Source organism: Passer domesticus, chromosome 36, assembly GCF_036417665.1.
Source record: "Passer domesticus isolate bPasDom1 chromosome 36, bPasDom1.hap1, whole genome shotgun sequence".
Lineage (NCBI taxonomy): Eukaryota > Metazoa > Chordata > Aves > Passeriformes > Passeridae > Passer > Passer domesticus.
The window spans coordinates 582,326-634,752 of record NC_087509.1 but is presented as its reverse complement, the minus strand read 5'-3'; the positions used below and the strand labels follow the sequence as shown (position 1 = coordinate 634,752).

The 52,427-nt window shown below is 58.7% G+C and overlaps 8 gene segments (V, D, J or C); 4 read left to right on the top strand and 4 right to left on the bottom strand.

The window, feature by feature from the left end:
* The first annotated feature begins 4,297 nt into the window (after positions 1–4,297).
* LOC135288873 (immunoglobulin heavy variable 3-23-like) lies at positions 4,298–4,860 on the top strand. The segment is given in 2 exon segments: positions 4,298–4,316; positions 4,460–4,860. Coding segments are annotated over 2 exon segments (420 nt in total).
* A 276-nt stretch (positions 4,861–5,136) lies between these two features.
* Positions 5,137–6,050, bottom strand: LOC135288872 (Ig heavy chain V region 914-like). The segment is given in 3 exon segments: positions 5,137–5,150; positions 5,276–5,611; positions 5,987–6,050. Coding segments are annotated over 3 exon segments (414 nt in total).
* Positions 6,051–9,333: 3,283 nt separating this feature from the next.
* On the bottom strand, positions 9,334–9,853 carry LOC135288871 (Ig heavy chain V region C3-like). The segment is given in 2 exon segments: positions 9,334–9,671; positions 9,832–9,853. Coding segments are annotated over 2 exon segments (360 nt in total).
* A 14,819-nt stretch (positions 9,854–24,672) lies between these two features.
* Positions 24,673–26,613, top strand: LOC135288869 (Ig heavy chain V region 914-like; the record flags this gene model as incomplete). The annotated part of the segment is given in 3 exon segments: positions 24,673–24,697; positions 25,819–26,148; positions 26,525–26,613. Coding segments are annotated over 3 exon segments (444 nt in total), but the record flags the coding sequence as incomplete, so codon positions are not given.
* Positions 26,614–32,321: 5,708 nt separating this feature from the next.
* LOC135288868 (immunoglobulin heavy variable 3-48-like) lies at positions 32,322–33,380 on the top strand. The segment is given in 3 exon segments: positions 32,322–32,385; positions 32,759–33,070; positions 33,313–33,380. Coding segments are annotated over 3 exon segments (444 nt in total).
* Positions 33,381–35,871: 2,491 nt separating this feature from the next.
* LOC135288867 (immunoglobulin heavy variable 3-23-like) lies at positions 35,872–36,603 on the top strand. The segment is given in 3 exon segments: positions 35,872–35,980; positions 36,071–36,405; positions 36,589–36,603. Coding segments are annotated over 3 exon segments (459 nt in total).
* Positions 36,604–36,688: 85 nt separating this feature from the next.
* On the bottom strand, positions 36,689–37,149 carry LOC135288866 (Ig heavy chain V region 914-like). The segment is given in 2 exon segments: positions 36,689–36,765; positions 36,849–37,149. Coding segments are annotated over 2 exon segments (378 nt in total).
* A 5,360-nt stretch (positions 37,150–42,509) lies between these two features.
* On the bottom strand, positions 42,510–43,334 carry LOC135288865 (Ig heavy chain V region 914-like). The segment is given in 2 exon segments: positions 42,510–42,955; positions 43,328–43,334. Coding segments are annotated over 2 exon segments (453 nt in total).
* Positions 43,335–52,427: the final 9,093 nt, after the last annotated feature.

Below are 52,427 nucleotides of genomic sequence, written 5' to 3'. Positions count from 1 at the left end.
GAATCCTCGTCCTTGAGGTTGTTCATGGTCAGCGTCACCGAGCTCTGCCCGTTGTCACTCGTCATCGTGAACCGGCCCTTGACCGAAGACGCGTAGAAAGTGTTGCCACTTTTTCTGCTGATCCCTGCGACGAACTCCAGCCCCTGCCCGGGTCTCTGGCGCATCCAGCCCATCCCAAAAATGCCGAAACTGAAGCCGGACGTTCGGCAGAGGAGGCGCAGGGACCCCCCGGGGGGCTGGAGTTCCCCCCCGGACTCCAGCAGGGTCACGGCCGCCCGGAGCCCTGCGGCACAAAGGGGAGATGAGACGATGAACCATATCAGGGTGTGGCTGGTGCTGGGTGTGGTCAGATCCAGGGAGAGTCGGGACCCACCTGGCAGAACCAGCAGGAGCAGGAGGAAGAGGATGGAGAAATACAAGGGTCACAGTTTGGGGCCAGGAGTCAGGATTTGGGTCAATGTTTGAGCTGTTCCCATCCCCATCTCCCCTTTTCCCCGCAGGGCTCCGGGCGGCCGTGACGCTGCTGGAGTCCGGGGGGGACCTCCAGCCCCCCGGGGGGTCCCTGACCTTGCTGTGCCACGCCTCCGGCTTCGATTTCGGGAGTTACGGAATGATCTGGATCCGTCAGAGACCCGGGAAGGAGCTGGAATACGTAGCAAGTATCAGCAACACTGGTGGCAGCACCGGCTACACGCCCTCAGTGCAGGGCCGGGTCACGATCTCCAGGGACAACGGGCAGAGCTCGGTGACGCTGACCATGAACAACCTCAAGGACGAGGATTCCGCCGTCTATTTCTGCGCCAAACGTTCTACTGGTAGTTACGGTGGTGATGGTGCTGCTCGTATTGGGCACAGTGCCGTCAGTGTTCCCACCCCCATGATTTTCACCGAATATCTGCAATCCCCAGAGATCCTTCCCCCAAATCCCAGCTTTTGTCCTCAAATCTTCACTGTTTTTTTCCAATCCAAAATGGAACGTTCCAGCTGAATCCACCCTTAGATCCATCCCAACGCATTCCTGGGGCTCTGGCACACCCAACTAGTGTCAAAATTCCCAAAATCCAATACAGAGGTTCAGAACCCCCTGGGGGTCTCCCCATCCCATTCCTGCCCCTGCTGGGGACGCAGCGTTTGGGGTTTGGGACCAGCCCCGGCATCGCCACCACAACCGGCGCCGCCAGGAGCAGCGTTGATGTACCAGCCGCTGGTGAAACGCCTGGCACAGAAATAGGATCCGGAATCCTCGTCCCTGAGGTTGTTCATGGTCAGCGTCACCGAGCTCTGCCCGTTGTCCCTGGAGATCCTGACCCGACCCTGCACCGAGGGCGCGTGTCTGGTGTCGCCACCGCTGCTCTCGATGGCGGCCACGAATTCCAGCGCCTGCCTGGGTCTCTGGCGGATCCAGAACATGGTGTGGCTGCCGAAATCGAAGCCGGAGGCGCGGCACAGCAAGGTCAGGGACCCCCCGGGGGGCTGGAGGTCCCCCCCGGACTCCAGCAGGGTCACGGCCGCCCGGAGCCCTGCGGGGAAAAGGGGAGATGGGGATGAGGGGATGGATCAGGGCGTGGGCTGGAGTGGGCGTGGTGCTGTGGAGGTGGGTGGATACCAGGTATTGAGTGCCAGCAGCGCCAGAAGAATTGGGAGGTCCAAAGGTCACAGTCTGGGGCTAAGAGTCAGGATTTTTGTCACTGTTTGGGCTTTTGCCTTTCTCACGTCTTCTTATTTTTCCCGCAGGGCTCCGGGCGGCCGTGACCCTGCTGGAGTCCGGGGGGGACCTCCAGCCCCCCGGGGGGTCCCTGCGCCTCCTCTGCCGAGGCTCCGGGTTCAGTTTCGGCAGTTTTGATGTCCAATGGGTGCGACAGAGACCCGGGCAGGGGCTGGAGTGGATCGCTCTTGTCACCAGCAGTGGTGGCACCACCCAGTACGCGCCATCGTTCAAGGGCCGGGTCACGATCTCCAGGGACAACGGGCAGAGCTCGGTGACGCTGACCATGAACAACCTCAAGGACGAGGATTCCGGATCCTATTTCTGCGCCAAATGTGGTGCTGCTGGTTGGGGTGCTGCTGCTTGACCCCATCCCTGTCACCGTGTCCCCCCTGTCCCCGTGCCCCAGACCCTTCCCTGCAGCCCCTGACCCCACTCCTGACCCTCTGTCCCACCCTGGCTCTGCTCTGGCCCCAAATCTCAGCTCCTGGCCCCAAATCAGGGCCGCTTTCACCCTCAGCTCAGCCTTGGCCCTCAAATCCCAACCACTGCCCCCAGACTTGGCCACTTCTGCCCCAAATCTGCCCGGTTGGCACCGAGTCACAGCCACCGACCCAAACCTGGCCCAGTGGCCTCACATTGGGACTTTTGGCACAAAATTTGAATTCTTGACTCCTCACCCCAAACCTTGACCTGAATCTTGGCCAATTCAATGTAATTTGGGGAAGGAGGCCAGTGGGAGTGGCCCAGAGGTGACATTTGGGGCAGAGCCAGTGGAGGGCTGGGACAAAGGGTCAGGAGTGGGGTCAGGGGCTGGGGTTTGGGGGAAGGGTCTGGGGAAAATGGAGAGAGGTGGGAACCTGGGGAGAGGGACGGGGCCAAAACCATGAGCAGCATTAACATTTCCAGTAGCAGTGGTTTTGGCGCAAAAATAGACGGCGGAATCCTCGTCCTTGAGGTTGTTCATGGTCAGCGTCACCGAGCTCTGCCCGTTGTCCCTGGAGATCGTGAACCGGCCCTGCACCGATGGCGCGTACCAGGTGCTGCCACCAGTGTTGATGCTCCCGACCCACTCCAGCGCCTGCCCGGGTCTCTGGCGAACCCAATCCATTTCAAAATTCCCAAAATCGAAGCCGGACCCTCGGCAGAGGAGGCGCAGGGACCCCCCGGGGGGCTGGAGGTCCCCCCCGGACTCCAGCAGGGTCACGGCCGCCCGGAGCCCTGCGGGGAGAAGGGGAGATGGGGATGGGGAACGGGGTTGGTCGAGGCCTCGCAGTGAGTGTGGCCAGATCCACAGAAATGCGGTGGACCCACGTGGGAGGTCAGCAGGGCAAGCAGGATAACAAGAAAACGTCACAATTTGCGGTCAAGAGCCAAGATTTTTGGTCAGTGGTGGAGTTTTGCCGACTCCGGGCGGCCGTGACCCTGCTGGAGTCCGGGGGGGACCTCCAGCCCCCCGGGGGGTCCCTGCGCCTCCTCTGCCGAGGGTCCGGGTTTGATTTTGGCAGGTATGACATGCACTGGGTGTGCCAGAGACCCGGGCAGGGGCTGGAATTCGTCGCAGCGATCGACAGCAGTGGTGGCACCCACTACACTCCGTCACTGCGGGGCCGGGTCAGGATCTGCAGGGACAACGGGCAGAGCTCGGTGACGCTGACCATGAACAACCTCAAGGACGAGGATTCCGGATCCTATTTCTGTGCCAAAGAGGCTGGTGCTTACATCGCTGACGGAGCTCTGGAATCTGTTGGCCTCAATCCTGTCCCCATGTCCCCGCCTGTCCCCATTCCCCAGAACTTTCCCTGCAACTCTTGACCCCACTGCTGGCCCTGACACACCCAAACCTGGCCAATTGTCCCCAAATCTCGACCATTTGCACAAAGGTTTGGGGACCTTGGTTGAGACTTGGAGCCAGCAGCTGAGGTTTGGAGCCAGCAGCTGAGATTTGGGGCAGAACCAGCTGAGTTTGGGCCCAATGGTCACAAGTGAACCCCGCTGAGATCTGGGGCACCAAAGGCAGAGTTTGGGGGATGAACCTTTGAGATTTGGGTCAAATGATCAAAACTGCAGAGAAATGTGAGAGTGGAGAAAATGAAGGCGGATTTTGCAGGAAAACGGTCAAGATTTGGTGCCGAAGGTAAAGATTTGAAGGCAGATTGTGAGAATTTAGGGAGGTTTTTGGGCACAGGGTCTGCAGTGGGGCTTCCACCGGAATCGTCACCATTATTAGCAGCAGCAACACCAGTGCGGGCACTTTTGGCACAGAAATAGGATCCGGAATCCTCGTCCTTGAGGTTGTTCATGGTCAGCGTCACCGAGCTCTGCCCGTTGTCCCTGGAGATCGTGAACCGGCCCTTGACTGATGGCGCGTACCCGGTCCAACCAGCATTGTTGGTGATACTTGCGACGTATTCCAGCACCTGCCCGGGTCTCTGGCGATACCAGCCCATCCCGAAACTGCCAAAATCGAAGCCAGAGCCTCGGCAGAGGAGGCGCAGGGACCCCCCGGGGGGCTGGAGGTCCCCCCCGGACTCCAGCAGGGTCACGGCTGCCCGGAGCCCTGCGGGGAAAAGGGGAGATGGTGATGAGGGGATGGATCTGGGCGTGGCAGGTGTGTGGGATCCACCCGGGAGGGTCAGCAGGAGCAGGTGGAGGAGGATGATGAACTCCAAGTGTCACCATTTCAGGCCAGGATTGAGGATTTGTGGTCAGTGTTTGAGCTTTTGCCGTTCCCATCTCCCCTTTGTGCCGCAGGGCTCCGGGCGGCCGTGACCCTGCTGGAGTCCGGGGGGGACCTCCAGCCCCCCGGGGGGTCCCTGCGCCTCCTCTGCCGAGGCTCTGGGTTCGATTTTGGGGGTTTTGCCATGGAATGGGTGCGCCAGAGACCCGGGCAGGGGCTGGAGTGGATCGCGTACATCAGTAACACTGGTGGCAGCACCTGGTACGCGCCCTCGGTGCAGGGCCGGTTCAGGATCTCCAGGGACAACGGGCAGAGCTCGGTGACGCTGACCATGAACAACCTCAAGGACGAGGATTCCGGATCCTATTTCTGTGCCAAGGGTGCTTATGCTGGTACTTGGGGTGCTGCTGCTTATGTTGAAGGTGCCAGTGGTGCATCCCTGGCCCCATCTCAGTTTCCCCACCTCTCCCCATAGCCTGGATCATTCCCCCAAACCTCAGCCCTTGACCCTTTGTGTCAAGTCTCCCCCATTTCCACCAATGCTGAGCGCTGACCCCAAACCCAACTGGTTTGGCACCAAAACTCGCCCAATTCTGCCCCAAATCTCCACTTTGGGCTCCCAGCCAGTGCTGCTGACACAGATCCTCAACGTTTTTTCCGAAATCTAGACCCATGGCCTCAAATCCCAACCTTCAGAGCAAGGTTTTGGGGAAGAAAGTGGAGATTTGGGGTCAGGAGTTGTGGTTTGGGGTCAGCGGGTGAGAACTGGGGCCAAGGCAGTGCCAGGCTGGGATCAATGGTCAAGAGCTGGGTCTGGGGCTGGGGTCTGGGGGAAGGGTCTGGGCTCTGGGGACAGGGGGTGGATGTGGAGAAACCACCAGGGTCATCACCATAACCAGCACCAGCACCACCAGTATAAGGAGATTTAGCGCAGAAATAGGATCCGGAATCCTCGTCCTTGAGGTTGTTCATGGTCAGCGTCACCGAGCTCTGCCCGTTGTCCCTGGAGATCGTGAACCGGCCCTTGAACGATGGCGCATAGGCGGTGCTGCCACTGCTACTGATGTCTGCGATATACTCCAGCGCCTGCCCGGGTCTCTGCCGGTACCAGCCCATCGCAAATTGTCCGAAATTGAAGCCAGACGCTCGGCAGAGGAGGCGCAGGGACCCCCCGGGGGGCTGGAGGTCCCCCCCGGACTCCAGCAGGGTCACGGCCGCCCGGAGCCCTGCGGGGAAAAGGGGAGATGGGGATGAGGGGATGGAAAGCTCAGGTGGAGGCGTCCCATTCATTAATGTCTGGATTGAGGGTAATTTAACGGTTTGGGGCACCTTTAGGGTGCAGGAAAACTCTGGTGGAGATGTGGGACAAAATCAGGGGACTTTGGGAAAAACCAGAGAAGGTTTGGGGATGGGAGAGCGGCCGTGACCCTGCTGGAGTCCGGGGGGGACCTCCAGCCCCCCGGGGGGGTCCCTGCGCCTCCTCTGCCGAGGGTCTGGCTTCGATTTCGGGAATGTTGTCTTGCATTGGATCCGCCAGAGACCCGGGCAGGGGCCGGAATATGTCGCAAGTATCAACAACAATGGTGTCACCATCTACGCGCCATCGGTGCAGGGCCGGTTCACGATCTCCAGGGACAACGGGCAGAGCTCGGTGACGCTGACCATGAACAACCTCAAGGACGAGGATTCCGGATCCTATTTCTGCGCCAGAAACGCTTATGATGTTTGGAATGTTGCTGCTGGTTATGGTGACGATGCCAGGGATGGTCCTTCCCCAATCTCCGAGTCCCCCCTGTCCCCAGAGCCCAGACCCTTCCCCCAGACCCCAGCCCCAGACCCAGCTCTTGACCATTGATCCCAGCCTGGCACTGCCTTGGCCCCAGTTCTCACCCGCTGACCCCAAACCACAACTCCTGACCCCAAATCTCCACTTTCTTCCCCAAAACTTAGGACTGAAAGTGGAGATTTTGGGTCAACTTTGTGGCCAGGAGCTGAGAATTTGGGGCAGGACCTGTCCAAGGCTGGGACACAGGGTCAGTAATGGAGTCAAGGATTGGGGTTGGGGGGAAGGGTCTGGGCATTGGAGACAATAGGGACTCAGAGATGGGGCTGGAGACACCAGAGGAGTTGTCAATATAAGCAGCACTATAAGCACCACCGGTATTAGGAGATTTCACGCAGAAATAGGATCCGGAATCCTCGTCCTTGAGGTTGTTCATGGTCAGCGTCACCGAGCTCTGCCCGTTGTCCCTGGAGATCCTGACCCGGCCCTGCACCGATGGCGCGTACCCGGTCCAACCACCATTGTTGGTGATACTTGCGACGTATTCCAGCACCTGCCCGGTTCTCTGGCGATACCAGCCCATCCCAAAACTGCCGAAATCAAAGCCAGACCCTCGGCAGAGGAGGCGCAGGGACCCCCCGGGGGGCTGGAGGTCCCCCCCGGACTCCAGCAGGGTCACGGCCGCTCCCCTATTCCAAAACCTTCTCTGTTTTGTCACAAACTCCCCGGATTTCGTCCCAAATCTGCACCAGAGCTTTCCTGTATCCTAAGGTGCCCCAAACCATTCAATTCCCCTCACTCCACTCATTGATGAATTGGACGCCTGCACTTGAGCTTTCCAACCCCTCCTCCCCATCTCCCCTTTTCCCGCAGGGCTCCGGGCGGCCGTGACCCTGCTGGAGTCCGGGGGGGACCTCCAGCCCCCCGGGGGGTCCCTGCGCCTCCTCTGCCGAGGGTCCGGGTTCAATTTTGGGGGTTTTGCCATGGACTGGGTTCGCCAGAGACCCGGGCAGGCGCTGGAATACGTCGCATGGATCAGGAACGACGGTGGAAACATCGGCTACGTGGATTCAGTCAAGGGCTGGTTCAGGATCTCCAGGGACAACGGGCAGAGCTCGGTGACGCTGACCATGAACAACCTCAAAGACGAGGATTCCGGATCCTATTTCTGCGCCAAAACTGCTGGTGCTGGTTGGGGCAATGCTGTTTGACCCCATCCCCGTTACTGCGTCCCCACCTGTCCCCATGCCCAGGCCCCTTCCCTCCACCTCTTGACTCCATTTTTTACCCCACGGACCCAAATCTGTCTCATTGTCCCCAAATCTCGACCATTTGCACCAAGGTTTGGGGACCTTGGTTGTGACGTGGAGCCAACAGCTGAGGTTTGGAGCCAGCAGCTGAGATTTGGGGCAGAACCAGCTGAGTTTGGTGCCAATGGTCACAAGTGAACCCCGCTGAGATCTGGGGCACCAAAGGCAGAGTTTGGGGGATGAACCTTTGAGATTTGGGTCAAATGATCAAAACTCCAGAGAAATGTGAGACTGGAGACAATGATGGCGGAGTTTGGGGGGAAAACGATCAAGATTTGATGCCAAGACTAATGATTTGGGGGGAGAATGTGGGAATTTTGGGATGTTTGTGGACAGCGTGTCTCAGGGCCAAGTGCACCCATATCGGCAGCATAAAGAGTGATGAAAGTCGATCCACAACCAGAGCTGCAACATTTGGCACAGAAATAGGATCCGGAATCCTCGTCCTTGAGGCTGTTCACGTGTTTTGGGAAAAATGGGTGATTTCTGCAGAGCTCACAAGAGGATTTCACCCCAAAACCGAGGAGCAGCACCAAGGCACGGCACCCGGGGAGGGAGCAGTGAGGTGCCAGAGGGGAGGGAGGAGAAGACGCCGAGATTTTGGGGCTCTGCAGCCTCCCCCCACTTCCTTCCTGGCAGCTGCAGGGGCCCGGGCAGGCCGGGGCAGGAAAATAAAAAGTTCTGGGTTTGTGTCATCTTTAACATCTGCGTTTCACGGAGGCGTGTCCAGGTCCTGAGTGGCTCAGCAGAATGCCAGCTGCAGAAAAAGCTTTGTGTCACTGCCCTGAATTGCCCAGCACGGTCACGGCCGCTCCCCCATCCCCAAACCTTCTCTGGTTTGTACCAAACTCCCTTCGCCTGGCCCCAAATCTCCAACAGAACTTTCCAGTATCAAAAAAGGCCTTAAACCCTGCAATTAGCCCAAATCCACTCATTTGTTAATTAGACACTTCTGCTTGAGGTTTCCATCCCCTCATCCCCATCTCCCCTTTTCCCGCAGGGCTCCGGGCGGCCGTGACCCTGCTGGAGTCCGGGGGGGACCTCCAGCCCCCCGGGGGGTCCCTGCGCCTCCTCTGCCGAGGGTCCGGCTTCAATTTTGGGAGTTTTGGGATGGGCTGGTATCTCCAGAGACCCGGGCAGGCGCTGGAATACGTCGCAGCGATCAACAAAAATGGTGGCGACATCAGCTATGCGCCATCGGTGCAGGGCCGGTTCACGATCTCCAGGGACAACGGGCAGAGCTCGGTGACACTGACCATGAACAACCTCAAGGACGAGGATTCCGGATCCTATTTCTGCGGAAAACATTACGACAGTTATGGTGGTGCTAGTGCTGGGTATGGTGGTGACGTTGGTTGTGACGGGTGTTGGCCCCATCGCTGTGTCCCCACCTGTCCCCAAACCCCAGCCCCTGACCCCACTCCTGACCCTTTGTCCCAGCCCTGCACTGGCTCTGCCCCAAACGTCACCTCTGGGCCACTCCCACTGCCCTCCTTCCCCAAATTACATTGAATTGGTCAAGAATTGACCCCAAGGTTGAGCTCAGGGTTCAAGAATTCAAATTTTAGGTCAAAAGTGCTGATGTGAGGCCACTGGGCCAGGTTTGGGTCGGTGGCTGTGACTCGGTGCCAGCCGGGCAGATTTGGGGCAGAAGTGGCCAAGTCTGGGGGCAGTGGTTGGGATTTGAGGGCCAAGGCTGAGCTGAGGGTGAAAGCCGCCCTGATTTGGGGCCAGGAGCTGAGATTTGGGGCCAGAGCAGAGCCAGGGTGGGACAGAGGGTCAGGAGTGGGGTCAGGGGCTGGGGGGAAGGGTCTGGGGCACGGGGAGAGGGGGGGACAGAGTGACAGGAATGGGGTCAATCAGCACCACCCCAACCAGCACCAGCAGTTTTTGTGCAGAAATAGGATCCGGAATCCTCGTCCCTGAGGTTCTTCATGGTCAGCGTCACCGAGCTCTGCTCCTTGACCCTGGAGATCACGAACCGCCCATTGACCGACGGCGCGTAGCCGGTGCTGGAAGCGTCACTGTTGATCCCTGCCACCCACTCCAGCCCCTGCCCGGGTCTCTGGCGGATCCACACCATCCCAAAACTGCCAAAATTGAAGCCAGAGGTTTGGCAGAGGAGGCGCAGGGACCCCCCGGGGGGCTGGAGGTCCCCCCCGCACTCCAGCAGGGTCACGGCCGCCCGGAGCCCTGCGGGAAAAATAAGAAGACATGAGGAAGGCAAAAGCCCAAACAGTGACAAAAATCCTGACTCTTGGCCCCAAACTGTGACCTTTGGACCTCCCAATTCTCCTGGCGCTGCTGGCACTCAATACCTGGGATCCACCCACCTCCACAGCACCACGCCCACTCCAGCCCACGCCCCGATCCATCCCCTCATCCCCATCTCCCCTTTGTCCCGCAGGGCTCCGGGCGGCCGTGACCCTGCTGGAGTCCGGGGGGGACCTCCAGCCCCCCGGGGGGTCCCTGCGCCTCCTCTGCCGAGGCTCCGGGTTCAATTTCGGCAGTTTCGGGATGGGCTGGATGCGCCAGAGACCCGGGCAGGCGCTGGAATCTGTCGCAAGTATCAACAACAATGGTGCTTACACCAACTACGCGCCGTCGTTCAAGGGCCGGTTCACGATCTCCAGGGACAACGGGCAGAGCTCGGTGACGCTGACCATGAACAACCTCAAGGACGAGGATTCCGGATCCTATTTCTGCGCCAAATCTGCTTATGCTAGTTGGGGTGCTGCTGGTGCTGGTCTTGTTGACGACAGTGGTGGTGTCCCTACTCCCATCTCCGAGTCCCCCCCGTCCCCAGACCCCAACCCCAGACCCAGCTCTTGACCATTGATCCCAGCCTGGCACTGCCTTGGCCCCAGTTCTCACCTGCTGACCCCAAACCACAACTCCTGACCCCAAATCTCCACTTCCTTCCCCAAAACCTTGCTCTGAAGGTCGGGATTTGAGGCCCAGGACCAGATTTGGGTCAAGGTGGGGAATTTGTGTCAGCGGCTGATGCTGGGAAGGCAAAATAAAGATTTGGGGAAACCCAGGGCAAGTTCTGGTACCAAACCATTTGGGTTTTGGGCAGAACCTGTTGGGGATGTTGGCTCCGTGGTTGGTGTTGGTGGAAATGGGGCAGATCTGGTTCCATTGGTCAAGAATGAGCTCAAGATTTGAGGTTTGAGGGAAGGGTCTGGGGTGTGGGGCAGGGGGGGCTCAGGCAGGGCTGGTGCCAACCCCGGCAAGGTCAATCTGAGCATCAGCAGCAGCGCTACCAGTATTAGGAGATTTCACGCAGAAATAGGATCCGGAATCCTCGTCCTTGAGGCTGTTCATGGTCAGCGTCACCGAGCTCTGCCCGTTGTCCCTGGAGATCGTGAACCGGCCCTGCACCGACGGCACGTAGTAGGTGCTGCCACCATTATTGATACTTGCGACGTATTCCAGCGCCTGCCCGGGTCTCTGCCTGTGCCAGCCCATCACAAATTGTCCAAAATCAAAGCCGGAGCCTCGGCAGAGAAGGCGCAGGGACCCCCCGGGGGGCTGGAGGTCCCCCCCGGACTCCAGCAGGGTCACGGCCGCCCGGAGCCCTGCGGGAAAAAGGGGAGATGGGGATGGGGAACGGGGTCGGTTGAGGCCTAGGAGTGAGTGTGGCCAGATCCGGAGAAATGGGGTGGACCCACGTGGGAGGTCGGCAGGGCGAGCAGGATGACAAGAAAACGTCACAATTTGGGGCCAAAATTCAAGATTTGTGTCAGTGTTTGAGCTGTTCCCATCCCCATCTCCGATTTCCCCGCAGGGCTCCGGGCGGCCGTGACCCTGCTGGAGTCCGGGGGGGACCTCCAGCCCCCCGGGGGGTCCCTGCGCCTCCTCTGCCGAGGGTCCGGGTTCAGTTTTGGCAGTTTTGACATGTTATGGATCCGACAGAGGCCCGGACAGGTGCTGGAATACATCACAGGGATCAACAGCACTGGTGGAGTCACCAACTACGCGCCGTCGTTCAGGGGGCGGGTCACGATCTCCAGGGACAACGGGCAGAGCTCGGTGACGCTCACCATGAACAACCTCAAGGACGAGGATTCCGCCGTCTATTTCTGCGCCAAAAGTGCTGCTGGTTGTTGTGCTGCTGCTGATGCTCATGGTGACGACGCCAGGGGTGGATCCCTGGCCCCATCTCAGTGTCCTCTCCGGTCCCCAAACCCCAGACCCTTCCCCCAAACCTCACCCCTTGACTCTTTGTCTCACGTCTCCCCCATTTCCACCAATGCTGAGCGCTGACCCCAAACCCAACTGGTTTGGCACCAAAATTCGCCCGATTCTGCCCCAAATCTTCACTTTGGGCTCCCAGCCAGTGCTGCTGACACAAATCCTCAACGTTTTTCCCCAAATCTAGACCCATGGCCTCAAATCCCAACCTTCAGAGCAAGGTTTTGGGGAAGAAAGTGGAGCTTTGGGGTCAGGAGTTGTGGTTTGGGGTCAGCGGGTGAGAACTGGGGCCAAGGCAGTGCCAGGCTGGGATCAATGGTCAAGAGCTGGGTCTGGGGTTGGGGTCTGGAGGAAGGGTCTGGGCTATGGGGACGGGGGGGACCCAACAAGTGGGATGGGGACACCACCACCATCGTCAACAAGACCAGCACCAGCAGCACCCCAACTAGCATAAGCATTTTTGGCGCAGAAATAGGATCCGGAATCCTCGTCCTTGAGGTTGTTCATGGTCAGCGTCGCCGAGCTCTGCCCGTTGTCCCTGGAGATCGTGAACCGGCCCTGCACCGACGGCGCGTACCAGGTGCTGCCACCACCGCTGCTGATCCCTGCGATGTATTCCAGCGCCTGTCCGGGTCTCTGGCGGATCCATAACATGTCAAAATTCCCAAAACAACCCGGACCCTCGGCAGAGGAGGCGCAGGGACCCCCCGGGGAGCTGGAGGTCCCCCCCGGACTCCAGCAGGGTCACGGCCGCCCGGAGCCCTGCGGGGAAAAAGGGGAGATGGGGATGAGGCACCAGATTGGCTGTGGGCCCGAAGTGATTGTGTCCAGATGGAAAAAGGGACTGATCCCATCTGAGAGGGCCAGCAGGAGTAAAAAAATGAAAACAAACTGGCACAATTTGGGGCCAAGAGTTGGGATTTAGGGTCACTGTTTGAACTGTTCGATCCCCATCTCCCCTTTTCCCTGCAGGGCTCCGGGCGGCCGTGACCCTGCTGGAGTGCGGGGGGGACCTCCAGCCCCCCGGGGGGTCCCTGCGCCTCCTCTGCCGAGGCTCCGGGTTTGATTTTGGCCAATTTGGGATGGGCTGGATGCGCCAGAGGCCCGGGCAGGGGCTGGAGTACGTCGCAGCGATCAGCAGAAACAGTGGCAGAACCTACTATGCGCCGTCGGTGCAGGGCCGGGTCAGGATCTCCAGGGACAACGGGCAGAGCTCGGTGACGCTGACCATGAACAACCTCAAGGACGAGGATTCCGGATCCTATTTCTGTGCCAAACGTGCTTATGCTGATGGTTATGGTGGTGCTGCTGTGGTTGAACATTGTGATCCCTTCCATGTCCCCACCTGTCCCCGTGCCCCAGACCCTTCCCCCAAACCCCAGCCCCTGACCCCATTCCTGTCCCCTGTCCCAGCTCTGAACTGGTTCTGCCCCAAATCTCCCCCAGTTTCCCCCAAATTCTCAACTCTCAGCCCCTCCTCTTCACCGCTGGTGCCAATTTTTGTGGCAAACCCTCAGGACTGGGTGCCCGCAGCAGCCAGGGTTTGGTGCCAGGGGTGCAGATCTGGGGCTGCCCCAGAGGGATTTATCCCCGGCCGGGCTCTCTGTCCCCATCCCCGGCGGGACGGGGCTGCTGGGAACGCCTCTGGAGCTGTTTGGTTTTCCAGCACGGCTCTGGTCCCGCGGGTGTGGCACTGGGAAGGCGCCAGCAGCTCACGTGCCCAGCCGCAGGCACAGAACTCGCTGTGACAACTGACTGCGAGAGATTTGGGACAAACCACTCAGAGAAAAATCAGATTTTCCTGCTGGCCTGAGATCTGGCCCATCGTCAGCAATTTTGGGGAACTTGGCTGAGACTTGGACCCACCAGCGGAGATTTGGGGCAGAACCAGTTCAGGGCTGGGACACGGGCACAGGAACAGGGTCAAGGGTTTGGGCAGAAGGGGAGTGCCAGTGATGGAGATGTGGCCAAATCGAGCCCAACCAACAGAATGGCCAACATCACCAGCACTGGCACAATCAGTGCAATATCCCTTGGCGCAGAAATAGGATCCGGAATCCTCGTCCTTGAGGTTGTTCATGGTCAGCGTCACCGAGCTCTGCCCATTGTCCCTGGAGATCCTGACCCGGCCCCTGACTGAGGATGAGTACTTGATGTAATCCCCATCGTTCCTGATCCAAGCAACGAACTCCAGCCCCTGCCTGGGCCTCTGGCGCATCCAGAACATCGCAAATTTTCCGAAACTGAACCCAGACCCTCGGCAGAGGAGGCGCAGGGACCCCCCGGGGGGCTGGAGGTCCCCCCCGGACTCCAGCAGGGTCACGGCCGCCCGGAGCCCTGCGGGGAAAAGGGGAGATGGGGATGAGGAGATGGAAAGCTCAGGAGGACTTGTCCAATTCATTAATGGGTGGAGCAAGACTAATTGAATGGTTTGAGGCACCTCTAAGATACAGGAAAGCTCTGGTGGAGATTTGGGGCCCGGAGATGAGATTTGGGGCCAGGAGATGAGATTTGGGGGCAGGAGATGAGATTTGGGGCCAGGAGATGAGATTTGGGGCCAAAACAGTGCAAGGCTGGGACAAGGAGACAACAACAGGGTGGAAGTTTGTGGGGAAGTGTCTGGGACATGCAGAGAAGTGGAGACGCAGGTATTGGATCGGGGAAAAAACCCACATCTGATGAATGAACAATGTGAAAAGCAGCAGCCCAATTACCAGCACCAGCATCCTTGGCACAGAAATAGGATCCGGAATCCTCGTCCTTGAGGTTGTTCATGGTCAGTGTCACCGAGCTCTGCCCGTTGTCCCTGGAGATCGTGAACCGGCCCTGCACCGAGGGCGCGTAGCCGGTGTAACCAGCATTGCTGTTGATACTTGCGACGAATTTCAGCCCCTGCCCGGGTCTCTGTCGAACCCAGTACATCCCATAATTCCCAAAATCGAACCCGGACCCTCGGCAGAGGAGGTGCAGGGACCCCCCGGGGGGCTGGAGGTCCCCTCCGGACTCCAGCAGGGTCACGGCCGCCCGGAGCCCTGCGGGGAAAAGGGGAGATGGGGATGAGGGGTAAAAGCCCAAACAGTGACAAAAATCCTGATTCTTGGCCCCAAACCGTGACATTTGGACCTCCCAATTCTGTTGGTCCTGGCCCTGCTGGCACTCAATACCTGGGATCCACCCACCTCCACAGCACCACTCCCACTCCAGCCCACGCCACGATCCATCCCCTCATCCCCATCTCCCCTTTTCCCCGCAGGGCTCCGGGCGGCCGTGACCCTGCTGGAGTCCGGGGGGGACCTCCAGCCCCCCGGGGGGTCCCTGCGCCTCCTCTGCCGAGGGTCCGGCTTCAATTTTGGGGGTTCCACCATGTTGTGGATCCGTCAGAGTCCCGGGCAGGCTCTGGAATACGTCGCGGGGATCGAGAGCAGTGGCGACACCAGATACGCGCCGTCGTTCAAGGGTCGGTTCACGATCTCCAGGGACAACGGGCAGAGCTCGGTGACGCTGACCATGAACAACCTCAAGGACGAGGATTCCGGATCCTATTTCTGCGCCAAAAACGCTTATGCTGGTGGTGGTTGGGAAGCTCATGCTGGTTCTTTTTTTGGCCTTGTCCCCATCAATGTGTCCCCACCTGTTCCCAAATCCCCGATTATTCCCTCTAACCCTTGACCCCACTGGTGACCCCTACAGACCCAAATCAGCCCCATTATTACCAAATCTCCACCATTTGCACCAAGGTTTGGTGGGCTGGGTGGAGACTTGGAGCCAACAGTGGAGATTTGGGGTGGAACCAGTTCGGGACTGGGACACGGGGACAGGAACGGGGACAAGGGCTGGGGTTTGGCGGCAGTGTCTGGGGACATGGGGAGAGGTGAGGACACGGTAACTGGAATGGGGTCAAAATCATAGGCAACAGCCTCCCAACCAGTACCAGCATCAGCAGATTTGGTGCAGAAATAGGATCCGGAATCCTCGTCCTTGAGGTTGTTCATGGTCAGCGTCACCGAGCTCTGCCCGTTGTCCCTGGAGATCGTGAACCGGCCCTGCACCGATGGCGCATAGGCGGTGCTGCCGCCCGTTTTCCTGATCCCCGCGATGAGTTCCAGCCCCTGCCCGGGTCTCTGGCGGATCCAGAGCATGGCGTAACTCCCAAAATTGAACCCAGAGCCTCGGCAGAGGAGGCGCAGGGACCCCCCGGGGGGCTGGAGGTCCCCCCCGGACTCCAGCAGGGTCACTCATCGCGGGGATCAGGAAAACGGGCGGCAGCACCGCCTATGCTCCGTCGGTGCAGGGCCGGTTCACGATCTCCAGGGACAACGGGCAGAGCTCGGTGACGCTGACCATGAACAACCTCAAGGACGAGGATTCCGGATCCTATTTCTGTGCCAAGGGTGTTCGTGCTGGTGCTGGTGCTAATGCTGCCTATGGTATTGTCCCCTCTCCCATCGCTGTGTCACCACCTGTCCCCAAACCCCAGCCCCTGACCCCACTCCTGACCTTTTGTCCCAGCCCTGCACTGGCTCTGCCCCAAATGTCACCTCTGGGCCTCACCCACTGCCCTCCTTCCCCAAATTACATTGAATTGGTCAAGATTCAGGTCAAGGTTTCAGGTGTGGAGTCAAGAATTCAAATTTTAGGTCAAAAGTGCCGATGTGAGGCCACTGGGCCAGGTTTGGGTTGGTGGCTGTGACTCGGTGCCAGCCGGGCAGATTTGGGGCAGAAGTGGCCAAGTCTGGGGGCAGTAGTTGGGATTTGAGGGCCAAGGCTGAGCTGAGGGTGAAAGCGGCCCTGATTTGGGGCCAGGAGCTGAGATTTGGGGCCAGAGCAGAGCCAGGGTGGGACAGAGGGTCAGGAGTGGGGTCAGGGGCTGCAGGGAAGGGTCTGGGGCACGGGGACAGGGGGGGACAGAGTGACTGGAATGGGGTCAAGCAGCAGGACCCCAACCAGCAGCACCGCATTTGGCACAGAAATAGGATCCGGAATCCTCGTCCTTGAGGTTGTTCATGGTCAGCGTCACCGAGCTCTGCCCGTTGTCCCTGGAGATCGTGACCTGGCCCTTGAACGGTGGCGTGTACTGGGTGGTGCCACCACTGCTGGTGACAAGAGGGATCCACTCCAGCCCCTGCCCGGGTCTCTGGCGCACCCATTGCATGCCAAATCTCCCGAAATCAAACCCAGACCCTCGGCAGAGGAGGCGCAGGGACCCCCCGGGGGGCTGGAGGTCCCCCCCGGACTCCAGCAGGGTCACGGCCGCCCGGAGCCCTGCGGGACAAAGGGGAGATGGGGATGAGGGGATGGAAAGGACAGGCAGAGTTGTCCAATTAATTAATGAGTGGACTGGGAGTAATTGCAGGGTTTAAGGCCTTTTTTGATACTGGAAAGCTCTGTTGGAGTTTTGGGGCCAAATGAAGGGAGTTTGGTCCAAAACCAGTGAGGGTTTGGGGATGGGGGAGCGGCCGTGACCCTGCTGGAGTCCGGGGGGGACCTCCAGCCCCCCGGGGGGTCCCTGCGCCTCCTCTGCCGAGGGTCTGGGTTCAATTTCGGCAGTTTCGGGATGGGCTGGATGCGCCAGAGACCCGGGCAGGGGCTGGAATACCTCGCAGCCATCGACAGCACCGGTGGTGTCACCGTGTACGCCTCATCCGTCAAGGGCCGGGTCAGGATCTCCAGGGACAACGGGCAGAGCTCGGTGACGCTGACCATGAACAACCTCCAGGACGAGGATTCCGGATCCTATTTCTGCGGGAAGTGTTCTGGTGCTGGTTATCCCAATGCTTATGATATTTGTTCCCCGCCCCCATGGCTGGGACCCCTCCTGTCCCCCTTCCCCAGGTCCTCCCTTCAAAGCTCCGCCCTTGAACCAATCCTCCAGGTTTTGTCTCAGTCTCCAATTCCACGTCTCTAAATTCACGGAATGCACAGAATTTACAGAATTTGCTGAATTCACAGAATCCACAAAATTCACAGAAATCGCAGAATCCACAAAATTCACAGAATTCACTGAATTCACAAAATTCCCAGAATTCACAGGGTTGGATGAGACCTCCAAGCTCATCGAGTCCAACCCACCCCCAACACCCCAGCCTTGGCCCCCAGTGCCAGGAGATGAGATTTGGGGCCAGGATTTGGGGCCAGGAGGTGAGATTTGGGGCCAAGAGAGGAGATTTGGGGCCAGGAGATGAGATTTGGGGCCAAGAGATGAGATTTGGGGCCAGGAGATGAGATTTGGGGGCAGGAGATGAGATTTGGGGCCAGGAGAGGAGATTTGGGGTCAGGAGATGGGATTGGGGGCCAGGAGAGGAGATTTGGGGTGAGGAGATGAGATTTGGGGCCAGAGATGAGATTTGGGGCCAGGAGAGGAGATTTGGGGCCAGGAGATGGGATTTGGGGCCAGGAGAGGAGATCTGGGGCCAGGAGAGGAGATTTGGGGCCAGGAGATGAGATTTGGGGCCAGGAGAGGAGATTTGGGGCCAGAGATGAGATTTGGGGTGAGGAGATGAGATTTGGGGCCAAGAGATGAGATTTGGGGCCAAGAGATGAGATTTGGGGCCAGGAGATGAGATTTGGGGCCAAGAGATGAGATTTGGGGTCAAAACAGTGCAAGGCTGGGACAAAGAGACAACAGCGGGGTCAAAGTTTGGAGGTAAGTGCCTGGAACATGCAGAGAAGTGGAGACGCAGGGATTGGATTGGGGAAAAAACCCAAAACCTGATGAATTAACAATGCGAAAAGCAGCAGCCCAACCACCAGCACCAGCATATTTGGCACAGAAATAGGATCCGGAATCCTCGTCCTTGAGGTTGTTCATGGTCAGCGTCACCGAGCTCTGCCCGTTGTCCCTGGAGATCGTGAACCGGCCCTGCACCGACGGCGCGTATCTGGTGCTGCCATCAGGGTAGATCCCTGCGATCCACTCCAGTGCCTGCCCGGGTCTCTGGCGGATCCAGCTCATGTAGGAGCTCCCGAAATTGAACCCGGACCCTCGGCAGAGGAGGCGCAGGGACCCCCGGGGGGCTGGAGGTCCCCCCCGGACTCCAGCAGGGTCACGGCCGCCCGGAGCCCTGCGGGAAAAAGGGGAGATGGGGTCGCCAAAAGCTCCACCACTGACCAAAATCTTGACACTTGACCCCAAATTGTGACATTTTCTTGTTGTCCTGCTCGCCCTGCCAACCTCCCACGTGGGTCTACCCAATTTCTCTGGATCTGGCCACACTCACTGCGAGGCTTCAACCAACCCCGTTCCTCATCCCCATCTCCCCTCGACTTGGGGCCAGTGGGCAAAGTTGCTGCAAACGGGGGAGGTTTGGGACAAAGGGTCAGGGCTGGGGCAGTGAGGGTTGGGAGAAGGGTCTGGGGACAGCCGGGGACACGGATGGGACTGAAACCCCAAACGCCAACATAACCACAGGGACTTAAACCAATATCATGGGCGGCATTCCAAGCAGCAAAAGAATCTTTGGTGCAGAAATAGGATCCGGAATCCTCGTCCTTGAGGTTGTTCATGGTCAGCGTCACCGAGCTCTGCCCGTTGTCCCTGGAGATCCTGACCCGGCCCTTGACCGACGGCGCGTAGTGGGTGGTGCCACCAGTGTTGATCTGTGCAATGAACTCCAGCCCCTGCCCGGGTCTCTGGCGCATCCAGCCCATCCCAAAACTGCCCAAATTGAACCCAGACCCTCGGCAGAGGAGGCGCAGGGACCCCCCGGGGGGCTGGAGGTCCCCCCCGGACTCCAGCAGGGTCACGGCCACTCTCCCATTCCCAAACCTTCTCTGGTTTTCCCCAAACTCCCCCGATTTTGTCCCAGATCTCCACCAGAGTTTTCCAGTATCACAAAACGTTTTAAACCCTGCAATTAGGCCACATCCACTCATTTATTATTTGGACACTTCTGCCTGAGTTTTCCATCCCCTCATCCCCATCTCCCCTTTTCCCCGCAGGGCTCCGGGCGGCCGTGACCCTGCTGGAGTCCGGGGGGGACCTCCAGCCCCCTGGGGGGTCCCTGCGCCTCCTCTGCCGAGGGTCCGGGTTCAATTTTGGAAGCTACGACATCGGCTGGGTTCGTCAGAGACCCGGGCAGGGGCTGGAATTCATCGCGTGGATCTACTACAATGGTGGCACCACCTGGTACGCGCCATCGTTCAAGGGCCGGTTCACGATCTCCAGGGACAACGGGCAGAGCTCGGTGACGCTGACCATGAACAACCTCAAGGACGAGGATTCCGGATCCTATTTCTGTGCCAAATGTTTTGGTAGTGGTTATGCTTCTGCTGCTGCTGCTGCTTTTGGCGACACTTCTGGCCCCATCCCCATGGTGGTCAACAAATGTCTCCAATCCCAGCCATTCGTCACCCATTTCGCAGCCCTTTTCCTCCAACCTTGGCCATTTTCCCAAAAACTCCACCCTTGCTGCCCAATTCTCAATTTTTCCCCCCAGTTTTGACCATTTCTCCCCAATCTCAGCCTTCCCCTCACCCTTGGGCCGTTTCCCCAGAACTGTCCCCCAAATCCCAGCCTTTCACCCCAGATTTCCGCTCCCTTCCCTTGTGACCATCGGCCTGAAAATCCCTCTGGGGCAGCCCCAGATCTGCACCCCTGGCACCAAACCCTGGCTGCTGCGGGCACCCAGGCCTGAGGGCTTGCCCCAAAAATTGGCACCAGCGGTGAAGAGGAGGGGCTGAGAGTTGAGAATTTGGGGGAAAATGGGGGAGATTTGGGGCAGAACCAGTTCAGAGCTGGGACAGGGGACAGGAATGGGGTGAAGGGCTGGGGTTTGGGGGAAGCGTCTGGGGCACGGGGACAGGTGGGGACATGGAAGGGATCAAAATGTTCAACCACAGCAGCACCACCATAACCATCAGCATAAGCACGTTTGGCACAGAAATAGGATCCGGAATCCTCGTCCTTGAGGTTGTTCATGGTCAGCGTCACCGAGCTCTGCCCGTTGTCCCTGGAGATCGTGAACCGGCCCTGCACCGATGGCGCGTAGTAAGTGCTGCCACCACTGTTGATCCCTGCGACGTATTCCAGCCCCTGCCCGGGTCTCTGTCGCACCCACTGCATGGCAAAACCCCCGAAATCAAACCCAGACCCTCGGCAGAGGAGGTGCAGGGACCCCCCGGGGGGCTGGAGGTCCCCCCCGCACTCCAGCAGGGTCACGGCTGCCCGGAGCCCTGCGGGACAAAGGGGAGATGGGGATGGGAACAGCTCAAACATGGACCCAAATCCTGACTCCTGGCCCCAGATTGTGACCCTTGTATTTCTTCATCCTCTTCCTCCTGCTCCCGCTGGTTCTGCCAGGTGGGTCCCGACTCTCTCTGGATCTGACCACACCCAGCACCAGCCACACCCTGATATGGTTCATCGTCTCATCTCCCCTTTGTGCCGCAGGGCTCCGGGCGGCCGTGACCCTGCTGGAGTCTGGGGGGGACCTCCAGCCCCCCGGGGGGTCCCTGCGCCTCCTCTGCCGAGGGTCCGGGTTCGATTTTGGGAAATTTTGGATGTTCTGGATTCGTCAGAGACCCGGGCAGGGGCTGGAATCTGTAGCACGGATCAGTGACACTGGTGGCTACACCGAGTACGCGCCATCGGTGCAGGGCCGGTTCACGATCTCCAGGGACAACGGGCAGAGCTCGGTGACGCTGACCATGAACAACCTCAAGGACGAGGATTCCGGATCCTATTTCTGTGCCAAGGATGCTGGTGCTGGTGCTGGCGGTTGGGCTGCTGCTTTTCACATTGTTCATTCATCAGGTTTTGGGTTTTTTCCCCGATCCAATCCCTGCGTCTCCACTTCTCTGCATGCCCCAGACACTTCCAAACAATCTTTGACCCCGTTGTTGTCTCCTTGTCTCAGCCTTGCACTGTTTTAACCCCAAATCTCATCTCCTGGCCCCAAATCTCATCTCCTGGCCCCAAATCTCATCTCTTGGCCCCAAATCTCATCTCCTGGCCCCAAATCCCCTCTCCTGGCCCCAAATCTCCTTTCCTGGCCCCAAATCTCATCTCCTGGCCCCAAATCTCCTCTCCTCACCCCAAATCTCATCTCCTGGCCCCAGATCTCCTCTCCTGGCCCCACATCTCATCTCCTGGCCCCAAATCTCATCTCCTGGCCCCAAATCTCCTCTCCTGGCCCCACATCTCATCTCCTGGCCCCAAATCTCATCTCCTGGCCCCAAATCTCCTCTCCTGGCCCCAAATCTCATCTGCTGGCCCCAAATCTCATCTCCTGGCCCCAAATCTCCTCTCCTGGCCCCAAATCTCACCTCCTGGCCTCAAATCTCCAGCAGGGTCACGGCCGCTCTCCCATCCCCAAACCTTCTCTGGTTTTCCCCAAACTCCCCTGATTTTATCCCACATCTCCACCAGAGTTTTCCTGCACCCTAAAGATGCCCCAAACCATTAAATTACCCTCAATCCACACATTAATGAATGGGACACATCCGTCTCACCTTTCCATCCCCTTCTCCCCATCTCCCCTTTGTGCCGCAGGGCTCCGGGCGGCCGTGACCCTGCTGGAGTCCGGGGGGGACCTCCAGCCCCCCGGGGGGTCCCTGACCTTGCTGTGCCGCGCCTCCGGGTTCACTTTGGCCGATCACGACATGTTCTGGATCCGCCAGAGACCCGGGCAGGGGCTGGAGTGGGTCGGGAGTGTCCGGACGGAAGGCTGGAGCTCCGCGTGCGCACCCTCGGTGCGGGGCTGGGTCAGGATCTGCAGGGACAACGGGCAGAGCTCGGTGACGCTGACCATGAACAACCTCAAGGACGAGGATTCCGGATCCTATTTCTGCGCCAGAAGTTTCCGTGGTGGTTACAGTGGCATTACGCTTGGTGATAGTGACGATGGTGGCGGTGGCTCAAAATCCCCACCCCTGGGTCCCCAAATGTCCCCAGATCCCCAAATCCTTTCCCCAAACCCAGCCCTTGATCCCCTTGAACATCTCCCCCACTCTCCACCATCTTTGCCCCAATTCTCAACTTTCCCCCCATTTTCCCCATTTCACCCAAATCTGCCCCCAGCTCCCCCGGCCCTGATTGGGTGGAGGTCAGAACTGGGGGCCATGGATGAAGGTTTGGGGCCAATGGTTCAGTTTTGGGACTGAATCCGAAGGATTTTGGGTCAGTCCTCACGATTGGTACAAATGGGTGAGACTTGCAACAAAGAGCCGAGAGCTGAGGGCTGGGAGAAGGGTCTGCCTTTGGGGACAGGGGGGACACTGAGATGGGGGTGGATCCACCACCGGCACCGTCACCATAGCCAGCCCAACAACAACCAGCACCAGAATGTTTGGCGCAGAAATAGGATCCGGAATCCTCGTCCTTGAGGTTGTTCATGGTCAGCGTCACCGAGCTCTGCCCGTTGTCCCTGGAGATCGTGAACCGGCCCTGCACCGACGGCGCGTACCAGGTGCTCCCATTACTGTTGATTCCTCCAATGAATTCCAGCCCCTGCCCGGGTCTTTGTCGAACCCAGTTCATTCCAAAACTGCCGAAAGTGAACCCAGAGCATCGGCAGAGGAGGCGCAGGGACCCCCCGGGGGGCTGGAGGTCCCCCCCGGACTCCAGCAGGGTCACGGCCGCCCGGAGCCCTGCGGGGAAAAGGGGAGATGAGACGATGAACCATATCAGGGTGTGGCTGGTGCTGGGTGTGGTCAGATCCAGAGAAAGTCAGGACCCACCTGGCAGAACCAGCGGGAGCAGGAGGAAGCGGATGAAGAAATACAAGGGTCTCAATTTGGGGCCAAGAGTCAGGATTTTGGGTCAATGTTTGAGCCGTTCCCATCCCCATCTCCCCTTTTCCCCGCAGGGCTCCGGGTGGCCGTGACCCTGCTGGAGTCCGGGGGGGACCTCCAGCCCCCCGGGGGGTCCCTGCGCCTCCTCTGCCGAGGCTCCGGGTTCAGTTTTGGCAGTTTTGGGATGGGCTGGATGCGCCAGAGACCCGGGCAGGGGCTGGAATTTATCGCAAGGATCCACAGCAATGGTGGTTTCATCGAGTACGGGCCGTCGGTGCAGGGCCGGTTCACGATCTCCAGGGACAACGGGCAGAGCTCGGTGACGCTGACCATGAACAACCTCAAGGACGAGGATTCCGGATCCTATTTCTGTGCCAAATCTGCTGGGGCTTACACTGCTGATCCTGGTCGTAGTGAACGTGGCGGTGCTGGCTCCATCCCCAATCTCCGAGTCCCCCCTGTCCCCAAAGCCCAGACCCTTCCCACAGACCCCAACCCTTGACCCCATCCTTGTCCCTGTGTCCCAGCCCTGGACAGGTCCTGCCCCAAATTCTCAGCTCCTGGCCACAAAGTTGACCCAAATCTTGATCCTCGTCCTAAAATCTCCACTTTCAGTCCTAAGTTTTGGGGAAGAAAGTGGAGATTTGGGGTCAGGAGTTGTGGTTTGGGGTCAGCGGGTGAGAACTGGGGCCAAGGCAGTGCCAGGCTGGGATCAATGGTCAAGAGCTGGGTCTGGGGCTGGGGTCTGGGGGAAGGGTCTGGGCTCTGGGGACAGGGGGGACTCGGAGATGGAGGTGGGGACACCATGAGTCACGTCAACAAATCCAGCACTTTCAGCCCAAGCACCACGATCACCCTTGGCACAGAAATAGGATCCGGAATCCTCGTCCTTGAGGTTGTTCATGGTCAGCGTCACCGAGCTCTGCCCGTTGTCCCTGGAGATCGTGAAACGGCCCTTGACCGACGGCGCGTAGTAGATGTAAGCACCATTGCTGTAGATCCCTGCGAGCCACTCCAGCCCCTGTCCAGGTCTCTGGCGAACCCAATCCATTTCATAATTCCCAAAACTGAAGCCGGACCCTCGGCAGAGGAGGCGCAGGGACCCCCCGGGGGGCTGGAGGTCCCCCCCGGACTCCAGCCGGGTCACGGCCGCCCGGAGCCCTGCGGGAAAAAGGGGAGATGGGGTCAGCAAAAGCTCCACCACTGACCACAAATCTTGACTCTTGGCACCAAATCCTGACCCTTGGACCTCCCATTCATCCTCATTCACCTGCTCCTGCTGGCCCTCCCAGGTGTTTCCCACCCACCTCCCTGTCTGGCCACATCAATGTGTCCCCACCTGTTCCCAAATCCCCGGTTATTCCCTCTGACGCTTGACCCCATTGGTGACCCCTACAGACCCAAATCAGCCCCATTATTCCCAAATCTCGACCATTTGCACCAAGGTTTGGGGCCCTTGGTTGAGACATGGAGCCAACAGCTGAGGTTTGGAGCCAACAGCTGAGATTTGGGGCAGAACCAGCTGAGTTTGGGCCCAATGGTCACAAGTGAACCCCGCTGAGATCTGGGGCACCAAAGGCAGAGTTTTGGGGATGAACCTTTGAGATTTGGGTCAAATGATCAAAACTGCAGAGAAATGTGAGAGTGGAGAAAATGATGGTGGAGTTTGGGGGAAAACGGTCAAGATTTGATGCCAAGGGTAATGATTTGAGTGTAGAATGTGGGAATTTTGGGATGTTTGTGGACAGAGTCTCTGGGGGCAAAGTGCACCCACATCGGCAGCATAAAGAGTGATGAAAGTCGATCCACAAGCAGTGCTGGAACATTTGGCACAGAAATAGGATCCGGAATCCTCGTCCTGGAGGCTGTTCACGTGTTTTGGGAAAAATGGGTGATTCCTGCAGAGCTCACGAGAGGATTTCACCCCAAAACCGAGGAGCAGCACCAAGGCACGGCGCCCGGGGAGGGAGCAGTGAGGTGCCAGAGGGGAGGGAGGAGAAGACACCGAGATTTTGGGGCTCTGCAGCCTCCCCCCACTTCCTTCCTGGCAGCTGCAGGGGCCCGGGCAGGCCGGGGCAGGAAAATAAAAAGTTCTGGGTTTGTGTCATCTTTAACATCTGCGTTTCACGGAGGCGTGTCCAGGTCCTGAGTGGCTCAGCAGAATGTCGGCTGCAGAAAAAGCTTTGTGTCACTGCCCTGAATTACCCAGCACGGCCACGGCCGCTCCCCCATCCCCAAACCTTCTCTGGTTTGTACCAAACTCCCTTCGCCTGGCCCCAAATCTCCAACAGAACTTTCCAGTATCAAAAAAGGCCTTAAACCCTGCAATTAGCCCAAATCCACTCATTTGTTAATTAGACACCTCTGCTTGAGATTTCCATCCCCTCATCCCCATCTCCCCTTTTCCCCGCAGGGCTCCGGGCGGCCGTGACCCTGCTGGAGTCCGGGGGGGACCTCCAGCCCCCCGGGGGGTCCCTGCGCCTCCTCTGCCGAGGCTCCGGCTTTGATTTCGGGAGTTTTGCCATGTTATGGGTGCGCCAGAGACCCGGGCAGGCGCTGGAATACATCGCAGGGATCAATAACAATGGTGGCGGTACCTGGTACGCGCCGTCGGTCAAGGGCCGGTTCACGATCTCCAGGGACAACGGGCAGAGCTCGGTGACGCTGACCATGAACAACCTCAAGGACGAGGATTCCGGATCCTATTTCTGCACCAAAAACTCTTATGCTGGTGGTTATGATAGTGCTGCTGTGGTTGAACATTTTGATCCCATCCCCGTCCCGGTCCCTGTGTCCCCCCTGTCCCCGTGCCCAGACCCTTCCCCCAAACCCCAGCCCTTGACCCCACTCCTGTCCCCTGTCCCAGCTCTGAACTGGTTCTGCCCCAAATCTCCCCCATTTTCCCCCACATTCTCAGCTCTCAGCCCCACCTCTTCACTGCTGGTGCCAATTTTTGGGGCAAACCCTCAGGACTGGGTGCCCGCAGCAGCCAGGGTTTGGTGCCAGGGGTGCAGATCTGGGGCTGCCCCAGAGGGATTTATCCCCGGCCGGGCTCTCTGTCCCCATCCCCGGCGGGACGGGGCTGCTGGGAACGCCTCTGGAGCCGTTTGGTTTTCCAGCACGGCTCTGGTCCCGCGGGTGTGGCACTGGGAAGGCGCCAGCAGCTCACGTGCCCGGCCGCAGGCACAGAACTCGCTGTGACAACTGACTGCGAGAGATTTGGGACAAACCACTCAGAGAAAAATCAGATTTTCCTGCTGGCCTGAGATCTGGCCCATCGTCAGCAATTTTGGGGAACTTGGCTGAGACTTGGACCCACCAGCGGAGATTTGGGGCAGAACCAGTTCAGGGCTGGGACACGGGCACAGGAACAGGGTCAAGGGTTTGGGCAGAAGGGGAGTGCCAGTGATGGAGATGTGGCCAAATCGAGCCCAACCAACAGAATGGCCAACATCACCAGCACTGGCACAATCAGTGCAATATCCCTTGGCGCAGAAATAGGATCCGGAATCCTCATCCTTGAGGTTGTTCATGGTCAGCGTCACCGAGCTCTGCCCGTTGTCCCTGGAGATTGTGAACCGGCCGTTGACTGAGGATGAGTACTTGATGTAATCCCCATCGTTCCTGATCCAAGCAACGAACTCCAGCCCCTGCCTGGGCCTCTGGCGCATCCAGAACATCGCAAATTTTCCGAAACTGAACCCAGACCCTCGGCAGAGGAGGCGCAGGGACCCCCCGGGGGGCTGGAGGTCCCCCCCGGACTCCAGCAGGGTCACGGCCGCCCGGAGCCCTGCGGGGAAAAGGGGAGATGGGGATGAGGAGATGGAAAGCTCAGGAGGACTTGTCCAATTCATTAATGGGTGGAGCAAGACTAATTGAATGGTTTGAGGCACCTCTAAGATACAGGAAAGCTCTGGTGGAGATTTGGGGCCCGGAGATGAGATTTGGGGCCAGGAGATGAGATTTGGGGGCAGGAGATGAGATTTGGGGCCAGGAGATGAGATTTGGGGCCAAAACAGTGCAAGGCTGGGACAAGGAGACAACAACAGGGTGGAAGTTTGTGGGGAAGTGTCTGGGACATGCAGAGAAGTGGAGACGCAGGTATTGGATCGGGGAAAAAACCCACATCTGATGAATGAACAATGTGAAAAGCAGCAGCCCAATTACCAGCACCAGCATCCTTGGCACAGAAATAGGATCCGGAATCCTCGTCCTTGAGGTTGTTCATGGTCAGTGTCACCGAGCTCTGCCCGTTGTCCCTGGAGATCCTGACCCGGCCCTGCACCGAGGGCGCGTAGCCGGTGTAACCAGCATTGCTGTTGATACTTGCGACGAATTTCAGCCCCTGCCCGGGTCTCTGTCGAACCCAGTACATCCCATAATTCCCAAAATCGAACCCGGACCCTCGGCAGAGGAGGTGCAGGGACCCCCCGGGGGGCTGGAGGTCCCCTCCGGACTCCAGCAGGGTCACGGCCGCCCGGAGCCCTGCGGGGAAAAAGGGGAGATGGGGATGAGGGGTAAAAGCCCAAACAGTGACAAAAATCCTGATTCTTGGCCCCAAACCGTGACATTTGGACCTCCCAATTCTGTTGGTCCTGGCCCTGCTGGCACTCAATACCTGGGATCCACCCACCTCCACAGCACCACTCCCACTCCAGCCCACGCCACGATCCATCCCCTCATCCCCATCTCCCCTTTTCCCCGCAGGGCTCCGGGCGGCCGTGACCCTGCTGGAGTCCGGGGGGGACCTCCAGCCCCCCGGGGGGTCCCTGCGCCTCCTCTGCCGAGGGTCTGGGTTCAATTTTGGGGGTTCCACCATGTTGTGGATCCGTCAGAGTCCCGGGCAGGCTCTGGAATACGTCGCGGGGATCGAGAGCAGTGGCGACACCAGATAGGCGCCGTCGTTCAAGGGTCGGTTCACGATCTCCAGGGACAACGGGCAGAGCTCGGTGACGCTGACCATGAACAACCTCAAGGACGAGGATTCCGGATCCTATTTCTGCGCCAAAAACGCTTATGCTGGTGGTGGTTGGGAAGCTCATGCTGGTTCTTTTTTTGGCCTTGTCCCCATCAATGTGTCCCCACCTGTTCCCAAATCCCCGATTATTCCCTCTAACCCTTGACCCCACTGGTGACCCCTACAGACCCAAATCAGCCCCATTATTACCAAATCTCCACCATTTGCACCAAGGTTTGGTGGGCTGGGTGGAGACTTGGAGCCAACAGTGGAGATTTGGGGTGGAACCAGTTCGGGACTGGGACACGGGGACAGGAACGGGGACAAGGGCTGGGGTTTGGCGGCAGTGTCTGGGGACATGGGGAGAGGTGAGGACACGGTAACTGGAATGGGGTCAAAATCATAGGCAACAGCCTCCCAACCAGTACCAGCATCAGCAGATTTGGTGCAGAAATAGGATCCGGAATCCTCGTCCTTGAGGTTGTTCATGGTCAGCGTCACCGAGCTCTGCCCGTTGTCCCTGGAGATCGTGAACCGGCCCTGCACCGATGGCGCGTAGGCGGTGCTGCCCCCCGTTTTCCTGATCCCCGCGATGAGTTCCAGCCCCTGCCCGGGTCTCTGGCGGATCCAGAGCATGGCGTAACTCCCAAAATTGAACCCAGACCCTCGGCAGAGGAGGCGCAGGGACCCCCCGGGGGGCTGGAGGTCCCCCCCGGACTCCAGCAGGGTCACTCATCGCGGGGATCAGGAAAACGGGCGGCAGCACCGCCTATGCTCCGTCGGTGCAGGGCCGGTTCACGATCTCCAGGGACAACGGGCAGAGCTCGGTGACGCTGACCATGAACAACCTCAAGGACGAGGATTCCGGATCCTATTTCTGTGCCAAGGGTGTTCGTGCTGGTGCTGGTGCTAATGCTGCCTATGGTATTGTCCCCTCTCCCATCGCTGTGTCACCACCTGTCCCCAAACCCCAGCCCCTGACCCCACTCCTGACCTTTTGTCCCAGCCCTGCACTGGCTCTGCCCCAAATGTCACCTCTGGGCCTCACCCACTGCCCTCCTTCCCCAAATTACATTGAATTGGTCAAGATTCAGGTCAAGGTTTCAGGTGTGGAGTCAAGAATTCAAATTTTAGGTCAAAAGTCCCGATGTGAGGCCACCGGGCCAGGTTTGGGTCGGTGGCTGTGACTCGGTGCCAGCCGGGCAGATTTGGGGCAGAAGTGGCCAAGTCTGGGGGCAGTAGTTGGGATTTGAGGGCCAAGGCTGAGCTGAGGGTGAAAGCGGCCCTGATTTGGGGCCAGGAGCTGAGATTTGGGGCCAGAGCAGAGCCAGGGTGGGACAGAGGGTCAGGAGTGGGGTCAGGGGCTGCAGGGAAGGGTCTGGGGCACGGGGACAGGGGGGGACAGAGTGACTGGAATGGGGTCAAGCAGCAGGACCCCAACCAGCAGCACCGCATTTGGCACAGAAATAGGATCCGGAATCCTCGTCCTTGAGGTTGTTCATGGTCAGCGTCACCGAGCTCTGCCCGTTGTCCCTGGAGATCGTGACCTGGCCCTTGAACGGTGGCGTGTACTGGGTGGTGCCACCACTGCTGGTGACAAGAGCGATCCACTCCAGCCCCTGCCCGGGTCTCTGGCGCACCCATTGCATGCCAAATCTCCCGAAATCAAACCCAGACCCTCGGCAGAGGAGGCGCAGGGACCCCCCGGGGGGCTGGAGGTCCCCCCCGGACTCCAGCAGGGTCACGGCCGCCCGGAGCCCTGCGGGGAAAAGGGGAGATGGGGATGAGGGGATGGAAAGGACAGGCAGAGTTGTCCAATTAATTAATGAGTGGACTGGGAGTAATTGCAGGGTTTAAGGCCTTTTTTGATACTGGAAAGCTCTGTTGGAGTTTTGGGGCCAAATGAAGGGAGTTTGGTCCAAAACCAGTGAGGGTTTGGGGATGGGGGAGCGGCCGTGACCCTGCTGGAGTCCAGGGGGGACCTCCAGCCCCCCGGGGGGTCCCTGCGCCTCCTCTGCCGAGGGTCTGGGTTCAATTTCGGCAGTTTCGGGATGGGCTGGATGCGCCAGAGACCCGGGCAGGGGCTGGAATACCTCGCAGCCATCGACAGCACCGGTGGTGTCACCGTGTACGCCTCATCCGTCAGGGGCCGGGTCAGGATCTCCAGGGACAACGGGCAGAGCTCAGTGACGCTGACCATGAACAACCTCCAGGACGAGGATTCCGGATCCTATTTCTGCGGGAAGTGTTCTGGTGCTGGTTATCCCAATGCTTATGATATTTGTTCCCCGCCCCCATGGCTGGGACCCCTCCTGTCCCCCTTCCCCAGGTCCTCCCTTCAAAGCTCCGCCCTTGAGCCAATTCTCCAGGTTTTGTCTCAGTCTCCAATTCCACGTCTCTAAATTCACGGAATGCACAGAATTTACAGAATTTGCTGAATTCACAGAATCCACAAAATTCACAGAAATCGCAGAATCCACAAAATTCACAGAATTCACTGAATTCACAAAATTCCCAGAATTCACAGGGTTGGATGAGACCTCCAAGCTCATCGAGTCCAACCCACCCCCAACACCCCAGCCTTGGCCCCCAGTGCCAGGAGATGAGATTTGGGGCCAGGATTTGGGGCCAGGAGGTGAGATTTGGGGCCAAGAGAGGAGATTTGGGGCCAGGAGATGAGATTTGGGGCCAAGAGATGAGATTTGGGGCCAGGAGATGAGATTTGGGGGCAGGAGATGAGATTTGGGGCCAGGAGAGGAGATTTGGGGTCAGGAGAGGAGATTTGGGGCCAGGAGATGGGATTTGGGGCCAGGAGAGGAGATCTGGGGCCAGGAGAGGAGATTTGGGGCCAGGAGATGAGATTTGGGGCCAGGAGAGGAGATTTGGGGCCAGAGATGAGATTTGGGGTGAGGAGATGAGATTTGGGGCCAAGAGATGAGATTTGGGGCCAAGAGATGAGATTTGGGGCCAGGAGATGAGATTTGGGGCCAAGAGATGAGATTTGGGGCCAGGAGATGAGATTTGGGGCCAAGAGATGAGATTTGGGGTCAAAACAGTGCAAGGCTGGGACAAAGAGACAACAACGGGGTCAAAGTTTGGAGGTAAGTGCCTGGAACATGCAGAGAAGTGGAGACGCAGGGATTGGATTGGGGAAAAAACCCAAAACCTGATGAATTAACAATGCGAAAAGCAGCAGCCCAACCACCAGCACCAGCATATTTGGCACAGAAATAGGATCCGGAATCCTCGTCCTTGAGGTTGTTCATGGTCAGCGTCACCGAGCTCTGCCCGTTGTCCCTGGAGATCGTGAACCGGCCCTGCACCGACGGCGCGTATCTGGTGCTGCCATCAGGGTAGATCCCTGCGATCCACTCCAGTGCCTGCCCGGGTCTCTGGCGGATCCAGCTCATGTAGGAGCTCCCGAAATTGAACCCGGACCCTCGGCAGAGGAGGCGCAGGGACCCCCGGGGGGCTGGAGGTCCCCCCCGGACTCCAGCAGGGTCACGGCCGCCCGGAGCCCTGCGGGAAAAAGGGGAGATGGGGTCGCCAAAAGCTCCACCACTGACCAAAATCTTGACACTTGACCCCAAATTGTGACATTTTCTTGTTGTCCTGCTCGCCCTGCCAACCTCCCACGTGGGTCTACCCAATTTCTCTGGATCTGGCCACACTCACTGCGAGGCCTCGACCGACCCCGTTCCTCATCCCCATCTCCCCTCGACTTGGGGCCAGTGGGCAAAGTTGCTGCAAACGGGGGAGGTTTGGGACAAAGGGTCAGGGCTGGGGCAGTGAGGGTTGGGAGAAGGGTCTGGGGACAGCCGGGGACACGGATGGGACTGAAACCCCAAACGCCAACATAACCACAGGGACTTAAACCAATATCATGGGCGGCATTCCAAGCAGCAAAAGAATCTTTGGTGCAGAAATAGGATCCGGAATCCTCGTCCTTGAGGTTGTCCATGGTCAGCGTCACCGAGCTCTGCCCGTTGTCCCTGGAGATCCTGACCCGGCCCTTGACCGACGGCGCGTAGTGGGTGGTGCCACCAGTGTTGATCTGTGCAATGAACTCCAGCCCCTGCCCGGGTCTCTGGCGCATCCAGCCCATCCCAAAACTGCCCAAATTGAACCCAGACCCTCGGCAGAGGAGGCGCAGGGACCCCCCGGGGGGCTGGAGGTCCTCCCCGGACTCCAGCAGGGTCACGGCCACTCTCCCATTCCCAAACCTTCTCTGGTTTTCCCCAAACTCCCCCGATTTTGTCCCAGATCTCCACCAGAGTTTTCCAGTATCACAAAACGTTTTAAACCCTGCAATTAGGCCACATCCACTCATTTATTATTTGGACACTTCTGCCTGAGTTTTCCATCCCCTCATCCCCATCTCCCCTTTTCCCCGCAGGGCTCCGGGCGGCCGTGACCCTGCTGGAGTCCGGGGGGGACCTCCAGCCCCCTGGGGGGTCCCTGCGCCTCCTCTGCCGAGGGTCCGGGTTCAATTTTGGAAGCTACGACATCGGCTGGGTTCGTCAGAGACCCGGGCAGGGGCTGGAATTCATCGCGTGGATCTACTACAATGGTGGCACCACCTGGTACGCGCCATCGTTCAAGGGCCGGTTCACGATCTCCAGGGACAACGGGCAGAGCTCGGTGACGCTGACCATGAACAACCTCAAGGACGAGGATTCCGGATCCTATTTCTGTGCCAAATGTTTTGGTAGTGGTTATGCTTCTGCTGCTGCTGCTGCTTTTGGCGACACTTCTGGCCCCATCCCCATGGTGGTCAACAAATGTCTCCAATCCCAGCCATTCTTCTCCCATTTCGCAGCCCTTTTCCTCCCATCTTGGCCATTTTCCCAAAAACTCCACCCTTGCTGCCCAATTCTCAATTTTTCCCCCCAGTTTTGACCATTTCTCCCCAATCTCAGCCTTCCCCTCGCCCTTGGGCCGTTTCCCCAGAACTGTCCCCCAAATCCCAGCCTTTCACCCCAGATTTCCGCTCCCTTCCCTTGTGGCCATCGGCCTGAAAATCCCTCTGGGGCAGCCCCAGATCTGCACCCCTGGCACCAAACCCTGGCTGCTGCGGGCACCCAGTCCTGAGGGTTTGCCACAAAAATTGGCACCAGCGGTGAAGAGGTGGGGCTGAGAGTTGAGAATTTGGGGGAAAATGGGGGAAATTTGGGGCAGAACCAGTTCAGAGCTGGGACAGGGGACAGGAATGGGGTCAGGGGCTGGGGTTTGGGCGAAGGGTCTGGGGCACGGGGACAGGGGGGACATGGAAGGGATCAAAATGTTCAACCACAGCAGCACCACCATAACCACCAGTATAAGCATATTTGGCGCAGAAATAGGATCCGGAATCCTCGTCCTTGAGGTTGTTCATGGTCAGCGTCACCGAGCTCTGCCCGTTGTCCCTGGAGATCGTGAACCGGCCCTTGACCGAGGGCGCGTAGTAGGTGCTGACACCAGTGTTGATCCCTGCGATCCACTCCAGCGCCTGCCCGGGTCTCTGACGGATCCAGAACATTCCAAAATTCCCAAAATTGAAGCCAGAGCCTCGGCATAGGAGGCGCAGGGACCCCCCGGGGGGCTGGAGGTCCCCCCCGGACTCCAGCAGGGTCACGGCCGCCCGGAGCCCTGCGGGGAAAAGGGGAGATGGGGATGAGGGGATGGAAAGCTCAAGCAGAAGTGTCTAATTAACAAATGAGTGGATTTGGGCTAATTGCAGGGTTTAAGGCCTTTTTTGATTCTGGAAAGATCTGTTGGGGATTTGGGGCCAGGCGAAGGGAGTTTGGTACAAACCAGAGAAGGTTTGGGGATGGCGGAGCGGCCGTGGCCGTGCTGGGCAATTCAGGGCAGTGACACAAAGCTTTTTCTGCAGCTGGCATTCTGCTGAGCCACTCAGAACCTGGACACGCCTCCGTGAAACGCAGATGTTAAAGATGACACAAACCCAGAACTTTTTATTTTCCTGCCCCGGCCTGCCCGGGCCCCTGCAGCTGCCAGGAAGGAAGTGGGGGGAGGCTGCAGAGCCCCAAAATCTCGGCGTCTTCTCCTCCCTCCCCTCTGGCACCTCACTGCTCCCTCCCCGGGCGCCGTGCCTTGGTGCTGCTCCTCGGTTTTGGGGTGAAATCCTCTTGTGGGCTCTGCAGAAACCACCCATTTTTCCCCAAACAGGTGAAACCGTGGGGAGATGGAAATGCCCAAACTGACCTCGAGCCGAGGCCGCCAGGCTGAGAGGAGCAGATGTTGGCACGGCCGTGATCCCGTGAGGAGTTTGGGCAGAGCAGGGCAGTCCTGGGCTTCCAGGAGAATTAAAAATAATAAAATATTTCTGTTTGCAGGGGTGAGGACGATTTTAGAGACAGGTAATGAGAATTCTGCCTTGAACAGCTCGTCTTTAAATCAATGCCCCAAAAGCCGGCCCGTGACAAGCTGTGGGAAGGCTGGTGACAACGGGAGGGATTTCACCTTGGCAGGGCTCGTGATGAAATCAAAACCCACAAAAAACGGGTTTTTCCTCTCATAAAGAAGCCTCCATCACCTTAACAAGAGGGAATTCTCTCCCAGGGAGCTGAGGAAAGACTGTTTTAGAGGTGGCAAACTGAGTGGAAATTTTGGGTTTTGTTTCATTGTCAGCGGGAAAGGAGAGTTTGAGGGAGGAGGAGAAGCGTTCGCAGGGGTTTGTTTGGATTCTTGGCTTTTTCTCTTCGTTACTTTTATTAAATGTCCTTTTGAAGGTTTTCAGCCTGCTTTGGCTTTCTACCAATCCTGTCCCAGAGCAGGAAATGAGGGCACGGGTGATTGGCCAGCGCCGAGCCCAGCACACGCAGCAGCACGTTGGGTGGGAAATGTGAAAATTGGGGAAATCTGAATTTGGGGAAATCTGAAAACTGGGGAAATCTGAAAATTGGGGAAATGTGAAAATTGGGGAAATCTGAAAATTGGGGAAATGTGAAAATTGGGGAAATCTGAAAATTGGGGAAATCTGAATTTGGGGAAATCTGAATTTGGCAAAACAAAACCAGAACATCTGGCGCCGGGCATCCCTGGAGAGATTGAGCAGCCCCGATGGGGCCAGAGGGGCCAGGGCTGGGCCAGGGAGGGGTCTGGGGACAGCCGGGGACAGCTGGGGACACAGCCATGGGGCGGGGCCAAAACTGTCAGCAGTGTCAGCATTCCGGGAATAAACGTGTTTGGCACAGAAATAGGATCCGGAATCCTCGTCCTTGAGGTTGTTCATGGTCAGCGTCACCGAGCTCTGCCCGTTGTCCCTGGAGATCGTGAACCGGCCCTTGAACGACGGCGCGTAGTAGGTGTTGACACCATCATTGTTGATGCCTCCAACCCATTCCAGCTCCTGCCCGGGTCTCTGGCGGATCCAGTGCATGCCATAAGTGCCAAAACTGAACCCGGACCCTCGGCAAAGGAGGCGCAGGGACCCCCCGGGGGGCTGGAGGTCCCCCCCGGACTCCAGCAGGGTCACGGCCGCCCGGAGCCCTGCGGGGAAAAGGGGAGATGGGGATGGGAACAGCTCAAACATTGACCCAAATCCTGACTCTTGGCCCCAAATTGAGACCCTTGGATTTCTTCATCCGCTTCCTCCTGCTCCTGCTGGTTCTGCCAGGTGGGTCCCGACTCTCCCTGGATCTGACCACGCCCAGCACCAGCCACACCCTGATGTGGTTCATCGTCTCATCTCCCCTTTGTGCCGCAGGGCTCCGGGCGGCCGTGACCCTGCTGGAGTCCGGGGGGGACCTCCAGCCCCCCGGGGGGTCCCTGACCTTGCTGTGCCGCGCCTCCGGGTCCACTTTGGCCGATCACGACATGTTCTGGATCCGCCAGAGACCCGGGCAGGGGCTGGAGTGGGTCGGGAGTGTCCGGACGGAAGGCTGGAGCTCTGCGTGCGCGCCCTCGGTGCGGGGCCGGGTCAGGATCTCCAGGGACAACGGGCAGAGCTCGGTGACGCTGACCATGAACAACCTCAAGGACGAGGATTCCGGATCCTATTTCTGCGCCAAATCTGCTTTTGGTGGTAACAGTGGTGTTGCCGTTGGTGATAGTGACGATGCCTTAAATCCCCACCCCTGGATCCCCAACTGTCCCCAAATCCCCAAATCCTTTCCCCAAACCCAGCCCTTGATCCCCTTGAACATCTCCCCCAGTCTCCACCATCTTTGCCCCAATTCTCAACTTTCCCCCAATTTTCCCCCTTTCACCCAATTCTGCCCCCAGCTCCCCCGGCCCTGATTGGGTGGAGGTCAGAACTGGGGGACACGGGTGAAGGTTTGGGGCCAATGGTTGAGTTTTGGGACTGAATCCGAAGGATTTTGGGTCAGTCCTCACGATTGGTACAAATGGGTGAGACTTGCAACAAAGAGCCGAGAGCTGAGGGCTGGGAGAAGGGTCTGCCTTTGGGGACAGGGGGGACACTGAGATGGGGGTGGATCCACCACCGGCACCGGCACCATAGCCAGCCCAACAACAACCAGCACCAGAATGTTTGGCACAGAAATAGGATCCGGAATCCTCGTCCTTGAGGTTGTTCATGGTCAGCGTCACCGAGCTCTGCCCGTTGTCCCTGGAGATCCTGACCCGGCCCTGCACCGACGGCGCGTACCTGGTGCTGCCATCAGGGTAGATCCCTGCGAGCCACTCCAGTGCCTGCCCGGGTCTCTGGCGCATCCAGCACATGGAAGAGCTCCCGAAATCGAACCCAGAGCCTCGGCAGAGGAGGCGCAGGGACCCCCCGGGGGGCTGGAGGTCCCCCCCGGACTCCAGCAGGGTCACACCCATTCTCCCATCCCCAAATTTTCTCTGGTTTTCCCCAAATTCCCCGGATTTTTTCCCAGATCTCCACCAGAGATTTCCTGCACCCTAAAGGTGCCCCAAACTGTTAAATTACTCTCAATCCACACATTTATGAATGGGACGCCTCCACCTGAGCTTTCCATCCCCTCATCCCCATCTCCCCTTTTCCCCGCAGGGCTCCGGGCGGCCGTGACCCTGCTGGAGTCCGGGGGGGACCTCCAGCCCCACGGGGGGTCCCTGCGCCTCCTGATGCGACGAATTCCAGCCCCTGCCCGGGTCTCTGGCGGATCCAAAACATGGAGAAACTCCCAAAATCGAACCCGGACCCTCGGCAGAGGAGGCGCAGGGACCCCCGGGGGGCTGGAGGTCCCCCCCGGACTCCAGCAGGGTCACGGCCGCCCGGAGCCCTGCGGGGAAAAGGGGAGATGGGCACGAGGGGATGGAAATCTCAAGCGGAGGCTTCCAATTCATTAATGAGTGGATTTGTCCTAATTGTATGGTTTAGGACATTTTACGATACTGGAAAGATCTGTTGGAGATTCGGGGCCAGACAAAGGGAGTTTGGTACAAAACCAGTGATGGTTTGGGGATGGGAGAATGGCCGTGACCCTGCTGGAGTCCGGGAGGGACCTCCAGCCCCCCGGGGGGTCCCTGCTCCTCCTCTGCCGAGGGTCTGGGTTTGATTTTGGCAGTTTTGGGATGGGCTGGATGCGCCAGAGACCCGGGCAGGGGCTGGAATATGTAGCACGGATCAGTGACACTGGTGGCTACACCGAGTACGCGCCATCGTTCAAGGGCCGGGTCAGGATCTCCAGGGACAACGGGCAGAGCTCGGTGACGCTGACCATGAACAACCTCAAGGACGAGGATTCCGGATCCTATTTCTGTGCCAAAGCTGCTGGTGGTGGTGCTGCTGCTCCTGCTGGTTAAATTGTCGACACAGGTGGTGTCCCTACTCCCATCTGCCAATTGTCCCCCGTCCCCATAGCCCAGACCCTTCCCCCAGACCCCAGACCCAGACCCAGCTCTTGACCATTGATCCCAGCCTGGCACTGCCTTGGCCCCAGTTCTCACCCGCTGACCCCAAACCACAACTCCTGACCCCAAATCTCCACTTTCTTCCCCAAAACCTTGCTCTGAAGGTTGGGATTTGAGGCCCAGGCCCAGATTTGGGTCAGGGTGGGGGATTTGTGTCAGCGGCTGTTCCTGGGAGCCCAAAGTGGAGAATTGGGACAGAATTGGGTGAGTTTTGGGGCCAAAACAGTTGGGTTTTGGGTGGAACCATGCAGGGGTTTTGGGGTCTGTGGTCACAATTGTTGGAAATGGGGGAGACCTGAGACAAAGGGTCAAGGGGTGAGGTTTGGGGGAACGATCCAGGCTGTGGGGACAGGTGGGGACACTGAGATGTGGGTGATTCCCCCAGGAGCAACTTCACCATCAGCAGCAGCATTCCCACTATTAGCACCAGCAGATTTGGCGCAGAAATAGGATCCGGAATCCTCGTCCTTGAGGTTGTTCATGGTCAGCGTCACCGAGCTCTGCCCGTTGTCCCTGGAGATCCTGACCCGGCCCTGCACCGATGGCGAGTAACCGATGTTGCCACCAGTGTTGCTCATCCCAGCCACAAACTCCAGCGCCTGCCCGGGTCTCTGGCGCATCCAGCCCATTCCAAAACTGCCGAAATTGAAGCCAGACCCTTGGCAGAGGAGGCGCAGGGACCCCCCGGGGGGCTGGAGGTCCCCCCCGGACTCCAGCAGGGTCACGGCCGCTCCCCTGTCCCAAAACCTTCTCTGTTTTGCCCCAAACTCCCCTGATTTTGTCCCAGATCTCCACCCGAGCTTTCCTGTATCTTAGAGGTGCCTCAAACCGTTCAATTAATCTTGCTCCACCCATTAATTAATTGGACAACTCCGCCTGACCTTTCCATCTCCTCATCCCCATCTCCCCTTTTTCCCGCAGGGCTCCGGGCGGCCGTGACCCTGCTGGAGTGCGGGGGGGACCTCCAGCCCCCCGGGGGGTCCCTGCGCCTCCTCTGCCGAGGCTCCGGGTTCGATTTCAGCAGTCTTGGCATGCAGTGGATCCCCCAGAGACCCGGGCAGGCGCTGGAGTGGATCGCAGGGATCAACACTGGTGGCAGCACCTACTACGCGCCATCGTTCAAGGGCTGGTTCACGATCTCCAGGGACAACGGGCAGAGCTCGGTGACGCTGACCATGAACAACCTCAAGGACGAGGATTCTGCCGTCTATTTCTGCCCCAAATATGTCAATACTGGTGCTGGTGCTAATGATGCCTATGGTATTGTCCCCTCTCCCATCGCTGTGTCCCCACCTGTCCCCAAACCCCAGCCCCTGACCCCAAACCCCAGCCCCTGACCCCAAACCCCAGCCCCTGACCCCACTCCTGACCCTTTGTCCCAGCCCTGCACTGGCTCTGCCCCAAATGTCACCTCTGGGCCACACCCACTGCCCTCCTTCCCCAAATTACATTGAATTGGTCAAGATTTGGGTCAGGATTTCAGGCGAGGAGCCAAGATACCAAATTTTGTGCCAAAAGTCCCGATGTGAGGCCACTGGGCCGGGTTTGGGTCGGTGGCTGTGACTCGGTGCCAGCCGGGCAGATTTGGGGCAGAAGTGGCCAAGTCTGGGGGCAGTGGTTGGGATTTGAGGGCCAAGGCTGAGCTGAGGGTGAAAGCGGCCCTGATTTGGGGCCAGGAGCTGAGATTTGGGGCCAGAGCAGAGCCAGGGTGGGACAGAGGGTCAGGAGTGGGGTCAGGGGCTGCAGGGAAGGGTCTGGGGCACGGGGACAGGGGGGGACAGAGTGACGGGAATGGGGTCAATCAGCAGGACCCCAACCAGCAGCACCACATTTGGCACAGAAATAGGATCCGGAATCCTCGTCCTTGGGGTTGTTCATGGTCAGCGTCACCGAGCTCTGCCCGTTGTCCCTGGAGATCGTGACCCGGCCCTTGAACGATGGCGCGTACTGGGTGGTGCCACCACTGCTGGTGACAAGAGCGATCCACTCCAGCCCCTGCCCGGGCCTCTGTCGCACCCATTGGACATCAAAACTGCCGAAACTGAACCCGGACCCTCGGCAGAGGAGGCGCAGGGACCCCCCGGGGGGCTGGAGGTCCCCCCCGGACTCCAGCAGGGTCACGGCCGCCCGGGGCCCTGCGGGAAAAAGGGGAGATGGGGAGGAGGGGATGGAATCTCAAGTGGAGGTGTCCAATTCATTAATGCATGGAGTGAGGCTAATTGAAGAAATTGGGGCACCTTAGGATACAGGAAAGCTCTGGTTGAGATTTGGGACAAAATCAGGGGAGTTTGGGGAAAAGCAGTGAAGGTTTGGGGATGGGGGAGCTGCCGTGACTCTGCTGGAGTCTGGGGGGGACCTCCAGCCCCCCGGGGGGTCCCTGCGCCTCCTCTGCCGAGGCTCCGGGTTCAGTTTTGGCAGTTTTGGGATGGGCTGGGTGCGCCAGAGACCCGGGCAGGGGCTGGAATTTATCGCAGGGGTCAACACTGGTGGCTACACCGAGTACGCGCCCTCGGTGCAGGGCCGGTTCACGATCTCCAGGGACAACGGGCAGAGCTCGGTGACGCTGACCATGAACAACCTCAAGGACGAGGATTCCGCCGTCTATTTCTGTGCCAAAGCTCCTGGTGGTGGCGCTGCTCCTGCTGGTTATATTGTCGACACAGGTGGTGTCCCCACCCCATCCCCCACAATCACCCCCCCGTCCCCAGAGCCCAGACCCTTCCCCCAGACCCCAAGCCCAGACCCAGCTCTTGACCATTGATCCCAGCCTGGCACTGCCTTGGCCCCAGTTCTCACCCGCTGACCCCAAACCACAACTCCTGACCCCAAATCTCCACTTTCTTCCCCAAAACTCTGCTCTGATGGTCGGGATTTGAGGCGAAGGTCCAGATTTGGGGACAAAGGCTGAGGATTTATGTCAGCAGCTGTGTCTGATATCCCAAAGTGGAGATTTGGGGCAGAATTGGGCAGTGTTTTGGGGCCAAAGCTATTGGGTTTGGGGCAGAACCGTTCGGGGCTTTGGGGTCTATGGTCACCATTGGTAGAAATGGGGGAGACTTGAGACAAAGGGTCAGAAGAGGAGGTTTTATGGAAGGTCTGGGTTTCGGGACAACAGGGAGACTCAACCATAGGGTCGTGGCCAGCGCCACCATAACCAACATCACCATAACCAATATCATCACCAGCAGCAGGAGCACAACAACCATCAGCGTTTTTGGCACAGAAATAGGATCCGGAATCCTCGTCCTTGAGGTTGTTCATGGTCAGCGTCACCGAGCTCTGCCCGTTGTCCCTGGAGATCGTGAACCGGCCCTGCACCGAGGGCGCGTAGAAGGTGCTGCCATCAGGGTAGATCCCTGCGATCCACTCCAGCGCCTGCCCGGGTCTCTGGCGGATCCAGCTCATGTAGGAGCTCCTGAAATTGAACCCAGACCCTCGGCAGAGGAGGCGCAGGGACCCCCCGGGGGGCTGGAGGTCCCCCCCGGACTCCAGCAGGGTCACGGCCGCCCGGAGCCCTGCGGCACAAAGGGGAGATGAGACGATGAACCATATCAGGGTGTGGCTGGTGCTGGGTGTGGTCAGATCCAGGGAGAGTCGGGACCCACCTGGCAGAACCAGCGGGAGCAGGAGGAAGAGGATGAAGAAATACAAGGGTCTCAATTTGGGGCCAAGAGTCAGGATTTGGGGTCAATGTTTGAGCCGTTCCCATCCCCATCTCCCCTTTGTGCCGCAGGGCTCCGGGCGGCCGTGACCCTGCTGGAGTCCGGGGGGGACCTCCAGCCCCCCGGGGGGTCCCTGACCTTGCTGTGCCGCGCCTCCGGCTTCGATTTTGGGAGTTACGGAATGATCTGGATCCGTCAGAGACCCGGGAAGGAGCTGGAATACGTCGCAAGTATCAGCAGCAATGGTGCTGACACCGGCTACGGGCCGTCGTTCAGGGGCCGGGTCACGATCTCCAGGGACAACGGGCAGAGCTCGGTGACGCTGACCATGAACAACCTCAAGGACGAGGATTCCGCCGTCTATTTCTGTGCCAAACGTTCTACTGGTAGTTACGGTTCTGAGAGTGCTGCTCGTATTGGGCACAGTGCCGTCAGTGTTCCCACCCCCATGATTTTCACCGAATATCTGCAATCCCCAGAGATCCTTCCCCCAAATCCCAGCTTTTGTCCTCAAATCTTCACTGTTTTTTTCCAATCCAAAATGGAACGTTCCAGCTGAATCCACCCTTAGATCCATCCCAACGCATTCCTGGGGCTCTGGCACACCCAACTAGTGTCAAAATTCCCAAAATCCAATACAGAGGTTCAGAAACCCCTGGGGGTCTCCCCATCCCATTCCTGCCCCTGCTGGGGACGCAGCGTTTGGGGTTTGGGACCAGCCCCGGCATCGCCACCACAACCGGCGCCGCCAGGAGCAGCGTTGATGTACCAGCCGCTGGTGAAACGCCTGGCACAGAAATAGGATCCGGAATCCTCGTCCTTGAGGTTGTTCATGGTCAGCGTCACCGAGCTCTGCCCGTTGTCCCTGCAGATCCTGACCCGGCCCTGCACCGACGGCGCGTATCTGGTGTCACCACCGCTGCTCTCGATGGCGGCCACGAATTCCAGCGCATGCCTGGGTCTCTGGCGGATCCAGAACATGGTGTGGCTGCCGAAATCGAACCCGGACCCTCGGCAGAGGAGGCGCAGGGACCCCCCGGGGGGCTGGAGGTCCCCCCCGGACTCCAGCAGGGTCACGGCCGCCCGGAGCCCTGCGGGGAAAAGGGGAGATGGGGATGAGGGGATGGAAAGCTCAAGTGGAAGCATCCAATTGATTAATGAGTGGAGTGAGGTTAATTGAAAGGTTTGGGGCACCTTAGGATACAGAAAAACTCTGGTGGAGATTTGGGATAAAATCAGGGGAGTTTGGGGAAAACCAGTGAAGGTTTGGGGATGGGGGAGCGGCCGTGACCCTGCTGGAGTGCGGGGGGGACCTCCAGCCCCCCGGGGGGTCCCTGCGCCTCCTCTGCCGAGGGTCCGGGTTCAGTTTCGGCAGTTTTGGAATGGGCTGGATGCGCCAGAGACCCGGGCAGGCGCTGGAGTTTGTGGCTGGGATGAGCAACAATGGTGGCAACATCGGTTACTCGCCATCGGTGCAGGGCCGGGTCAGGATCTCCAGGGACAACGGGCAGAGCTCGGTGACGCTGACCATGAACAACCTCAAGGACGAGGATTCCGGATCCTATTTCTGCGCCAAAGAGGGTGGTGCTGCTTCGGGTGGTTATGCTGCTGGTTATATTGTCGACACGGGTGGTGTCCCTACTCCCATCTCCCAAGTCCCCCCCAGTCCCCAGAGCCCAGACCCTTCCCCCAGACCCCAGCCCCAGACCCAGCTCTTGACCATTGACCCCAGCCTGGCACTGCCTTGGCCCCAATTCTCACCCGCTTACCCCAAACCACAACTCCTGACCCCAAATCTCCACTTTCTTCCCCAAAACCTTGCTCTGAAGGTTGGGATTTGAGGTTAACGTCTCAGTTTGGGTCAGAATAGCACATGTGTGTCAGCGGCTGTGACTGGGAACCCAAACTGGAGATTTGGGACAGAATCGGGCGAGTTTTGGGACCAAAGCAGTTGGGTTTGGGACAGAACCAGTTGTGGTTTTTGGGTCTTTGGTCATCACTGGTGAAAATGGGGGAGACTTGAGACAAAGGGTCAAGGGCTGAGGTTTGGGGGAACGATCCAGGCTTTGGGGCCAGGTGGGGACACTGAGATGTGGGTGGATCCACCGCCGCCGGCGCCTGCACGATAAGCAGCAGCAGCAGCAGCACAACAATTATCAGCAGTTTTGGCGCAGAAATAGACGGCGGAATCCTCGTCCTTGAGGTTGTTCATGGTCAGCGTCACCGAGCTCTGCCCATTGTCCCTGGAGATCGTGAACCGGCCCTGCACCGAGGGTGCGTAGTAGGTGCTGGCACCAGTGTTGCTGATGCTCCCGACCCACTCCAGCGCCTGCCCGGGTCTCTGGCGCACCCATTCCATGGCAAAACTGCCGAAATTGAAGCCGGAGCCTCGGCAGAGGAGGCGCAGGGACCCCCCGGGGGGCTGGAGGTCCCCCCCGGACTCCAGCAGGGTCACGGCCGCCCGGAGCCCTGTGGAACAAAAAGAGGGGATGGGGATGGGAAAAGCCCAAACAGTGACAGAAATCCTGATTCTTGGCCCCAAACTGTGACCTTTGGACCTCCCAATTCTCCTGGTCCTGGCCCTGCTGGCACTCAATACCTGGGATCCACCCACCTCCACAGCACCAAGCCCACTCCAGCCCACGCCCCGATCCATCCCCTCATCCCCATCTCCCCTTTTCCCCGCAGGGCTCCGGGCGGCGGTGACCGTTCTGGAGTCCGGGGGGGACCTCCAGCCCCCCGGGGGGTCCCTGCCCCTCCTCTGCCGAGGGTCCGGGTTCAATTTCGGGGGTTTTGGCATGCAATGGATGCGTCAGAGACCTGGGCAAGGGCTGGAATACGTTGCAGGGATCACCAACAATGGTGGTGCCACCAGATACGCGCCCTCGGTGCAGGGCCGGTTCACGATCTCCAGGGACAACGGGCAGAGCTCGGTGACGCTGACCATGAACAACCTCAAGGACGAGGATTCCGGATCCTATTTCTGTGCCAAATATGTTGATAGTGGATGTTGTGCTGCTGCTGCTGATGGTTGACACGTCAGGGGTGGCACTGCTCCCAACTGGGTGTCCCCCTGTCCCCAAACCGAGTCCCTTCGTCCAACCCTCAGCTCTCAGCCCTTTGTCCCAAGTGTCCCTCATGTGTCCCAACGTTGAGCACTGACCCCACACCCTCACTGCCACCTTCCCCAAAACTCACCCATTGGCCCCAAACGTTCACCCCTGGCCCCCAGTTCTGACCTCCACCCAATCAGGGCCCGGGGAGCTGGGGGAGATTTGGGTGAAATGGGCAAAATGGGGGGGAAAGTTGGGAATTGGGGCAGTGATGGCAGAGTTGGGGGTGAAGGTGAACAATGGGGCCATGGGTTGGGGTTTGGGGGATGGATCAGGGGATTTTGAGACCAGGCACGACCCCACCGCTGCCAGCGTGGCGCCATGATCGGCGCCATCGCCATAACCGGCAGCGCCAGAAGCAGAAACAGAGAACCATTTACAATTGCTGTCAAAACATCTGGCACAGAAATAGGATCCGGAATCCTCGTCCTTGAGGTTGTTCATGGTCAGCGTCACCGAGCTCTGCCCGTTGTCCCTGGTCACCGTGAACCGGCCCTGCACGGCTGCTGCATACACGGCGTTGTCGCCCTTGCTGTTGATCTGTGCGACGAATTCCAGCACCTGCCCAGGTCTCTGGCGGATCCAGTAAATTTCAAAATTCCCAAAATCAAAGCCAGACCCTCGGCAGAGGAGGCGCAGGGACCCCCCGGGGGGCTGGAGGTCCCCGCCGGACTCCAGCAGGGTCACGGCCGCCCGGAGCCCTGCGGGGAAAAGGGGAGATGGGGATGAGGGGATGGAAATTTCAGGAGGAGTTGTCCAATTAATTAATGGGTGGAGCAAGACTAATTGAATGGTTTGAGGCACCCCTAAGATACAGGAAAGCTCTGGTGGAGATTTGGGGCCAAAACAGGGCAGTTTGAGCCAAAACCAGAGAAGGTTTGGGGATGTGGGAGCGGCCATGACCCTGCTGGAGTCCGGGGGGGACCTCCAGCCCCCCGGGGGGTCCCTGCGCCTCCTCTGCTGAGGCTCTGGCTTTGATTTTGGGGGTTCCACCATGTACTGGGTTCGCCAGAGACCCGGGCAGGCCCTGGAGTTGCTCGCAGGGTTCAGCACCAGTGGCAGCACCTACTACTCGCCGTCGGTCAAGGGCCGGTTCACGATCTCCAGGGACAACGGGCAGAGCTCGGTGACGCTGACCATGAACAACCTCAAGGACGAGGATTCCGGATCCTATTTCTGTGCCAAACGTGCTGGTGCTGGTAGGTGGAATGCTGCTGCTGATGGTGAAGATGCTCCTGGTGGATCCCTGGCCCCATCTCAGTGTCCCCACCTGTCCCCAGAGCCTGGATCATTCCCCCAAACCTCAGCCCTTGGCCCTTTGTCTCAAGTCTCCCCCATTTCCACCAATGGTGACCAAAGACCCCAAAACCCCGAATGGTTCACCCCCAGACCCAACTGGTTTCGTGCCAAAACTCACCCAATTGTGTCCCAAACCTCGACTTTGGGCTCCAAATCACAGTCGCTGACACAGATCCTCAACGATTTTCCCCAAATCTGGGCCTTGGCCTCAAATCCCGACCTTCAGAGCAAGGTTTTGGGGAAGAAAGTGGAGATTTGGGGTCAGGAGTTGTGGTTTGGGGTCAGCGGGTGAGAATTGGGGCCAAGGCAGTGCCAGGCTGGGATCAATGGTCAAGAGCTGGGTCTGGGGCTGGGCTCTGGGGGAAGGGTCTGGGCTCTGGGGACGGGGGGGACTCGGAGATTGGGGTGGGGACACCACCTGTGTCATCAATATAACCAGCACCAGGATCACCCCAACCAGTATAAGCATATTTGGCACAGAAATAGGATCCGGAATCCTCGTCCTTGAGGTTGTTCATGGTCAGCGTCACCGAGCTCTGCCCGTTGTCCCTGGAGATCCTGAACCGGCCCTTGAACGATGGCGCGTAGAGGGTGCTGCCACCACTGCTGCTGATCCCTGCGATGTATTCCAGCGCCTGCCCGGGCCTCTGGCGGATCCAGTACATGTCAAAATTCCCAAAACTGAACCCAGACCCTCGGCAGAGGAGGCGCAGGGACCCCCCGGGGGGCTGGAGGTCCCCCCCGGACTCCAGCAGGGTCACGGCCGCTCCCCTGTCCCAAAACCTTCTCTGTTTTGCTCCAAACTCCCCTGGTTTTGTCCTAGATCTCCACCAGAGGTTTCCTGTATCCTAAGGTGCTCCAAAACTTTCAATTAAACTCACTCCACTGATTAATGAATTGGACGCATGCGCTTGAGCTTTCCATCCCCTCATCCCCATCTCCCCTTTGTGCCGCAGGGCTCCGGGCGGCCGTGACCCTGCTGGAGTCCGGGGGGGACCTCCAGCCCCCCGGGGGGTCCCTGCGCCTCCTCTGCCGAGGGTCCGGCTTTGATTTCGGCAGTTTTGGGATGGGCTGGATGCGCCAGAGACCCGGGCAGGCGCTGGAATACCTCGCAGCCATCGACAGCACTGGTGGTGTCACCGTGTACGCCTCATCCGTCAGGGGCCGGGTCAGGATCTCCAGGGACAACGGGCAGAGCTCGGTGACGCTGACCATGAACAACCTCAAGCTCAAGGATTCCGGATCCTATTTCTGCGGGAAGGGTTCTGGTGCTGGTTATCCCAATGCTTATGATATTTGTTCCCCGCCCCCATGGCTGGGACCCCTCCTGTCCCCCTTCCCCAGGTCCTCCCTTCAAAGCTCCGCCCTTGAGCCAATCCTCCAGGTTTTGTCTCAGTCTCCAATTCCACGTCTCTAAATTCACGGAATGCACAGAATTTACAGAGTTCACGGAATTCACAGAATCCACAAAATTCACAGAAATCGCAGAATCCACAAAATTCACAGAATTCACTGAATTCACAAAATTCCCAGAATTCACAGGGTTGGATGAGACCTCCAAGCTCATCATCGAGTCCAACCCACCCCCAACACCCCAGCCCTGGCCCCCAGTGCCAGGAGATGAGATTTGGGGCCAGGAGAGGAGATTTGGGGCCAGAGATGAGATTTGGGGCCAGGAGAGGAGATTTGGGGCCAGGAGAGGAGATTTGGGGCCAGAGATGAGATTTGGGGCCAGGAGATGGGATTTGGGGCCAGGAGATGAGATTTGGGGCCAGGAGATGAGATTTGGGGCCAAAAGAGTGCAAGCCTGGGACAAGGAGACAACAAGGGGGTCAAAGTTTGTGGGGAAGTGCCTGGAACATGCAGAGAAGTGGAGACGCAGGGATTGGATCGGGGAAAAAACCCAAACCTGATGAATTAAAAGTATCATATGCAGCAGCCCAACCACCAGCACCAGCATATTTGGCACAAAAATAGGATCCAGAATCCTCGTCCTTGAGGTTGTTCATGGTCAGCGTCACCGAGCTCTGCCCGTTGTCCCTGGAGATCGTGAACCGGCCCTGCACCGATGGCGCGTACCTGGTGCTGCCATCAGGGTAGATCCCTGCGATCCACTCCAGCGCCTGCCCGGGTCTCTGGCGGATCCAGCTCATGTAGGAGCTCCCGAAATTGAACCCGGACCCTCGGCAGAGGAGGCGCAGGGACCCCCCGGGGGGCTGGAGGTCCCCCCCGGACTCCAGCAGGGTCACGGCCGCTCTCCCATCCCCAAACCTTCTCTGGTTTTCCCCAAACTCCCCAGATTTTTTCCCAGATCTTCACCAGAGGTTTCCTGTACCCTAAGGTGCCCCAAACCCTGCAATTACTCCCAATTCACTTATTTATTAGTTGGACATCTCTTCCTGAGTTTTCCATCCCCTCATCCCCATCTCCCCTTTTTCCCGCAGGGCTCCGGGCGGCCGTGACCCTGCTGGAGTCCGGGGGGGACCTCCAGCCCCCCGGGGGTTCCCTGCACCTCCTCTGCCGAGGGTCTGGCTTCAATTTTGGGAGTTACGCCATGCTCTGGATCCGCCAGAGACCTGGGCAGGGGCTGGAACTCATCGCGGGGATCAGGAAAACGGGCGGCAGCACCGCCTATGCTCCGTCGGTGCAGGGCCGGTTCACGATCTCCAGGGACAACGGGCAGAGCTCGGTGACGCTGACCATGAACAACCTCAAGGACGAGGATTCCGGATCCTATTTCTGCGCCAAATCTGCTGATGCTGGCACTGGTTGGGAGGCTGTTGCCTATGGTTTTGACCCCATTCCCGTTACCGTGTCCCCACCTCTCCCCATGTCCCCAGACTCTTCCCCCAAACCCCAGGCCTTGTCCCTGTTCCTGTCCCCGTGTCCCAGTCCCGAACTGGTTCCACCCCAAATCTCCACTGGCGGCTCCAAGTCTCCACCCAGGCCACCAAACCTTGGTGCAAATGGTCGAGATTTGGGAATAATGGGGCTGATTTGGGTCTGTAGGGGTCAACAATGGGGTCAAGCGTGAGAGGGAATAATCGGGGATTTGGGAACAGGTGGGGACACATTGATGGGGACAAGGCCAAAAAAAGAACCAGCATGAGCTTCCCAACCACCACCAGCATAAGCGTTTTTGGCACAGAAATAGGATCCGGAATCCTCGTCCTTGAGGTTGTTCATGGTCAGCGTCACCGAGCTCTGCCCGTTGTCCCTGGAGATCCTGACCCGGCCCTTGATGGAGGGCGCGTAGTGGGTGCTGCCACCACTGCTCCAGATCCCTGCGAGCCACTCCAGTCCCTGCTCGGCTCTCTGGCGGACCCAGCACATGTTGTAGCTCCCGAAATTGACCCCAGAGCCTCGGCAGAGGAGGCGCAGGGACCCCCCGGGGGGCTGGAGGTCCCCCCCGGACTCCAGCAGGGTCACGGCCGCCCGGAGTCGGCAAAACTCCACCACTGACCACAAATCCTGACTCTTGACCTCAAATTGTGACGTTTTCTTGTTATCCTGCTCGTCCTGCCAACCTCCCACGTGGGTCCACCCCATTTCTGTGGATCTGGCCACACTCACTGCGAGGCCTTGACCAACCCCGTTCCTCATCCCCGTCTCCCCTTTTCCCCGCAGGGCTCCGGGCGGCCGTGACCCTGCTGGAGTCCGGGGGGGACCTCCAGCCCCCCGGGGGGTCCCTGACCTTGCTGTGCCGCGCCTCCGGGTTCACTTTGGCCGATCACGACATGTTCTGGATCCGCCAGAGACCCGGGCAGGGGCTGGAGTGGGTCGGGAGTGTCCGGACGGAAGGCTGGAGCTCCGCGTGCGCGCCCTCGGTCAAGGGCCGGTTCACGATCTCCAGGGACAACGGGCAGAGCTCGGTGACGCTGACCATGAACAACCTCAAGGACGAGGATTCCGGATCCTATTTCTGCGCCAGAAGTTTCCGTGGTGGTTACAGTGGCATTACGCTTGGTGATAGTGACGATGGTGGCGGTGGCTCAAAATCCCCACCCCTGGGTCCCCAAATGTCCCCAAATCCCCAAATCCTTTCCCCAAACCCCAGCCCTTGATCCCCTTGAACATCTCCCCCAGTCTCCACCACCTTTGCCCCAATTCTCAACTTTCCCCCAATTTTACCCATTTCACCCAAATCTGCCCCCAGCTCCCGGGGCCCTGATTGGGTGGAGGTCAGAACTGGAGGCCACGGGTGAAGGTTTGGGGCCAATGGTTGAGTTTTGGGGCAGAAACCAGAGAGGGTTTGGGGTCAGTGCCGACCATTGGTGCAGATGAGGGAGACTGGGGACAAAGGGTCAGGAACTGGGACAAGGGGTGAGGTTTGGGTTTGAAATCAGCGCTTTGGGGACCCAAAGATGGGAGCAGAGCTGAAACCAGGAGCCTGACGCCATCACAGGCGTCGTCACCATGATTAGCAGCAGCCCAACAATTGGCACAAAAAGATCTGGCACAGAAATAGGATCCGGAATCCTCGTCCTTGAGGTTGTTCATGGTCAGCGTCACCGAGCTCTGCCCGTTGTCCCTGGAGATCCTGAACCGGCCCTGCACCGACGGCGCGTACCCGGTGTAGCCACCTGTGTTGATGCCTCCAACCCATTCCAGCCCCTGCCCGGGTCTCTGGCGGATCCAGCCCATCCCAAAACTGCCGAAATCAAAGCCGGACCCTCGGCAGAGGAGGCGCAGGGACCCCCCGGGGGGCTGGAGGTCCCCCCCGGACTCCAGCAGCGTCACGGCCGCTCCCCTGTCCCAAAACCTTCTCTGTTTTGCCCCAAACTCCCCTGGTTTTGTCCTAGATCTCCACCAGAGGTTTCCACTATCCTAAGGTGCTCCAAAACTTTCAATTAAACTCACTCCACTGATTAATGAATTGGACGCATGCGCTTGAGCTTTCCATCTCCTCATCCCCATCTCCCCTTTTCCCCGCAGGGCTCCGGGCGGCCGTGACCCTGCTGGAGTCCGGGGGGGACCTCCAGCCCCCCGGGGGGTCCCTGCGCCTCCTCTGCCGAGGGTCCGGGTTCAATTTGGGCAGTTTTGGGATTGGCTGGTATCGCCAGAGACCCGGGCAGGCACTGGAGTTCATTGCACAGATCAACACTGGTGGCACCACCCACTACGCGCCCTCGGTGCAGGGCCGGGTCAGGATCTCCAGGGACAACGGGCAGAGCTCGGTGACGCTGACCATGAACAACCTCAAGGACGAGGATTCCGGATCCTATTTCTGTGCCAAACACGTTTATTCCCGGAATGCTGACACTGCTGACAGTTTTGGCCCCGCCCCATGGCCGTGTCCCCAGCTGTCCCCGACTGTCCCCAGACCCCTCCCCTGGCCCAGCCCTGGCCCCTCTGGCCCCATCAGGGCTGCTCAATCTCTCCGGGGTGCCCCGAGCCAGGTGTTGTGGTTTTGTTTTGCCAAATTCAGATTTCCCCAATTTTCAGATTTCCCCAATTTTCAGATTTCCCCAAATTCAGATGTCCCCAGTTTTCACATTTCCCCAAATTCAGATGTCCCCAACTTTCACATTTCCCCAATTTTCAGATTTCCCCAGTTTTCAGATTTCCCCAAATTCAGATTTCCCCAATTTTCAGACTTCCCCAAATTCACATTGTCCCAATTTTCAGATTTCCCCAAATTCAGATGTCCCCAATTTTCACATTTCCCCAATTTTCACATTTCCCCAATTTTCACATTTCCCCACATTCACATTTCCCCAGTTTTCACATTTCCCCAATTTTCACATTTCCCACCCAACGTGCTGCTGCGTGTGCTGGGCTCGGCGCTGGCCAATCACCCGTGCCCTCATTTCCTGCTCTGGGACAGGATTGGGAGAAAGCCAAAGCAGGCTCAAAAACTTTAAAAGGACATTTATTAAAAGTAACGAAAGGAAAAAGCCAAGAATCCAAACAAACCCCTCCGAACGCTTCTCCTCCTCCCTCAAACTCTCCTTTCCCGCTGACAATGAAACAAAACCCCAAATTTCCACTCAGTTTGCCGCCTCTAAACCAGTCATTCCTCAGCTCCCTGAGAGAGAATTTCCTCTTGTTAAGGTGATGGAGGATTCTTTATGAGAGGAAAAACCCGTTTTTGGTGGTTTTTGATTTCATCAGGAGCCCTGCCATGGTGAAATCCTTCCCGCTGTCACCA